Here is a 72,089-nt window from a genome sequence, read left to right on the forward strand (position 1 = left end):
TATTGAACCTAGTTGAGGAAGACATAAAAACCAACCCAAGCATCAAAATTAGAAAACCAATATCTGCTGCTGAAAAACTAGCAGTCACGTTGAGGTAATGTAACATAATATATGTTTGTAGTATAATTTATATTTTATAGTACCTATAATACCTAGGTAATACAAATTTTAAATAATGTGTTTAAAAACATTTTTATTCTTAATAAATTGTGTATAACTTCTCGTTTAATAAAAAATAATAACGCAGTATAAAAATGAACTTTTAAAAATGCCAATACATCATAATAAATATTATTACAAATAAACATAAATAAAATCAAACATAGTTTTTAAATTTTAAAGATATAATAAAACAAAAAAATTATAATAATAGTAATGAATGATATTACTTTTTCGAACCCCGAATATTATTGTTGTAAAAATATATTTAAAATAAACGAAAAATTCATCCTTTAATAGAATTAATAAATACAAATGTAACTGTATAATAAACCATAAAATAAAAATAGATACCAACTTATTGAAACAACAAATAAAAATACCTTATCATATTTTCCTTATTCGTACTGTCTATCGTCGTACTGAAGTAATTCATAATTATTATCACCGAGCGATTGAGTCCAATTTCCAGGTTGACGATCATTAGTCTCTGGAAAAACATATTGACTTGGACGATCATATGTTGAAAATCCTGAGTTTGACGATGATTGTATGCTAGGATTTGGAGATGAAAATAAGCTACTTGTTAACTGAATATTTCTATTTGATGTCGATGTAGTGCTGTTATTTTCTATTTCCAAATCCGTAATTATGTTGAACACTTCTTTTTTGGCTTTTATTTTCAAATGTTGAGGAAACGATTTTACTGTTAATGCCATTGTTTTAAAAAATGAATCAATGGGATCATCATCTTCCTCAACTTTGTTAATGGCGTTTATAATTTGTTGTCTTTCGTCATTACTTTTTTTGAACAATGACACTAACTCTTCATTTTGTTTTAGTTTTTTAGTAGGCCTTTTTTCTTTTAATAATTTTGTTTTTTTTGTATTCAAATTATTTTCAAGTTCAGTTTCCTGAACTGTAGTGTTTTTTGTTGCAGACTTCTGTGAAACATCGTTTTCATCACTTGAATTGTTTTCATCGTCAACAGTTACTTCTAAGTAGCTATCTTCTTCTTCACTATTGTTCATTTCAACCGTAGAATTAAGATTAGTCAGTCCCCTTCAAAATATAATAAATGAACAAAAAATAGTTAGTTCTGTGTTATTTATAATAGATATTTAGTACAAATTATAAAATTGTGAGAAAAAAATAATTGTACATTTTTAAAGCATATTTGTATCAATTTAAGCGCATAGCCGCATAGGTGCATTAGTTTCGAACCATAATTATTATTAATGGGCAATTTCTATAACTGTAAGATGAATTGGTTTTTAGGTACAATGTATTTAATATATTATTACTCACGTTCGTTCGTAAGAACATACGTCCATAAACGATAGTGTATCTGCCAAGGCCCATTTTGTTTGTTTATTTTTTGTCGATGATCCCGTCCCTAATTTTCTACTCCTTTTATGTTTATTATACGTATCTTTCATATTTTTCCATCTCTTTTTACAATCATCAACTGAAATAATAATAATTATTCATTTAAATATTACAGTTCATAAAACTATACAGAAATTAGAAATATATTATTACTATTATTATATTATATCTACATGCCAAAATAAAATAAATATCCAATTTATGTCAAATCAACATAGGTCTAATTTTAGATAAAATATTAATATTGTATAATTTGTGCTTCGACAATACCATACACGCACCAACAAGTTTGTCGACAGGTCGGTGGTTGGCATGTTGACGCTTCGCGAGCACGTATCAATCTGTCTGTGCGACCGATAAATCGTCCCGTGTATGGGGCCCTTTATTTGCAACCAGTTTTAATTATTTTAATACTACTGTGGCAGAAATATCGGATTTTATTATAAATAAAATATATTATATATTATAAATTTAAAAAAATGTCTTTAACATGTTACGTTTTTTTTCCTTAGATATATGGCAACGGGAGAATCGCTCAGGTCATTGTCTTTTTCATTCAGAATTTCTCAAAGTTATATTACACGTATAATACAATTAGTCTTAAAGAGTTTAAGTACTCGTCTAACACCAGTCTTATTAAAGCCTCCATTAAAAGAAGATTTAGTACGTATTGCTCATGACTTTTGGAACAAGTGGAATTTTCCAAATTGTGTTGGTGCCATAGACGGGAAACACATCCGCATATTTTCACCAAAGAAGAGCGGAAGATTATATTTTAACTACAAAGATTTTTTTTCCATTGTTCTTCTTGCGATTGTGGACGCTAATTGTAAATTTATATTTGTGGACATTGGGTCCTATGGTAAAGAAGGGGACAGTGGAATTTTTAATAAATCTAGTATTTCTAAAACAATTTTAACCGGTGAATATTTACCTTCCCCTGAAAAACTGCCAGATTCCAATGTATCTTTACCGTGTGTACATATTGGGGACGAGGCATTTCGCCTAGACCAACATATGATGCGTCCTTATTCTAGGATTGAGGCTAGAAAAGATTATCAAAAGACCGTATTCAACTACAGACTTTCCCGGGCGAGAAGAACTACAGAGAATAGTTTCGGGCTTCTAAGCCAAATTTTCAAAGTATTCTATACACCAATATCTCTAAAAACGGAAACGGTAGATAATTTAGTCTTGACTGCATGTTGCCTTCACAATTTACTTCGCGATCGTTACTTGGAGAATACGAACAACTATTATTATAACTTCGATGATAACAAACCTCAACCATCTGAAAATATGATGTCATTGGCAAGAGCAGGAGGATATTCAAAGTTTGAGGGTTTTTTCGTGAGGGACGAATTTAAAAAATTTTTCAACAGTCCACAGGGAGCTGTTCCGTGGCAAAATCATCAATCTAATAGATTAGAATAAATATTCCAGTTCCACAATAGCATATTATTTTAGTTATACTTAGCCACGCAGTTGATGTATAAATAATATGAAAATAACATCTATTTATAAATGTACTTTTTTTTCATAATGTAATGTTAACATAAATAACTATTATTCAGTGTATGTTGTACGTAAGTAAGAATAACTANTTTTAATTTAGGTAATTATCTACCTACATGTTAATAATTCAAATTTTATAGACACTAACTAGATACCTATTACTCTACAGTCTACACTGACAGGTACGCAACAAATTAACAATTAATTTTGAAATTTCATTAATATGTTGAATAGGTATACTACTTACCACTTTTATTATTCAGGTTATTTGTTATAAGCTTCCATACATTGTCCCTTATTTGTTGATCCTTGTAATTGGCATTTTTTAAGTCAAACAAACATGGATGTTCTCTTACCGATTCAGCCAATAGTATGTCTTCTTCTATTGTGAATGACACTTTTGAAGACATTTTGTGTCACACAGTGTAACGAAATGTCGAACTTTGAAAATTAAAATATGAATATTAGCCGCGCGGCTCGTGCGATTTGACTGCCCTCGAAGCGGTCGTCGCCGCGCGGCGCTAGACGCGCGCGACCGCCACGCGCGGCGGCCGCGGTCATAGGAATCGGTTATACTTAAAAACAAGTAAAGTAGTACCTGCGCGGCTAAAATTAAATCGCGCCGCGTCAGCCGCGCGTCTCTAGACGCGTGCATAGGAATCGCACCTTTATAGGAATTATTTAGGGTAAACGGAAAAAAGTACCCAGAAAAAAGTCTTAGGACAAAAAAAGTTTATAATACTAATGAAATATACAATTACTAAAATAAGATATGAAATAGCTGCAGATCGCCCAAAATTAGCTTTAAATGAACTGGGTGAGCCATCAATAAAAAGGAAAAAAAAGAAAATGGAAATAAGATTAAATGCTTTATGCACTCGTTTTAGAGAAAATAAAATTGAACTTACAAGATTTTTTAAAAGCTATAGCCCAAAATATTAAGTTACAGCGATATTACAACTAGGATTTTTATAATTATGTAATTTTTTTTTCTATTCTATTCTGACATCTATAACTTCATGGTATAGATATTTATATTTTTTTAATAATATTTTGAACTAAGATTTAATGAGATTTTTTTTTATAATTTTTTGATTATTATAATATATATATTATTATAAGTATTATTACTATTATAAACTATTCAATGAGATGTTTTTTTTATAATATAATTTTTGTTTTATCAGTTTTGTATTTAGTAGTTACTTATTATATGATTACATAATTATTAGATATTATCTTTAGAATACAGACTTTTTAGCCCCAAGACTTTTTTCTCTGAGACTTTTTCCACCAAACTTTTGTTCCGTGTACTTTTTTTCCGGGACTTTTTTTTCGCCAGACTTTCCTACCATCATTATTTAGTTATGCACCAATCCCCGGGTTATTACTATCATTACTTATTAATAAATTATTATTGTGGATTTCAAGCATTCAAATTATAATTATATCAATTATAGTTGATTTAAAAATGCTTTTTTTTTTTAGTTTTAAGGCCTCCTATTCCAGGACTTTATATAGGTACGTCTCAAGATGCAAACACCAGAATTCAGAAGAAATGAACCAGCTAAATACGAGTATGAAAAATCGTATTACACGGAGATGTTCAAAGTATTACAATCTTTACTCAAGTAAATGGTCAGTGACTCAAAAAGCTAGACGCATACTAGTAACACAATTTATGTTTTTAGAAATCAGGATTTTTGTGATATTACACTTGAAACAGACGATAAACAAATAATATTCGCACATAAAGTAGTTTTAGCATCGGGTAGTCCATATTTCCATGCAATGTTCACAAATTTTGCAGAAAAGAATCATGATCATGTAGTCATGGGTCAATTAGATTCAACCGCTTTAAAGCTCTTAGTAAACTTTATTTATTCTGGGAAAATCGTTGTCACTGAAATAAATGTCCTGGTAGTTATAGATAAAGTTTAATTTTTTTTTTTAACAACTATTTAAATTTGTATAAATTATTTCTCAAGGTTTTGTTACCGGCTGCAAATCTCTTGCAATTAGAAGAAGTAAGAGAGGCATGTTGTGATTTTTTACAGTCACAACTTAGCCCTACAAATTGTATCGGTATAAACGCAATAGCTGATTTACATAGCTGTACACAATTGTTAAAAAGTTCAGAATTATATGTTCTACACCACTTTACGTATGAAATAAATTTACTATTATGGTTCAAGAAAAATTACTTTTCTTATATTTTTAAAATATACCTTTTTTTGATTTTTAGAGAAGTTATTGGTGGGGACGAATTCCTATCCTTATCATTTGAACAAGTTATTAAGTTGATCTCCAATGATGAACTTATTGTTCCATCTGAAGAAAAAGTATGCAAACTGAAATTCATTATTGTTTAAGTATTGGGGAAAGCCAAATGCAGTTACCTTTTTTCATATATGTTGCCTAATTAAATTATTAGTGTATTTATCATTTAGGTATTTGAAAGTGTTATTCATTGGGTAAAACATGAATTGAGTTCTAGACAATGTAATTTACCCCAATTAATGGAACACGTACGTTTGCCATTAATATCAAAACATTACATATTAAAAAAAGTAGCCGAGGAACCTCTTATTAATAATTGTCTTAAATGTAAGTGTTTTCATTAAACATTGTGAATATATATGTATATATTTTTTTTTAGGTAACAAATACATAATTGAGGCATTATATTTTCACTTACTCAAGTCAGAAGAGCCAATTCCACAAAATATCCGAATTAAACCTAGACATGGAGATAAAGTATAATTCTTCAAGTTTATTTCTCTTTTTTTAATTTATTGAACACTGTAATTATAACAGGTTATCTTAGTTGTTGCTATGGCTGCGACTGATTTACTTTTGGGGACAGAATGGTACGATCCTAAAATTGACCAATGGAATTTTTTATCAGAAATGATTACATACCGTTACAAAGCTGGTGTAGAAGTAGTGAATGATAACTTAGTGTTTGCAGTGGGTGGCAAAAGTCTTAAGTCTGTTGATGTGCTTGATTTATCTTTAAAATCACCTTGTTGGGAACCAAGTGTTGACATGTTAACTAAACGATATTCCTTAGGAGTTGGTGTGATAAATAACTATCTATATGCCGTAAGTAATGTTGAATTATAATTTATTAGTTTATTTGCAATATAGTAGGTATCTGTAACTTTTATAATACATTTAAGGTTGGTGGAAAGAATGAAATTGATGGTTATTTAGATAGCGCTGAAGTGTTTGACTACAATACTCAAGAATGGAGTACGATATCTAGTATGTCTACTGATAGAATTGATTTTGGGGTTGGAGTACTAAATAATCTTTTATATGTGGTAAAGTAATATTTTATTTTATGATTTTAAATTTCTAATATATTTGTTACAATCATAATTGTAATTTTATTAAAAATCTTCTGAGAATGAATCACAGAATATATCTACAAAATTAAATGTTTTGATAAATTAAAATTTTTGAATGGTAATAAATAATATACATATTATAAATATTTTTTATAATAAACCTTCTCAATTCAATGATTTAAACTGATGTATTTTCATTATTTGACAAACCTGCCTATATTATAAGAGGTACCAAAACACTGCGCAATAATATTGAATCTCAGGATTTTTTTTCTAGCACAGGATTTTTATTTTTCATTTGGTATTATTTGAATTGTGTAGGTAGGTGGATGTAATGGTTCATCAGTGTACGGTTTAGATACTGTCGAATGCTATCATCCCAGTCTTGATACATGGATACCAGTTGCAAAAATGAGAGTACATCGCAAAGGCGTTAGAGTAGGAGTTTTAGATGGTGTACTGTATGCTGTAGGTGGTCTTAATGAATCATGCACTCTAAGTAGTGTTGAAACATATAGACCGAGTACAGGAATTTGGACTCCTATTGCAGACATGCATTTTCCTAGAAGTCGTCCAGGTAACTTCTCATGGAATAATTCAAAATTTTTCTTTAAATATATTGAATTTAAGTTAATTTTTCAATATAGGAGTAGTTGTGTTAAATGGTTTATTGTATGTCATCGGTGGACTCAACGGAAATTCTTCTTTGGATTCCGTAGAATGTTACTGCCCTAACACCAATGAATGGAGTATAGTCACAGCGTCGATGAAATATATGCAGACTGTAGGAGGAGCAGTAGCTATTAATAGGACACAACATTTCAAAAGCATTTATGATAAATGATTTATTTTTTTATATACATATTTTCCTATTTTGTATGATAAGTGATAATATATAATTTTTGTATTTCTATTAATTTTACAGTTTTTGTATGTTTTATAATGCATTAAAAGGTTTTCGTTCTCTCTCCTTCAATAGAACTAAAATTTTCAGATAATTTTGTAGCTAAATATGTATTTTTTTTTCATTTATATAGCTAAGGATTGACCATTTAAATTGAGGTATCTCGTAAATAGTTAATACTGTTACCAAAAATATTTAAAAGAGTTGTACTTATAAACACAATTTTCTTTATAGATATTTTTAGTTCAAATTTAGAAAAATATTTTAATGGGGAATAACAGTTTTAGGTATTTTGTTTTAATTTTAAAATAATATTTGTGGACATCTGGAACTTTTAAGTGTATTATAAATTATACACAATGACATTTTCAGATGCAATGTTTTTGGCAATAATTAATCCAAACAACTCTATTACTAATGTAGTAAAATAAATTACTTAAAAGAAAAAATATGTGATACGGATATTCAATTATACAAAACAGTTTTGAATTAACTGTCATAATATCATGAGACGTATATAGTAATATAAGCTGACAGACTGACATTCTCGGAATTGTTTATTTAATACCATGATTTTATATCATTGAATTTAAATTTTAAACATTCATTGCAGTGACTCATTTCACAACTCACTACTATACGGAAGAGTGGAATCCACTTGTCAATCTTTTTTCATTTAATTATTTACGTGATGACCATACTGTTTCATTCAAATTCTTGACATTTTTTGTACAACATATTATCCATTATAGGTAGTACTGTGCTTCAAATAAGATGCCTGCTTTAATTTGTGGATTATTAAGTACAAATTTTTTGGAAATGTTAATTAGGTACCTAATTAAAATTTCAAACTATTACTTTTTTAATGATTAAAATGTTTATACAAACGGTAAGACGGTACAAACCTACGAACGGTAAATGTACTTAAAAATTGTTGTATAAAAACATAAAATAGATGTAATATTGGATCTACTATTTGTTAAATACTCTCGTAAATAATGTTAAATAATTAAAAAACTACTTAGAAAGTATAAACCATACGCTCTTTCAGTTTGGTATCACCTCTTTTACGACAAATTAAATTAACAGTCGCTATATAGTATAATATGTAATAAACAACTCATTAGTAATAAGTATATTATTAATGGTTTAATAAAGTGCAATAAGGCTTATACAATGTTTTAACATTATTTACATTATTCAATTTTGTAAAGTTTACAATATTAAATCTGTTACATACATATATACATCTACGGTCTACCTGTTTATAGTGTATAATAATATTACTATTTGCAACCTACAACTTTAAGACGCAATCAGTGACGAGTGACGACGATTTTATAAATAAGATGAGCCTAATTTTGACATAGTTAGTCATGATAAAATGCTTAGTAATCTAAATAATAAGAACCTTCACTCTCTGATGCAGAAGAAAATGTTTAGTTGTAAACTGGATATATAAAATAAAATTGATTGTCCTGAAATCTTAAACCGTTACATGCATTAATGATTTTCTTCAACAGCAACTTTTCTGGTAGAAAATTTAAAATTTCTATTAGTTTTCATAAGCTACAGGAAAAACAGGATTTTTTACTCAAAACCAGATCTCGAAAAAATCGATTTCGGTTTTAAGTGTAACTCACAAAAAAATGACCTTACATAAAATTTTCACTAAATCATTTCTAATAAACCATACAATTTAAAAAATAGTTTGACTCGGGTTGAACTATATATAGGCATACAAAAGTTGAAATTTTCGATTTGCATAAGTTTTCTTAAAATTAATGTCGTTAAAAAAATATATACTCTGTTAAAAACCTTGAAATGTAATAGAAGGTTCCTCTTAAGTTGTTGTTAGCGTAAATTAAAAAAGAAAGCTCATCGTATATCGATAGTAATTTTTCACGACTGTCTGGGAGTAAAATTTTGACGAAATTCTTAAAAATCATGAATATTGACAAATTATTTTGAGTTAGAAATTCATAAAAAATTTTATTTTTACATCTTCAATTCGAAAATTGAACACAAGATTTGTCATGGACTTGGCTATCTTTATCAAAAAAAAAAAAGTGTACCGGAAAGTTAAATTAAATTTTTATGAGCATCTTAACAGAGCACTATTCGCTCGATTTCCCATGGAACGATTTTCTTATTTTGTTTTAATGCAAAAACAAATAACTGTAGATACTTGAAATGTGCACTAAATTTTTGTTTTATCATTTCCTATACTTGATAACATTTTCAAAATAGTTTGACTTGTTAGAGCTGTTTGAGGACATTTAGAATTTAAATTTTTTAAACTTTTTCTATAAATGTCAATAAAATTTCGTTTTTAGGGTCAAAAAGCTTAAAAATGTAATACAAGGCTCCTGATATATTATTGTAACAATAGAAATCAAAAACCATTAACAATATATTGGTATACGATTTTTTTTACAAGCATTTTAAGTTCAAATTTTGGCAACATTCATTAAATTCAAAATTTACAAATCATTATGGTTTTATGGTTGAAAATATACAACATGTTCAAACTGTATGGCTTTTTAGCTAAGAATGTAAAACAAGGTTTCGCATAAGTGTAGTTAATTTTATAATCAAAAAAAAATCCAACAGTTTTTTTTATAGTTATTTTAAGTTCAAACTTGGACAATGTTACATATTTAAACTATAAGAATAAAGATTTTAGTTGTTATAATTTGTTGTAATTCAAAAATATTATTCCTGTGTACCTGAAACTTTTAGAGTAGGTATATATTATTATATTTTGTGCACACAATAACATTTTCAAATGTAATTTTTTTCGACAAAAATGAATTTAACTTACTATTGTGCTAATATCTTTATTATATAGTTAAATAAATCACTTGAAATTAAAATATACATACTTAGTAATATTAGTTCCTTCGTTCTGCTGGTTTCTTATTAGGCATTGAACACCCACCGCATGGCTAATCAGCTGTTGCTGCTCAATTAGGTCTCGTCCCTCTAGCTGAACGCAGGCGAATGCTTTCCTTAAAGTTTCTAAAGGGACTGTTGTCTGATCAAGTTGATTCAACTGATTTATTATCCTTACTGAATTTCAAGGTCCCTCCCCGTCAAAACCGTTCTAGTGTTCCTTTTCATGTTCCTATATGTCCGAGCAATTATATGATAAATGAGCCTATTAGGCGTCTAATGATAATGCCCAATGAGGATCCCTCTGTAGATCTTTAATTTTACTATTTGTTAATCTTTTTTCGTTTTTTTTATTTATCAGCTTTAGCGACCTAATCTAATTAACCTTATTTATCTATCATTATTTTTGTAATCAAACTTTTTTCTTTTTTATGAATGTTTTGTAATTATGTAATATGTATACATTTTCAAAAGGGTTTCAAACCCGTTTATTATTATAAAATAAAATAAAAATAAAATTAGTGTAGGCTGACAGTCGACAGACCGTCACGAACATTTGAAAATTATTTTGCCGTTAAAAATGTATAAAATGTCAAATTTTTTTAAGCTTAAGATTGAAAATTTAAAACAAGGTTCTGTGTTTTTAATTCTGTGGAAAAAAATCTAAAAAATATATTAAGACAGTTTTTATTTAGTTATTTTAAGTTCAAATTTAGACGTGGTTACATATTTAAACCAGGAACAACAATTTTAGTTATTTTGTTGTAATTTAAAAATATTATCTACTCTATAGATATAAATAGTCGGCACACTGCAGTTTTACGGAAAATTTATAGGTGTTTGGGACGACAAAAAATAACTAGTTGCTTAATGTTTTTAACAAGTGAGGTTAGTGTATCCTACACATTCAATTCAAATAGTTAGGTGACAAAGTTAGTATGAATTAAGACTAACTACCTAAGTAACTTTCTAACATAACTTTGACTTTCCAACTACTTAGTGTCCAACATCATACTTTAATGCTTGTTTAAAATTTCACCATAGAGTCCAAAATCCAATAAACCATCAATTTCATTCTGTTGCTCATCGTTGCTGTCCATTTTCTCACTAAAAAATTTAAGTGATTCAATGATGTGTGTGTTTTTTTATTCGGGCCCGTGCACACGATAAGAAATTCTTATGATTTCTCATTGAACGATTATCTTATTTTGTTGGAATTAAAAAACCAGTAACCGTAGGTATTTGAAATGTACACCAAATTTTCATTTTATCATTTCCTATACTTGGCATTTTTTTGACTCGTTTAGAGCTATTTACAAACATTTAAAATTTAAAATTATTTTAGTTTTATTTTATCTATCAATAATATTTTGTTCTTTGGGTCAAAAAACTTGACAATTTAACACAAGGGTCTTGATATATTGTTACAATAAAAGTTGAAAACATTAAAAATACATAGGTACAATTTTTATTGTATGTATTTAAATTCAAACATTAACAACGTTTATTAAATTAAAATTGTACAAATTACTTTGTAGTTAAATTTGTAGAAAAAATTTGTTAGGATATTTTTTTTATAGTTATGTTAAGTTAAAATTTGGACTTAATTACATGTTTAAATCAAGAATAACGATTTTAGTTGTACCTGATTTAAAAATATTTTTTGTGGGTACTTGGAAAATTTTAGAATGGGTATATTATTATATTTTATGCACTCAATTACATTTTCAAATGCAATTTTGTTCGCAAAAATGAATTTAACCTCATATAGTACCCAATAGGAAAATAAATTTCTCCAATCACAATTATATCATCAATTATATTAAATAATATTACAGGCTGACAGACCGCCTTCGCTCAGAACTGTTTTATATGCATAAACAACAATTTTAATCATTGAATTAAAATTTAACACCATCCATTAGGGACACCCTTGTAATCTACTGTACAGTGGAGTGACATCCACTTACTCACTATTTTAAAATTAAATCAAGGAGCACCAACACCCATATCAGTTTTTGGAGTTCAACAAACAACAAACATACAATCTGGTAAATTTGCTTTCAGCAAAATAAAATATAACATAAGAACTTAATAGTTAGAACGTAATCTTTGTTTGCATGCTAGTTGTTTATGACAAATAATTTTTGAGCATATTTATAGAGTGATACTTTACATCGTCACATGCAAATACGGTGATTTAAATCAAAATCAAATATCAAAACATTTCCAGGTCAATATTGATTGAAAATTATTATCTTAAGAGGACGTTATATTCGCATGTGGACAGTCTTACAAGGCAAGGAACATGGCAGATCATATTTAGCTTCATTAGTTTAAAAATTAGACTGAGTTGATCTTTAATTTTAAAGTTAGTTAAGAGTATTTTAAAATTGAAAATTGTTTGTACATCTTACAATACTCATAACTCTCTTTAAAATTAAAATATAATAAAAAGCTCATGAGATGCCCTAGATAATAATCTTAGCTTTAAATTTTATAAAAGGTCAATTCACTGTTATTTTTAAACAAACAGATCTAAACGTGATCTGCTGAGCGTACAATTTGCTGTTACGCACTAGTGAGATGGAGACAACATATTATGTAGATATAACGTCCTCTTAAGAATACATCAGTCTACATATTATTCATTCAATGACATGGAAACAATAATGTTAAAAACAAGTGAATAATAATAACAATTAAAAAATGTATTATTATTTATTAATAAATACATTTCTTGTATGCCCACTAGTTTAACAAATATATAATTTTTTTAACTGACACATATTTGATTATTTAAGGATGTTTCCAAAAATTCTATTTATAGTGTAATTGTTGAGAATTGTTATCATATTGAGTTATTTAATTTACCACTGTAAACATTTAATGTATAATTTTGGATTTTTACACATTGGATGTTATGAGACACAAGTAATATACTCTTAAATATATTTATTAATAAAAATTCAAGTGTAAATAAATAAATAGTTTAAAACAGTCTTACATAACATGGTAAAATATATTTAATTTTACTATTTTAGTAAAGAAATCTATAAGCGTTTGTAAAGAGGAATTTTGAACGAGGGTAAAATTTTGAAGAAAAATGAGATACAAATAATAAAAAAATATGAACTTGAATTCCACATTATTATTTTTTTTTAAAAATAACAGTAAAATATAGTACTTAACAAAAAGATACGGACCAATCAGAAGCCAATTTTCTTTAGTATTAAACAAATTGTTCTGAACTAAAAACTGTATGTACAAACTAAATTGTAGGGGACAATTAACACATTAGTCACATAAACTGTGGAAATGTATTGCAATATCACATTTTTTAAGAATTTGTATTCATATTTGAATGATGAAAGATTGTATAGATTTATGAAAGCCTATTGTATTATTGACTTATAGTTTTTTGGTTTCATCTGATTTTGTACTACTCGTTGGTGGCAATGGTGGTATTTTTGTATCAGAGACAATCTTTGAATCAATTATTGGTGTTACAGTTATTTTTGGAATCGTTTCAGATGTAATTACTTTGGGGGCTGTTGCTTGTGCTACATCGTCTTTTTCCAATTTTTGTATTTTGTTCATTTTTTCTATAGTTTCCATTTCTTCCTCTCTGATAACTAATTGTGTTATCATATCCATTTCTTTGGTGGATAGTTTAATATTTTCAGTACCGATCAGTTCCAATACCTAAAATGATACATTTGTAATAAATAAATGTTTAGAACGAGATAATTGATGATATAATTCTTACCTTCAATACAGTATCTAATCTTATTGAACCATCATGATCGTCATCAATTTTACTAAGCACTTCACTTATTTGTTGTAGTTTATATTCATCAGGTATATTTTGTAATTTTCGCACTGCTCCAATCAGCTCATCAATATTGATTAATTCACTAAAAAAAGATTAATAAATGTATATATTGAAAAAAATAATCAGAATATGATTATATGAATAAAATAGTAAAAGTTACCTTTCATTTGCTGCATTTTCATCGACTAATTCTTTGGTTTCAATACCTTTTTTAATTTCTTTTTCTTTTGTCTCCAATTTATCAACTACTTGGTCCATATTTTTTATCATATTATTGACTTTCTTAAATAATCGTTTAGCTGCTTTAGATTCTCTAACTTTTTCTTTTTTCTCAGTTTTCATTACTTCTTGAAGATCATTTATATCCTAAAATAAACAAAAAAATGTAATACAAAAATAAAATACATTATTTATGATATCTACAACTTATTTTATTTTACTAACTTCTTGGTAATCTTTAAGTTCATCCTTCAATTCTTTGATCTCTTCTTTTTCAACAATAAGTGTTTTTTGCTCTGAACTCAAATTTTCGATAGCATTTTCTAAAGTTTTCAAATCAGTTGATGTTACATTCTATAAATAATAAATAGGGTTAATATCAATGAACGCATAAAGTAACATGTCTGGCCATACTTCTTCTTTGATTCCAGTTGTGTCGGTTAAAATAGGTGCTGTATCAACTAAAGTGTCTTTGGCTAGAATAGTTTGCTCTTTAGGTTTCTTTTTGGCGTCTTCTAATTCTTTTTTCTTTTCTTCAAGACATTCTTCGATTTCTTCTTTCACCATACGTTCTTCTTCTTTAATTGCTTCCAATTTAGCCTTATTATCTATAACTCCATCACGTTCTCCTAGATCGGCTTCAGTCGTTACTCCAACAGAATTAGGCAAAGCAGAAATAGCTTTCTTTAATAAATCACTAGTGGGAATATTTTCTGTAAAGCTAAATGCTCTAGAGAGAAGAAGTAACGAAGGAGGAACTTTTTCATTTAACGAAAGGTCTAGCCATTGAGTAAGCTGTTGTTTAAGACGTTTTTCAGTGAGACCATAAGCACGCATACCACGAGACTTACATGCTTGTTGAAGTTCGCTCAATGTCAGTAGATCAACACCTTCTTTTTGGATCACCTTAAAATTTAAAATCAATAAATTAATAAATAAAACAATCTAAAATTAGGCGGTATTTACCTTATCATCAATTGATAAAGAGCGTAGTTTAAGTGTCAGTTGAAATCTTAAGAAGTTTGAAGTCCCAATGGGTCGTAGTTCAAGCACTCGACAAAGGGCAACCAACTGTGGTCGAGGAAGTGAGTCAAGGGTAATCTCGTCTTTAAATAGTTTTGAAAACTTCAGTATTTCATCAGCCGATATAACAGTACCTTCTTGCCTTACCTTAAATGTTGTTTAATGTTAAAATATGCAATAATTATAAACACACAAAGTTGGATAATTACCTTAGCAAAAAAGTCTGCAAATTCTTGAGCCGATTCACATGTATGTCCTTTACCAGATACAGACATATTGTCCAAAGTCTCTTGAAGGAATTTTGCCATTTCAAGTTTCACCTTAAGAGATTTTTTGAGTTTAGCTTCCTAAAATAATTAGAAGTTATATAAAAGTTTAACATTAAATGAAAATATAAATGTAGCTAACCTTATCATCCTTTGTTTGAAATGTAGTTGGTAACATACCAGGAAAAATCTTTATAAAAATAGGCAAAGTAAACTCAAGGAATGGAACAATAATGAATACAGAAAAAGGTAATAATCGGAAAAGATCAGCCACTGTTTCAACAAACTGAAATAATAAAAGTAAATAAAAACCATTAATAACTCTCATGGTAATTAATATTTATAAATTATGATTATTAATATAATTAGAATGACTATTAATGACATCTTATGAACTATGGAGCAATATTAAATATGTTTTTAATATACAAATGTAAATATTAAAAAAATTGTCGAAATTCACTTATTTTAATTCAGTTTAAATTTGTGTAAGATTTATACTTTTAAATTGTAGACTCAAGGGGTAGAATGTTGCATACAGCTCAACAGGCTTGAATATAGAAGTAAAAATATCTTATAAATACAAAATAATTTAGTTAATATGGGACATTTTTTTTCTGAAATTAATTAATTGAAATATCTACATAGATGGTAAAAGTATTTAGTATAGATTAGTACAATGCATTTCAAAAATTATAGTTATCAAAAAAACGTTTCATACCATTGTTTTCAAATAAAGAATACATTTATGTCGTAACTCATTTAAACACTTAGATAGCTTTCTTGTAGGTAAACATCAATCATCTATTTTATTTGGTACTATATTTAAAAAATAAAGATTATCTTTAAAAAAGCTTACCAAGTTATGTTCTCTTCTTGTCAATTCTTGACCTCTCATTTTTTTAAGAGCCAACTTAAAGGAGATTTTCGCGTTGAGTCCCAAAAGTTTAAAACCATGATAATAGTGCATCACTTCATCAATAACTTTTTGTTTTAATGTCTTTGTAGGTTTAATTGTAGCAACTTCTTTTCCTTCAGCTTCTTTTTGAGCTTTTTCTTTGACAGCATTTACAGTTTCTTCAATTTTAGAAGATGGTTTTTCAGATAATAATGATGATGTGTAAGATATTTGTCGAATATGGGGATTGGAAAATTCTAGTTTTGTTGTCAAACGGGATATTGGAAGAAGTTGATTTGAAGCAACACTTGAGTAAAAGAAATTGTTTGAAAATGAACATGGTTGTGGATTCAAGCAAATGGCACCAAAATGTTTGTTATTGTAAAATTTGTACAAATCTGAAAAAAAATAGTTAAGAATATTATACTGTAATCAATAGGTACAAATAAAGGTACTTTATTAAACTCAATTTGCATGCAGTTTAATTAAATATAGGTAGTTATTGGATATAGGTTAGACTATCTAATATTAATTTATATAGAATAATAAATAATGATAATGATTTAATTTTGACCTATATTGACCTTGAACTAATAAAAATGGATTAAAATAACCATTTTGAAATATTTGAATAGGGCCCTAATTGACACTTGCACCTAATAGGTTTGTTTTGTAACATGCCAGGAATTTACTTAAAATAAAAACTATATTTTCTATGATTCATCTAGTTTTAATTAATTATATAGGCATATAGGTCGGTACATTAGGTAAAAATAAGCAATCATGAATAATTTATGTACTTAAAATACATACAATTATATATATTATTATTATTAGTAGGAATCATATAGGTAGTTAACTAATGTTATTTAAAACTAATGAGAGTGATACATTGATACTTAGATAATTTTTGTTCATGATAAAAACTGATACAAACTGATAAACATTTGGTGCAATATAAAATATTTTCTCCCCTACTTAAAAAACATTAGTTGAATAATTTTTATAAATATACAATTGTATAATGTATTCAATATTTTGAATTTATTTAGTTATTATAATTCAATAGTTTAAAACGTCAAATTATTTTAATATTAGGTAATGTTAATTTAAATAAAATAACATATAGCAATTACATACATATTTATCACACATATAATATTGTTAAATTGTCATATTTAACTGACGGTATTTAATTATGCATGGGCCTATACTAGGGTTGCCATACGTCCCGGTACACCGGGACATGTCACCAGTTCATGACTTCGGTCCCGGTCGTCCCACTAGACCCTACAAAAGTCCCGGTTATGTGTAAATAATATTATTACCAATAATTATATTAAATTATGTTTTTATAAAAATTATATTTATATTCTAAAACCATGAATTTCACGTTGAACACTCCTAATGCTATGGGAAAACCAGAGCTATTGAAACAGGAGAAAAAGTCAGAAAAATATAATATTTCAAAATAAATAAATAATATTTCGTTAATCAAATGTATCTTCTAATTTAATGTCTTTCATAATTCAATACTATTATAATTGTATTCTATAAACATATTTATATTTATTACACTGTGTTCTAAATTTTAATATTAAAAAAAAAAAAAAAGGTTCAAATTATTTTTGTAAATGTCCCGATCAGTACTTGAACTTTTATGGCAACCCTAGCCTATACCTATATTAAATTAATAAAATCAAATATTAAAGTCAACAACTTTATTAATATTCTAACTTCTAAGTACCTACTTAAGAACTATAGTCTTAATAATAATAAGCAAAAATCTACATTTAATTTGTAGTTAGGCAAATCAAGTAATTTTTTAAATATTGTATTTGGATACTACTTTCTTTTTGATTACATAACAATTAAAAATTAAACATATTTAAATAAATTATCATAATAAGAATAATGCACAAAGGAAAAAAAACTGTTATTTTCTTTTACCAAACGATATTGACCTAGACAATTTCATGGGACATACCCATTGGGCATGTTTCATATTTTATGGGATTAAATCTATTGCGAGGGAACTCAATTAATCTCTTGGATTTAGATAGGTTACCAATTTATCTATGATAAAAATTAAATATGAATCAGTAAACGGTGTTTGGGGGGAAACATGAGTCTGATAACTGTATCGACCTTGAATGGCGGTACGTTGCGATATTCAAAATCGTTTATTTATGCTTGTTAAATAGAACACAGCACCCACCTAGGGCTCACGAAATATTATAGTAGGCACACAGTTGGAATTCAATAATAAAACGTAAAACGTGCACTTACTTCCGCAGGGTCGTAGACCCGATTTCGCCGCCCTCGTTATGTTCATTTTGGCAAATGTTTTGCACTACTGAGCTCAAACTCTAAGCGGCTGACGAGCACCAATATGTCTGAGAAGAAATGCGGAACGTTACATGTGTGCGGGCTCGGTTTTCGCGAGCGAATCGAGCTTTGTGACGGCGACGATCGGGTGATGATGATAATAATATGAACCGTGAAAGCGACACTGTCCGTGATAAAACGATTTCTGGAGACTCGGCACTGATGTTACGAACGAACTTACTGTCCGGCGATGGCGCGCGAACTGTTGTGAACGAGATTCTCGCTGCTGCAGACGAGGAAATAAAATAAATAATAATATTACTATCGAAACATAACCATGTCCGTCCCTCGGCGTTTGCAGGAAAAAAAATTATATTCTCGTCTCGAACACGACTCTCTCGTCGGATAACAATAATATCTTATACGGTTGTAATATCATTACCATAATTATTACGTTTTCGAAAAATTATTGGGAAATGGTAATTTTTCACAACACATCATTATCATCGTATTTCTTATCGTGATGATGATAAGCCAGTCAGTGGATCAGCTGCTGTGCCCGTTCATGAGTGGTCTTGACTCTTGAGCTTTGCTGCACGACTAGTTGGTATTTGGCAAACTCTGTTACGGATAATTAGTAATTAGTATAATATTTGAGAATTGTGGCCCCCGAGCAGCCCGAGGCCAGGATAACTGAGTATTTTGGTCCGATCACCGGTATCCATAGACGTTAAACTTAGGTCTATGCCGGTATCGAATAATACCGGTACGTCGCACTATCACTACGATAATAATAATATTAATAATATAATTGTCGACGATGAACCACTCGTGGTACGGTTGCGCAACCGGCCGCGACAATAATTATTATTGCCAATATTTATTAATAACCGTATGAACACCGCCCGACCGAGAGTATATCGTTGGAAAGCACACAAACTAAAAGATGGAATTAAGTAGTGGCGGTGGTACGCCAGGTCGGTAGGAATAATGTCGTCTGATCACTTGGGCCGTCCGGCGACATAAATTCGACTTTGCCGTTTTCTCCCCCGTTTATCATATTTGTTGATGTTATCAGCTGGTTATCGTGTAACTCTTATCAAACATGATTTTAATGAATTTGTTTTTTTTTTCATTAACAACATTCAAAATAGTGTTAGATTTTTTTTTAAACTTTAATCAAATGTTTTTTATGTATAGTCCGTATTCTAACTAGCTTGGCATTAATCCCTTTATTTTATCCCACACAACATGACCAAAAACCGTGTACCTAGTCAAGGTTGGCCGAGACATCTTATAGCATGATCGTCGAATCTCTGGACACCAAATAACTAGTAAGTGTTTCAATATTTATATTCCATCATGTTCTTCATGATTACCCACATTAAGGCAGATTAGGAATTTAGTTTGAACTGTTAGGGCTATTTTGTATGGGCCACGAAAGCAATCTATAGATGTTGCAGTGTCTTACAATACAATACCTAGGTATGTTCTTTAATTTTAAATATTATTTAGTTTTGTTCTGTATTATAAGACCGTGCTCTGAGGTTTCCTACAGTTTTGTTTATAATACATTCATTTTGTATTTATTTAATAGAAATATTTACAATCTATTCATAGCTATACTGTTATAGTTCAGTACATAAATTTAATGTACAATTAAAATTATATAAATATAAATTATATAATTAAACATTTACGTCTAATTGATGTTAATTAATTCCTCAAAATTAAATTTAAATGATTTAATGATGTCTGCAAGCCTATGGATACAAAAAAAATACTTGAAATTTCATAATATTCATAAAATTCTAGTACGATTGTTGAAAAATTAAATAATTTTAATCGAAACTTTAACTCGTTGTCATTTAGTCAATTTTGATTTTAGAGCTATGGTGAAAAGAACCAAATTGACTTAAATAAATTAGGTATTTAGGTCTATCAGAATTTGGTATTCAAACACCTGTTCCCATTTAAAAAAATGCAAGTTGTATTGCGCATGCTCACACTGAAAGATCGGAAAATGTAAAAATCATCAAGAAATGTGTATTTATGTATTCCCTATCTCCTCCCGAAAACCACATATCAATCTGATGTCACTGGATAGAATTATTTAGTGTTACCTTTAAAAAGAAACACACTGTATATCATATTATTGTTGATTTAATTTTTGTATTTCATTAATTTTTATTTTATAATTGTATATATATAGATTTTTCTCAAGACTGATTATTATGGGAGAGCCATTACCAGATGTTTCAAAGCACAAAGTTATTATTATTGGTGCTGGCATAGCAGGTCTTGCAGCAGCCACACATTTGTCACAACATAATATGAATGATTTTATTGTGTTGGAAGCACAGAATCGTATTGGTGGTCGAATATGCTCTTCTAAAATAAGTATGAACATTTATTACTATAACTTATCATTTTTATACATGAGTGATTTACAGATGATCAGCAAGTCGAACTTGGGGCTCATTGGATTCATGGTGTATTAGGTAATCCTATGTATGAATTAGCCTTGGCGAATGGTCTTGTGGATATTACTCACCGTCCAAAATTACCCAATATTGTAGCAGCCACAACGGATGGAACAAAAGTTCCTATCCAATTATTACAAGTAAGTTTAAATAATTATACTCTCAACGATTCAACTATTTGATGACTTTATCATAACGATTTAATTTCTATATCAATAATATAATATTATCATAAAGCTTGAGTCCACCAATAATTGGAATATGCTAATTACATGGGATGATTCAAAATGAAATTAAAATTGGTATAGAAATACACTCAGATGGATGGCTAGCATATAAGACATTGGGTAAAGGGCACATACATAAAACAGTACACCATTCCCAATTTTTGTGATAGACCGCATATGACATGTAGATACAAACATAGTAGATGACAAGAATACTGATTTTTTTATTCATACAATTAATAATACGGTTAGTTAATTTGGGTACAATTACTATGGGTAATCAGTAAGACCCGAAGACATTTAATAATTGATTTGATTGTATAAACTTCATCTAAGACTTGAGAATTAAGAAAAGAACAAATCTGTCACTGTTTAATTTGTTTATAATTTTTTTTTGTTATTAGGAAACGTATGAAGCGTATATGTGTTTTTTGCGGCGATGTGAAGATTACTTTACGGGGGCATTTGATCCACCACCCGGGATTCACAGTGTCGGAGAACATGTGCAGCTCGAAATCGCAATTTATTTGGATAAAGTACAAAATAATAATGCCCGTAAATTACAGCGATTAATTTTCAACTGTTTACTTAAGCGAGAAACTTGTATTACTGGATGTAACAATATGGTTGATATTGATTTAGTTGAGTTAGGTAGTTACAAAGAACTGCAGGGCGGTAATATTGCACTGCCCAGTGGATACAGCAGTATTTTAGATCCTATTCATAACAAGTTACCACCTGACTGTATAAAATTGAATTCTCAAGTGACAAAAATCAAATGGCCATCAGGCGTTGACAATGGTACAGATTCTGAAGATTCTGATAAGACTGTAATTGAAGTAGGGGGTGAAGATGTCACCAATGAAACTGTGTACGTTCATTGTGATGATAAGATTTATGAAGCTGACAGTATTATATGCACACTGCCATTGGGTATACTCAAGTCCAATGACATTTTCTGTCCAAAACTACCAAAGTACAAAGAAAAATCTATTGGTAGACTATTGTATGGAGTAGTGGATAAAATTTTTTTATATTATGATCGGCCGTTTTTGAGTCAAGATACTGATGAGATACTTTTACTATGGGACAATGATGAAATAGGGGATTGGAGTGAAAAGATATATAGTTTTTCAAAAGTTAATGATACATTGTTGCTTGGTTGGTTATCTGGGAATGAAGCTGAAATCATGGAAAAATTGGATGATAAAATAATTGGAGACAAGTGTACAGAAGTATTGAGACGTTTTCTGAATGATCCCTGTATACCATATCCATCTAAATGCATGTGGTAAGTATAAACATTGTTTTCATAACTTAACAGTAGTATACTTATTCAATTTCATGTAACTATTTTTTTGTAGCACTCGATGGAAAGCAAATGAATTCAGTCTCGGTTCATATACTGCTATTGGAGTGGGCTCTAGTCAGTTAGATATCGAACACATTGCAAGGCCAATGCATGTTAATAATAATACAATTGTGAGTAACAATAAGTTATATTTTATGTGTTTGTGAGCATCATACAAAATATTTTTTGTTTACAGCCTATTATTACGTTTGCCGGAGAACATACCCATCCAAATTTTTACTCGACTGTTCATGGAGCATATTTGTCTGGGCGTGCAGCTGCTGAAATGTTGATTGTGTGCAAACGTGAAGACGAACCACTCAATACTACAGTAACTGACCTAAGTTCATGGATACAAGGCTTACCACTAGCGTAGTAAAACTTTTGTTATTTTATTTATTTATTTTTTGCAAATTGTATTTATTTATTTTACCAAATTGTGATATTAGGTATTAGTTGTTAGTTCAAGTTAGAAAAATGTTGCCGTTTTGAATATGAACTTTTAATTCCGGTCAACAGACAATTTTCTAAAAAAATTGTTTCTTGCTTAAATACATCTTTATTTTCATAATTCTAAAAATCTTTTACAATTTGTATGTTTGTAAAGACTTTTTAGTTTTTATATTTCTATGGACAAATATTCTTAAAAAATTTTAATATTAAACCATTACATTTTGGTTTAAAAATTTAAATGCTAACAAGTCTATTTTTTAGTTTCTTCTTCTTTTTTTATGGCTTAATAGATTGTTTAACTTTTTCACTGCTAAATTGGTTTTTCCTATGATGCTCATCTCCACTGAATTTTTTTATTATTTATATCATAAATGCCTAACATTTACCGGTATAGTTGCATAGAATTATAATATGTTGAAGTTAAAAAATAAAAACGATATATTGTATTGAATTAGATATTTAAGTTTCAAAATTGTACGTTAATAGATTACCTAACAGTGCATACTATAATAAAAAATATAATCTACATTACGTAATATCTTTTCAACAGGTTGTTAAGTATTGATATAGAAGTATACACCGAACAATTTTCCAACAAAATTAATTATTGATCAAGACTTTACCTTTAGGTCATATACATATAGACACAGAGTGTGTATGTAGGTTTTTTGAAAAACAATATAAATTATAATAATTTGTGTTATGTTCCGGAAATAAAAATAGAACTTTTTGACTTTTAAATTTGTTGTTTTTTTCTTTAGTTTTATTGCCTCTAGGTTAAAGAATGTAATAGGCATCGACTAAGTTCTATTTAGTATAAGGTATATGATAATTGACAATCTTATCATATCATTACCTACAAAATAAATTTATAATTATTTGACATTTGTTTGACAGTATCAAGTGTTATGCCAAAACGGTTAAATTTATATTATAGATATAACCAGGAAGACTATAATTATAGGGTAGCTAGAAACATTGACATTAGCAGCGCTGAGCTCGACGAAACTGGGTTTATAGAATTCGCAATGGATACAACAATCAATGTACAATTAATGACAAAATGTAAAAAAAAAAACGGGTTTATAATTTTGCAGTCCTCAGATACTGTTGTTCAGAATTGTTTAAAAGTTTGTTTATACAAACAATTAAAAATTAAAATATTAATTTAAGTGCAAATTGAATGTTCATAGCTAATGAAGAAAATTACAAAAACTAAAAAATGTCTTACATATTATAAGCTAAATCAGTGTTTAAACCTGTGGTCCTTTGGCCGACCATAGGTGGTCCGCGGTACCATAGACTTTTTTCGATTTCTAGTTTTATTTTAGATACATTTTGTGTATTCTTGTTTAATGACAAAAAGAAAAAGGTGTTCCTAGTTATCGTAAAATTGAGGTGGTCCGCGACCTACAAAATATTGTCGGAATGGTAGGTTGGTGGTAAAAAGGTTGGGAAACACTGAGCTAAACGTTGAAAAAATTGACTTCATTGGACTGCAACATATTTTTGAATTCTACAACATTGTTAAAGTATAGGTGAAATAAATGAATTAATTTTTCTATTACATAGATAAGGAAATAAGAAGTTAAATATTATGTACATAATTAATGACATGCATGATATTCCCTAAAAGTCACATAAATAAATATTGTATGGACACATGGTGGATTACCTACTGCCTACATCAAATGATTTATAATTTAGAAAATAATAACGTTAATTTATCACGTCCTATAATTCAGTTATTTTTAAACAATTGTGTAACGTGTTTTTAAAAAAAGAACTTTTGTCAAAAATAGAAGTAGTAGTAAAAAAATATGTGGAACCTTTAATCACATTTTTAAATTTTTAACCAAGAAAAATGTGGCTATCGAAAGTCAGGAGAAAAAAAATCGAAAATTTAAAATGTATGCAATAAGTACCTACCTATAATAGCCATTTGAAAATCATACCATGGAGGTATCGAAGATATAATGCTTTTACCTAAACCTAATTATTTGTCGTTTTTCCCAATTATTAATGAAAAGTCTTTTTAATTTCACCTTTAAAAAGTACTTACACTACTAACTAGTTACTACCAAATATGATATATTGATATTACGTACCCCTACATATGGCTTTACAGGGTGATTCACTAAGCACGATCACCCCCATTGTTCTCTTTAATAATGAATTTATTGAAATTCTGATTGCTGAAATTTTTTTGTTGTACTTATTTTGATACGCCAACAATTTCAGAAAAACGATTTACTGTATGACTTATAGTTGAATAGGGGTGTTCTCATTTGAAAAACAGAAATTTTTATCTCCGTAGGACACTTCTTAAGTAGTACAAAAAATCTCAAGAATTTGAAAATATGGCCTTAAAGTAGGTATATTTAAAAATTAAATAATTAATAAATCAGATTTTAAATAACTGCATTATTGAAGAAAAAAAGGGGGTGAGCATGCTTGGTGAATCATCCTGTATATACACTTAAATACATGGTCTAAAGTTTTTGGCACATAACTACTGTATATACTATATAGTTTCACGGAACACAATATTTTGAGAAACAAAAATCAAACACGGAGAGCATGAAGTATAACTAGGTATATTATTTCTATATTTTATCTCTATCCTTATAATCTCACCTTTCGTATGTTATGTTGTACCTAACTGTGCGAGTGTGTGACTGTGCATATTATGATAAATTACGTTTATTGAATGTACAATTCATGTTCAAATGTTTTGCTAGTTACTAGTTAAGATGAGTACTGATATTGAGGTATGTAAAACAATTTTTCCCTACAAGGCATAGTTCGAAATACAATCATTGCTTTAAAATGTAAATATTTATGTACATAGGTATACCCGCAGTCCAGACTTAGTTTCATGTATGATGTATCTAAATTTGTTAATATTTACTAATTTTTTTTTTGTTTCAGAAAGAAATGCTGAAGAATATGTACGATGTACATACCTGTAGGCTGCAGACATATGTCGATGGCGGATTTATCTTTTTATATAGGCACTACAAATTTGTCTCTCTTATAATAGGTTATCAAGCTTACAATAAAATCTAACAATACTCTAAATATTAAATACAATGATAATGTATAATAGACAATAGCAAGGCTGGGCATTAACGAGTTAAAAATTAAAATTAAGTTAAAACCTTAAGTTAATAACTCGTTACTTTTTTTTTGAAACTAAATTTTAATTTAATAAGCTAATTTTTTTACAAATTTAACGTGTTAACTTCAAGTTAATTATACACAGATTTCTTACAATTAAGTTATATTTTAAATTTGATACAACCCATTGATTTATAACTTGATGCCTTAAGAAATATTAGATATAAAATAAATGGAAAAATTTTAAATTAATAAATAATTAATCTAAATTTATACTTATATTTAGTCATATAATTGTATATGGGTCGCGACGTTCGTGTACTTAATTAGTTTTCTTGTAAACCAAGGCATTAATCAACCTAGTGACATTTTAATTCATACTCCACACATCCCGAGAAGTACGTTATTACTTATTACCTGAAATTATTAAAGTAGTAGAACTTGTATAATTTGTGTATTTACTATTTATACTATTTTAAATGCCCACACTAAATCATAAGTAATTATTGCTAAGCATACTACATGGTTGGCCACGCATGGGTGCAGAAATCTGAACTTGACACAACTTTCAAATTTGTCATTCATTTTGTAGGTAACCTATTTTCCTTACAGATTCTAAAATAATTAAATTTATTATTAAGTTAATTTTAACTTAATTAATTTTTAACTTAACAAAGTTATAAAAAATACTATAGTTAACTTTTAGCTTAACTAGACTTATTTTTTCTTATATTAACTTAACTTAACGAGTTAAAAAAAATCGTTAACTTGCCCAGCCTTGGACAGTAGTACATCCATTTGAATTTTTAGACAATTTTTTTTCTAGTTATTACTTATTCAGCCAACTTTGGAAAATGTCAATATGTTCACCAAATTTTAATGAAAACCTACAAAGATAATTTTTACGACGGTTCATACATCATTAATAAATCAAAATGAAAACCATTGTTTGGAACGCATTAAGTAAGACAACAATTTACAACGTTTTTTTTATAAGAGTTTTGTTTTTATAATAGGCATACCTAACAGGTGTTACCTATACCTATAATAAATATTTTTTTATAACAATTCATTCTTATCTAAACAATTTTAATTTCAGAAGTTTACGTCTTGCTTTTAAAACATTTTCTAAGTACTTAGTGCTTACCTGGGGTACCTAGGTATCTACTATCTTGTCGATTTGTAAAATACGCAGTGATAATAATTATTACCGACCAGCGATGCCCGCAAAGATGAAGCTCACTTGGTGCAAAATACTTTTTTGTGTCAATGTAAGCAGGGGGGCAGTGGTGCATGCAGTTAGACATTAAGTGCCCACCCCCCTCGCCACCCACTATAAATATACATTTAATATTAAATATTTTTTGTAAATAATTGTTATAAGCATATTTTAAATTTAAAAATAATAATTGATATATTTCAATAAAAAATATTAAAAAAATTCTGTTATAACTTTCGTCGTGAACGTTCTTGAGCAAATTCCTGAATTACATCATCATAGTTTATTAGTGTAGTGATATCAGTTTCTATGTTCATAGTTACTATAATGTAGATAGTCTTTCTTCACCAATATTCGATCTCAAGTATAACTCAATGCGTTTTAGTGCTAAAAATGATCTCTTAGTTGGACAGTTAGGTACTAACTGGAGTGCATTATAATAAGTAATAACATTCTTAAAGCAATATCCACACAAGGGAAGATATCCTTTAAATCATTTTTTTCTTATAAACACTAACGTCTCTTGTATACTTCGACTTAACCATGACACAAAAAAAAAAGGTTTTTGAATTCACTAAAAATTGTACACTACATTTTTTTTTACATTCACTCCGTCATTGTATTTATATATCAGTTGTCCATTGTAAGACAATACGAATAAGTTTTAGGTATATCTATTATCTACATAAAACCACGAAGAATGTATGCTTAAACGTTTGAAATTTTTATAATTAAGCGCGATATCATTTGATGCGGTAAATTTATAAAATCTCTTAGACTTCATAAGAACATAAATTGTATATGGTGACATAGTGATATCTACATTATTATCTATGGTAAACGACAACTGTCGTAGATAAAATTATCCATCCCAATAATTTCAGCGTGAAGTCTTACAACCATAAGCAAATATAATTAATGAAATACTACATTATGAACGTACATTTCATTACCTTTTGGTTGATTTCATAAAAATCAGTACCTCCAGTTCGGAGGGAAAAATAAAAGAAGATTAAGTACTCACGGCTGTGGTGTACATATTTTAAGGTAAGTCTTTTTAGTTTTTTCTATTATTTAAATCGGTTACAGTTTTGCGTATATTAGTATATTTTACCATTTGTCTAGACAATTTATTTAAGTGCACTGTACACTTTCGTCTCTCGCTGAGACAGTGAGAGACAATAGCTGAACTGAACAGTTAGTACCTATTCTTTGAATAATAACAAACATCGTTTGAGGATTAACTTTATTACTTATATGGCATATAAATAACCGCAGTGTCGTCAAAATTTGAACTTCAAATGCTCATTAAAAATTAAGTGGTAATCCGCTGAACATATGTTTTTAAGTTAATAAAGTGAAAATACTCATGAGAAAACTATTGTGTTAAATGTTCAACCCTTACATAGGTGTTACAATCAAAAATGTTAGAAATTTGGAAATACAAAAGAATTTACATAAGTATTTATATTATTTTGATTTCGACGAATTATTTCACAATTTTATATTTATTGAACTTATTTATTTGAGTACTTACGAATAAAAAAAAGTGTGAGTATGTATTTTTGATATTCTTCTTTTGCCATATAAGAAAACTTATGGGAAATCTAATATTAGATGCATTTTCAAGCTACATGCATTTTTACTAGCAAATAAAATTGTTGCCATACATAAATTGAAATTAAAAATGTCTATTATAAAGAGATAAAATATTTTTAACATTTTTTCAATGTCTTACAATGCTAATATATGTATTTGAAGACAATTTCAACTTTCAAGTATGTAAGACGGTTCATTCTTGAATAATTTATGGGTATAATAAAAAAATAAATCGATTTTTCCAATAAATACTTTTGCATAGATACATACTAGGTTTTCGAAATTGTTCTTAAAATAATTTTAAAAAGCAGCTCTAGTTCTTGTAAAATTAAAGATTTTGCATGTCTACTGCTTTTAAAGTTATGTCGGACACACAAAAAAATATTTAATTGTAAATCCAGTAGATTCATCTCTAGAATATCAGAATTTAAACAAGATTATTGGATAGATATTCAATTATATTTGTGCAAATTTATAAAAAAATAAAAATAAAACAAATCAAACAATTTTTTTTAGGTATTTTAACGTTCTAGCCCTATAGAATATATATATAAAAAAAAATGATTTTGTTGCTAATGATTGAAAACTATTGTTTTATTATAAAAAAAAAAAAAACATAACATTATATTTTTCTTAAACTATTACTGTTCCATGCGTTTATTACACTGTGAAGTGCTATAATCTTTCAAAGTTATTTGGATTTGGTTTGAATTGACTTGATTTCAACAATACGTTTCTATTGCGAACTTTCTGATGAGTTTTTCTCGAGGAATATCATTTATGGTTTGCTTAAAGGCTTGCAGTGCCTATGTTTCCAATAAAGTATGTATAATTTCCCTACTTGGCTATGCCCTACACTATGCATGTATTAGTACGCATGAGGGACCCTCCAAATTATTAAAAAAGGACTCCAGATCATTGGTTAGTTCAAATTTTTAATCTCGAATATCCAAATACCTATACAATTTTAAAATGTTTTATTTATACTTTTTTTTAAATGTTAATTTAATAAAAATTGTCTGTTACATTTTGATAGACTTTAGTTTTGAATATGCTAAAGCCAGGAACCAAAAGACTGCGCAACACTTAGCCCTGCGCATGTGTAAGATATCTGAAATTTATTGAGAACTTAGGATGGTGACAAACTTTTTAATAAAGTATTTCAATTTAAAATTAATTTATTTCTTTTAGTATAACAGTCCATGTCAAAAACTTGCTGAAAATGTAGTCCATCGCCGCACTATTGTCAAGTATGTACCTATAAGAAGTTATTCAATATTTATCATATTACCATATATTTCGATTTTATTGATTTTAGGCCTGGAATGATCGTGGGTTTCGGCCAGCCATTATTGGACATGACTGTGGTAGGCGACGAAAAGCTGTTGAAAAAGTACGATCTAAAGAGTAATGACGCAGTGTTGGCATGCGAAAAAAATTTAGGCATCTATGAAGAACTAGAGAAGGACCCGACCGTACAATACACTGCTGGGGGTTCCGGTCAAAACTCAATGAGATTCGCCCAGGTAATTTCAATAACAGACTAAAACAAATGGAAAAACATAATGTTTGTACATAACATTTGTATCTTACCATACAAAATTTAAAACAAAAAAATATTGTTTCCCTAGTGGGTATTAGGAGAACCGAATTCGGTTACGTTTTTTGGTGCTGTCGGTAACGATCGGTACAGCGAAATTTTGAAACGCGTGGCGACCCAGGATGGACTGGACGTAAAATACCAATACCATTCTGACAAACCCACCGGTGAATATTGAATTACTATTTTTCCTTCAACAAGTTTGTGTAATTTATAAATATGTACCTAATTTGTATTTATCACTTCACTCAGGAACATGTGCTGTCATTGTGACAAACAATGGAAAAGACCGATCGCTATGTGCTAACTTATGTGCATCGAGGAATTTCTCAGATGACCATTTAGAAGTCCCAGAAAACAAGAAAATAGTTGAAAATGCAAAGGTGTATCTAGTGACTGTAAGTGATTTTGAATCGCATAATATTTAATTCTTTTTTTTTTAACTCGTCAAATCGATAGAAATATTTTTTCATTTTAAACACATAAAATCGATTGAAAACCTTTTGTGTATTATTGTTTTAAATTTTAATATATCGTAAAATAAATTACCGGTGTTTTAAAAAAATGATAAGCAATTATAATTTCATTTTGTTTAAGGGTTTTTTCTCAGTATCGAATCCAAGCACGGTTGAAAAAATTGGAAAAATCGCCGACAAACGGAATTGTCCGTTGTTGTTCAACATGAGTGCTCCATATATTTACGAATTGTATCTCGATTCCGTTATGTCTATTTTTCCATACATAAATATTATATTCGGGAATGCTGAAGTGAATATAATTAATTAAATTCATTGTAAATAATGTGAATAATTATTAATATAGAATATATTTTAAATTTTAGGAAGCTAAAGCATTTTCCCTTGCAAATAACTGGGAGACAACCGATATAGAAATGATAGCCCGCAAGATGAGTACGTTTAATGTTGGCAAAGAAGGGTATCGGTTAGTTATTTTTACTCAAGACGATAAACCAGTTATTGTAGCTCTGAGTAAGTATTTTCATGAGTATAATTCTTATAACAGCTAAAATGTTTTGGTATACCTAGTCGTGTTGTATGTAACCTACCGTTACATCGTTGGCAAAGTATGCTATACCTACAAAAAAAACTTAACGGATGTTTACCATATTTTTTTAATTAACAGTTATTGACTGACAACAACATAATATTAAACTAAAATGTGCTTGATGTATTGCTGACGATCATCCAGTATTTTCGAAGTTACGTTATAAATTGTTATGTTGTTTTTACGTTATCCCATACAATTTCAAGATAACTGTCATGTTGTGTTTTAATATGGACCGCTACCATTCCTATTCTAGTTGACAGTCCAACAAATCTGTTGCTTAACACAGATAGGTAGAAGAACACAACACAGGTTAAAATAATATAATATTTAAATGTACGTGGGTCTTAGCGGATATCACGAATTTCGATACCATCTGAATCCGCGTGGTACATAGATCATTACAAATAATCACGATGGGTGTTTAGTTCTTATAGAATTGTATCGCCAGTGAAATATATCGTTTATTAACTTCAGTCACAGTTACTTTATTGCACTAAAATTAAATAAAAATATAACATAACATGTAAGAGTAAGCATTGGTAAAATTTTAGGGAGGGTCAAAATAAAAAATTCTTAAATGTAAGATAGTAAAGATTTAATTATATTTTCACATATAAGTGTAAATAAGCACGTTATATTTGTATTGTTACATGTATATAGTTAAATAAAAAACATTTTAAAAAGTATGGAAAAAAATAGTGTGTTTTTATACTTCTTCAATATTTTTAAAGTGATTTCAAAAATGATTTGTCTTGGTAATTAGGTAATATCCAGTAATATATATTGAACTACGAGTTAATATTTTTCGTTCTTTATGACGATGCAAGTGTTCTATCTTGCCCCCTCCCAATGGGCGTAAATAGGAGTAAGTATGACAGATAGAGACCTAACTATGTCATATTCTTCGGTAGGTCAGCATATTACAAGCGTACGCAGATTTTTGGTATTTTAGCATACTTTAAAGAATACCAATGATTACTATGAAATTTTTTTTTATAGGGGGTCTAGTTTCAAAATTTGAAGTACCAGAAATACCTGAGCAAGATATTGTGGACACGAACGGAGCGGGCGATGCTTTTATCGGTGGTAAGATTACCATCAATCTAATATTAAAACAATATTATAATTTCTCAGTGTTAAAAACAATTTTTATTACAGCATTCATCGCTAAATATGTTTTGGGTTACCCGCTTAAAAGTTGTATCCACTCTGCAATAAATGGAGCAACTTACATCATAAAACAACATGGAATGACAAGAGGAGACAATCTTGTGCTTGATGTATAAATATTACCACAGTGACACGGTTCTCCTAATGGTTATGACACCGACAAGGTGCCTATATAATTTTTTTATTTTTTTATTTTTTATAGTCAGATTATATTTTTAATTTGTTTTAGTTGATTACTGAAATTACCTGGACGAATCCCAATGAGTTTTAACCTGAACCATTTTCTAGTTCTTCACATATGCACATATGTTTTTGACTTTTTTGACTGCCAAAACTGCGTCGTTACTCTTCAGATAGTACATTTTCAATAGATTTTCGTTGCTTACCACAGTCATGTCCAATAGTGGCTGGCAGAAACCCACGACAAGGCTAAAAATTAAAATCAATAAAATTGAAATATATGATAGTATGATAAATATTGAATAAATTTCTTATAGTTAGGTACATACTTGACAATAGTGGGACGATAGACTACATTTTCAGCTGGTTTTTGATATGGACTGTTTCGCTAAAAGAAATTAATTCATTTTTAACCAATCCGCCGCAAGGAATATTTAGGATTTTGCTGCCCCGATTACACATTTTAGATTCTGAGCGGAGCAATGAATGAATCGATTTTACAATAATGTGCCATTTTTCATTTTTATTTATTTTTATGTCTGTCATCACGGTATCTCCATATCTCAGTAATAGTGCTTCAATACCAATGTAAAATAGAACGGTGTGAATAGGTTCGTGATACAGGTAATTATCTTAAAACTAATCTAAAATCAAAATACATTGAAAATATTATGTCATTATTGTGTTTATATGTACACAAAAGTCAAAAATAAACAAAAATAATAATATACGTACTGACAAAGAGTTTCAACTTCAAATTTCACATTTTTTTTTTGTAATTGTGATATACTATTTGCATGACTGGAATAAAGTCAACTATACAAAAAACCGTTACTTAAATAAATGCTATTAATTGGAATAGTGTCTATCATAGTATTGATATAAATTTTAGAGTAAGTTTATTTTTTTCAATTTTAAATGATTTTGTTCAAACATTTACATTATCTAATCCTTCTAAATTTCCCATATCGATTAGCTACGAATAAAAATGAATTATTTAAGAAAACAAATTATATCATCTATCTCTTAATATGCCTCTTTACTCTGGTACTCAAATTAAAATATTAATATATGTACACAATTTTGAAACAATCAAAAATTGCATTCTCCGTTTGCTATACTTCAAATTCAAAGTTACACGCCCCACATACCTACTCATACGCAAGTATAATGGTATATTAATTTAATTTAGAACCATTAAAAAAAAGAAAACAATACCTTTACTATACATTTTACTAAAATAATTAAAATACAACTGTTTATTTATGTTGCAATTATTTTATATTTGTATGTTTATGATTTACGAATAATTTAATTTTGATGTAATTGGTAGTAGCTTTAGTTTAGTTTAGTTTTTTTTTTTTATCGAAAGTAGATTTTTATACTACACAATGAATTTATATATAGAGTATTTTGTAGTATTCCCATACTTCGGTGTAATTTTGGACAGAAAACTTACATGGAATTCATAAATCACCTCCAAATTACAACTAGGCTACCAGAAGCTAAAAGTATTAGCTAAAATACGTTAAAACTCTTAAATATTTATGAATATCACAAGAGTTATAATATTGAAAATTTTATTTTGTCTTGAAAAAACTCAAATAAATGTTTGATGCATATTTGTTCCTCGTACAGCTGTTATGATGAGTGTTTTTGTTTGTGTCGGTCATAACCTTTTGAGACAGTAAATGAGTGCTTCGATTTCCTTCAAAACACTTTTTCTGGTAGGAAAATAAATCTAGTTGCTACTTTAGGGCAGTCATAAGTTAAAAATGCCCTTCAGTTTTATAAAGCGGCAGTTAAACACACACAAAAAATAAGGAGAGACAGGAATTTTTACGGAAACTCGGTTTTCAAATCTATTTTGATTTTTGATGCAACTTTAAAAAAAATAAATACCGAGCATACATGACGTTTCCAATAAATATTTATATCAGCATTTTCTATATAGCAAAAAGTTTTTAAAATACTTTAACTCGTGTCGAACTATATATTCATAGGCAAATGAAACTTTCGATCATTATTAGTTTTTTTTAATGTTGATAAAAAAATTTTCGAACGATCTTTAAGTTTTGAAAATATAATACAAGGTTGTTGGTTAGAAATTTTCGTTAGTGAAAGTTGCCAAAAAAGTTGAAGGTTTATCTACAATATTTTTTTATGAGCGTTTGAATTTAGAATTTTGACAAAATTCTTACAAGTCACTAAACTTTACAAATTATTTTCAGTTAGAAATTCATAAAAATGTATCTTTTATATTTAAGATTTTTAAATTTAGTCCAAAAATCCTTAAAAGTTCGTCCACCTATAAATAAATAAAATTTCTACTGGAAACTCAAATAACATTTTTAAAGATCATTTGAAGTTGAAATTTTTAAAACATTAATTGGATATTCAATATATTTCTTCTGTAGCGATTTTCGTATATTGTTGTTACTCAAAAATGAATATCTGTAGATACTTGAAATTTATACCACGTATATATTTTATCAGTTCATATACTTGATTACATTTGTATGATGTTTTTATTTGTTAACGGAAATTTTCAATTTTCAATTTTTTTAGCATTTATTTTTTAACTGTCAATAACATTTGATTCTTTTTTTCGAAAATCTTGACAATTTAACACAAGACTCCTAATATATTGTTATAATATATGTTGAAAAATATTAAAAAATACATAACCCAGATTTTGTTTTATAAGCATTTAAAGTTCAAATATTGACAAAATTTATCGAATTGGAAATGAACCAATTGTTTTGTAGTTAAATATTTTAAAAATATCAACTTTTATAGCTAAGGATCATAAATTTAAAACGAGTGGTTATTTCTGTAAACAAAAAAATCTAAAAACACATAAACACAGTTTTTTTTTATGTTCAAATTCGGATGAAATGACTCATTATTAAATAACCAAGAATAATGATTTAAATTATTTTGTTGTAATTTAAAAATATTATTCGTGGGTTCCTACTTGAAACCTTCTTGGGGTATATTATTATGTTCTATACCCGCAATGACTTTTCAAACGTAATTTTTTCGGGCTAAAAAATGAATTTAACATACTGCAGTACTAATGCGTAATAATAAAATAAATTACTTTAATCACAGTAATGTCATCAAAAGTACTAAATTACCAAGTAATATTATAGGTATATAGACGGTATTCACTCTGAATCGTTTTTCGTATACAACGATAGTTTATCATTCAATTCAAATTTAACACCATCCTTTTATGGATACAATTAATTAATTACAGTGCCCCACTTGTAACCTACTGTACCTGCTTACCCGCTTTTTTTTTAATGATACTATTGCATATTTATTATGATTTTGTTTTTTATTGAAATTACCAGGACAACAGTCAATGAGTTTTGACTGGAACTTTCAGCACTGTGGTTTGTGAGATCGAATCTTTTTCTAGTTCATACGTCCTTGTGTTTTCCAATAAATAAATTTGGCATATCCTCTTTAGCTGCGCCTTTATATATTCATTTCTTACTATGCAAATGTCGTGCAGCAAGTAATTTGTTCGTATTTCAGCTCTTGAGTATTTTGTTCATTTTCATTGAATAATTGTATTTAAAGTAGGTGCAATTATTCAATTTTTGTATTCAAATATGTATTATAGCTATTAATCACAGACCGTCTTTTCTCAAAATCGATATTTGTGCATTACCTACCCAATAAATATTTAGTAAATTCATACATGCAAGTGTAGTGCTAATTGCCTTAGTTTTCAAATCAAAAACGTTTGATTTTAAGACCAATAAAAAAAATTAGTATTAATGCTTTTAAAAAAGTATTCAGAGGTAAATTATTATTTATTAGGTACCTACCTAGTTTTTACCTTTGAAGGTGCATCCCCACTGCATGCGTCTAGGCTTTAGCCGCTCTTCCTTACTTGTTTCCACTGCAATCGGCTTTCTATCAGCAACAGAATATTATCAGTATAAATCAGATAATTAATTTAGTTTTCACTAAAATGTCGTGCGACCATGACATATTATTTTCTACAGCAGCGTTCATTGTTATTGCGAAAAATAAAAAATTTAAAAAAAGCTAATCTTATTATGTAGCAATCAAAGTCGTGAAATATACAGTACTTATATCATATTTTATCTGATTTAATAACAGACATTTCTGTTATTATAATATAATAATAATTATAATAATAATATAATAATATAATAATATTAGGATTATAGATCGATGGAGGTTTCAGAAATTTTTTTAGGATATCACTTTCTCTGTTTAATGAATTACTTGGGGGTCAACCTGGTAATTCCTAGTATCACGAAAAGTTACACTTATTTTCGAAAAGATATACCTGCACATGATCGCTTGGATATAACCTTCGAGATTCTTGGCAACAGGTGACTCTTACCATTCCCTATCATATGTATTGAAAATTTCAAAACAAACAATTCCAAGAACAGTACCAGAAGTATGTGAAGCAATCATAGGTGTTCTAAAAGAGTTTATAAAAGTAAGGACCTAAGCAATAAATAATAAACAAAATCAAATTCTTAAATCAGTTTTTAATACAACATTATAATTATTTAATAACTAACAAAAATAACTGAATTTGTAAAAACTTATATTTTTAAACTACACCTTGTATGAAAAATTAAAACACGCATTACTTTATAGATAATAACAAAAGATTTATTAAAATTATTAAAATTAATTAATTTACTTTTAAGTTAGTATAAGTATATATTACGTAATAAGTATAATCAATTATAGGGCTAGGATGTTTATGACCTTAAAAACTCAAAAAATGAATTCAAATGTTCAAGAAAAAATATCAAAATATTCCTTAAAAAAATTTTAGTTTATTTAATATGTCAATAATATATGACATATATAAATAAGTTAAATAATTTTTAAAAATTATTTTTTTGTGATAAGTCAGTTTTTAACGAAACGTGCAAAAAAAAAAAATAATATGCAAAACATACATTTATATTATAAAAATTCACAATAATATATTCCTCAAAACCTTTAAATACGCAAAAATTTGAAGAAGTCATAAATATAAAACATCCTAACCCTAATAAGTAATAATAATGATTAAATCCATACAAATAAAAATTAAATGCCGTTTTGATATAAGTTCATTGCTTGAGAACGGATCTATCGATTTGCCTCATTTTCTATAATTTCTATTTTAGATGTGCCTAAAAATAAATCTAAGTTTTTCCTTGGTCGCTTGAGAGTATGAAACATAATGGAATTTTCCAAAAACTGAGTTGGCTCGATGGACGGAAAACACATAGCTCTTCAAGCACCAAAGTGGAGTGGCACTGGTATTATTATACGTAACTATAAGCAATTTTTCAGTGTTGTTTTATTTGCTATAGTTGAAGCAAATTACAACTTTATTTATGTTGACGAGGGATGTTTGGGAAGGATATCTAATGGAGGAGACTTTAAATATATCATTTTGTAAATCCACAGAAACACATACTCTTAATTTGCCTCCCGATGTTCCTTTTCCAGGTAGAATAGTAAAATCCTCCTACGTTTTCGTCTGTGACTACACGTTTCTGCTTTTAAGTAATATTTTGAAACCATATCCTGGAATTCAGCAAAAGGGGTCAACTAGTCGAATTTTTAACTACCGTTTAAGTAGGGTACGAAGAACATAGGACAATTGTTTTTGAAATATTATCTTCTGTTTTTCGCGTTTTACGGAAACAATTACTTTTAGACCCAGAAAAAGCAATAAATTTTACTTTTGTAGCTATTTATTTACATATAATTACCTCAGAAATAGTTCTTCTAAAAATATATACTGCCCATCTGGTACTTTAGTTTCGGAATGTTCAGATACTAGAGTAACTATACTAGGATCTTGGTGAACACATAATTTAGAGCAAACTTCTTAAAACATTTTTCTAAGAGTAGCACTAAAAAGTTCTCTGGAAGCTAACCAAAAAAGGTAAAAAATGAATTTAAGGATTACTTTTTAACAAACGAAGGACGGGTATCCTAGTAGTATGAAAATTCATAAGTGACTATTATTATTTTTATGATTATTCAATTTTATTACAAAAAAAAATATTTATTATTTTAACAAGCGTCTTTAAATTTGGATGTTTAATAAGATTTTTATTGAAGTATTTTTTTTTACTTGAAAAATATTATTTTACGTATTTAGATTGAGTAGATATCAGTGGGTATGTATACTTATTTATTAACTGTTCAATGTATTTTTATTTGTATTTATTTATATATTTTAAAATATATTATTCATGCATATTTATTATAATCTATATTACTAGAATACTAGACATAATATTATGTCACCTTAAAAAATTATTATTAATATATACTAACATTATCAGTACTATTATTAGTTTGTAAAATAATAATTATACATACCTCTGTATTTAATCAAAAATAATAGCAATTAGTTTTGTTTTAATTCCAACAAATATATTATTTATTATACATAAATACAATTATTGTCAATATTATTTTCATTTGAATAACCCATGACATTATGATTGTGGAAATAATAATAATTTTACTTACCAGCTCATCAAGTCAGTCTAAAATGTTTGAATACGACTTAAAGAAAACCATTTTCATAGGTTTTACAAGACGAAATAATAATATTTTAAAAATATTTTGGATCTTCTTTGAACTAGGTTTAAATATTTTTACTTTTACTTTTTTAAAAGCAAAAATACTAAATTTTTTTTTGGTCTTAAAATCAAACGTTTTTGCTTTGAAAACTAAGGCCATTAGCATTATACTTGTATGCATGCGTTTATTAATATTTATTAAGTAGGTAATATACGAAAATCGATTTTGAGCAAAGACTGTGTGTCATTAATTGCTATAATACATACAGACACAACAGCTGAAATACGAACAAATTACTTGCTGCACGACATTTGCATAGTAAGAAATGAATATATAAAGGCGCAGCTAAAGAGGATATGCCAAATTTATTTATTGGAAAACACAAGGACGTATGAACTAGAAAAAGATTCGATCTCACAAACCACAGTGCTGAAAGTTCCAGTCAAAACTCATTGACTGTTGTCCTGGTAATTTCAATAAAAAACAAAATCATAATAAATATACAATAGTATCATTAAAAAAAAAGCGGGTAAGCAGGTACAGTAGGTTACAAGTGGGGCACTGTAATTAATTAATTGTATCCATAAAAGGATGGTGTTAAATTTGAATTGAATGATAAACTATCGTTGTATACGAAAAACGATTCAGAGTGAATACCGTCTATATACCTATAATATTACTTGGTAATTTAGTACTTTTGATGACATTACTGTGATTAAAGTAATTTATTTTATTATTACGCATTAGTACTGCAGTATGTTAAATTCATTTTTTAGCCCGAAAAAATTACGTTTGAAAAGTCATTGCGGGTATAGAACATAATAATATACCCCAAGAAGGTTTCAAGTAGGAACCCACGAATAATATTTTTAAATTACAACAAAATAATTTAAATCATTATTCTTGGTTATTTAATAATGAGTCATTTCATCCGAATTTGAACATAAAAAAAAACTGTGTTTATGTGTTTTTAGATTTTTTTGTTTACAGAAATAACCACTCGTTTTAAATTTATGATCCTTAGCTATAAAAGTTGATATTTTTAAAATATTTAACTACAAAACAATTGGTTCATTTCCAATTCGATAAATTTTGTCAATATTTGAACTTTAAATGCTTATAAAACAAAATCTGGGTTATGTATTTTTTAATATTTTTCAACATATATTATAACAATATATTAGGAGTCTTGTGTTAAATTGTCAAGATTTTCGAAAAAAAGAATCAAATGTTATTGACAGTTAAAAAATAAATGCTAAAAAAATTGAAAATTGAAAATTTCCGTTAACAAATAAAAACATCATACAAATGTAATCAAGTATATGAACTGATAAAATATATACGTGGTATAAATTTCAAGTATCTACAGATATTCATTTTTGAGTAACAACAATATACGAAAATCGCTACAGAAGAAATATATTGAATATCCAATTAATGTTTTAAAAATTTCAACTTCAAATGATCTTTAAAAATGTTATTTGAGTTTCCAGTAGAAATTTTATTTATTTATAGGTGGACGAACTTTTAAGGATTTTTGGACTAAATTTAAAAATCTTAAATATAAAAGATACATTTTTATGAATTTCTAACTGAAAATAATTTGTAAAGTTTAGTGACTTGTAAGAATTTTGTCAAAATTCTAAATTCAAACGCTCATAAAAAAATATTGTAGATAAACCTTCAACTTTTTTGGCAACTTTCACTAACGAAAATTTCTAACCAACAACCTTGTATTATATTTTCAAAACTTAAAGATCGTTCGAAAATTTTTTTATCAACATTAAAAAAAACTAATAATGATCGAAAGTTTCATTTGCCTATGAATATATAGTTCGACACGAGTTAAAGTATTTTAAAAACTTTTTGCTATATAGAAAATGCTGATATAAATATTTATTGGAAACGTCATGTATGCTCGGTATTTATTTTTTTTAAAGTTGCATCAAAAATCAAAATAGATTTGAAAACCGAGTTTCCGTAAAAATTCCTGTCTCTCCTTATTTTTTGTGTGTGTTTAACTGCCGCTTTATAAAACTGAAGGGCATTTTTAACTTATGACTGCCCTAAAGTAGCAACTAGATTTATTTTCCTACCAGAAAAAGTGTTTTGAAGGAAATCGAAGCACTCATTTACTGTCTCAAAAGGTTATGACCGACACAAACAAAAACACTCATCATAACAGCTGTACGAGGAACAAATATGCATCAAACATTTATTTGAGTTTTTTCAAGACAAAATAAAATTTTCAATATTATAACTCTTGTGATATTCATAAATATTTAAGAGTTTTAACGTATTTTAGCTAATACTTTTAGCTTCTGGTAGCCTAGTTGTAATTTGGAGGTGATTTATGAATTCCATGTAAGTTTTCTGTCCAAAATTACACCGAAGTATGGGAATACTACAAAATACTCTATATATAAATTCATTGTGTAGTATAAAAATCTACTTTCGATAAAAAAAAAAAACTAAACTAAACTAAAGCTACTACCAATTACATCAAAATTAAATTATTCGTAAATCATAAACATACAAATATAAAATAATTGCAACATAAATAAACAGTTGTATTTTAATTATTTTAGTAAAATGTATAGTAAAGGTATTGTTTTCTTTTTTTTAATGGTTCTAAATTAAATTAATATACCATTATACTTGCGTATGAGTAGGTATGTGGGGCGTGTAACTTTGAATTTGAAGTATAGCAAACGGAGAATGCAATTTTTGATTGTTTCAAAATTGTGTACATATATTAATATTTTAATTTGAGTACCAGAGTAAAGAGGCATATTAAGAGATAGATGATATAATTTGTTTTCTTAAATAATTCATTTTTATTCGTAGCTAATCGATATGGGAAATTTAGAAGGATTAGATAATGTAAATGTTTGAACAAAATCATTTAAAATTGAAAAAAATAAACTTACTCTAAAATTTATATCAATACTATGATAGACACTATTCCAATTAATAGCATTTATTTAAGTAACGGTTTTTTGTATAGTTGACTTTATTCCAGTCATGCAAATAGTATATCACAATTACAAAAAAAAAATGTGAAATTTGAAGTTGAAACTCTTTGTCAGTACGTATATTATTATTTTTGTTTATTTTTGACTTTTGTGTACATATAAACACAATAATGACATAATATTTTCAATGTATTTTGATTTTAGATTAGTTTTAAGATAATTACCTGTATCACGAACCTATTCACACCGTTCTATTTTACATTGGTATTGAAGCACTATTACTGAGATATGGAGATACCGTGATGACAGACATAAAAATAAATAAAAATGAAAAATGGCACATTATTGTAAAATCGATTCATTCATTGCTCCGCTCAGAATCTAAAATGTGTAATCGGGGCAGCAAAATCCTAAATATTCCTTGCGGCGGATTGGTTAAAAATGAATTAATTTCTTTTAGCGAAACAGTCCATATCAAAAACCAGCTGAAAATGTAGTCTATCGTCCCACTATTGTCAAGTATGTACCTAACTATAAGAAATTTATTCAATATTTATCATACTATCATATATTTCAATTTTATTGATTTTAATTTTTAGCCTTGTCGTGGGTTTCTGCCAGCCACTATTGGACATGACTGTGGTAAGCAACGAAAATCTATTGAAAATGTACTATCTGAAGAGTAACGACGCAGTTTTGGCAGTCAAAAAAGTCAAAAACATATGTGCATATGTGAAGAACTAGAAAATGGTTCAGGTTAAAACTCATTGGGATTCGTCCAGGTAATTTCAGTAATCAACTAAAACAAATTAAAAATATAATCTGACTATAAAAAATAAAAAAATAAAAAAATTATATAGGCACCTTGTCGGTGTCATAACCATTAGGAGAACCGTGTCACTGTGGTAATATTTATACATCAAGCACAAGATTGTCTCCTCTTGTCATTCCATGTTGTTTTATGATGTAAGTTGCTCCATTTATTGCAGAGTGGATACAACTTTTAAGCGGGTAACCCAAAACATATTTAGCGATGAATGCTGTAATAAAAATTGTTTTTAACACTGAGAAATTATAATTTTGTTTTAATATTAGGTTAAAAGTAGTCGTACCACCGATAACCTATAAAAAAATCGAGTAGTAAACATTGGTACTCATACTCAATATTATATACTTTAGTACTTTTGCCAAACTACCGATAATCTGTGTAAGCGTGTAGTATGCTGACCTACCGGAGAATATGGCATAGGTTGGTCTCTATCTGTCATACTTACTCCTATGGACGGCTATAAGGGAAATTTAGAAGGATTAGATAATGTAAATGTTTGAACAAAATCATTGAAAATTGAAAAAAATAAACTTTCACTAAAACTTATATCAATAAAATGATAGACAATATTTCAATTAATAGCATATATTTTAGTAATGGTTTGTGTATAGTTGGCTTTATTCCAGTCATACAAAGTATATCACCATTACAAAAAAAAATAATTTTAAGGTTAGAGTTGAAAATCTTCGTCAGTACGTATATTATTATATTTTGTTTATATTTTTTGACTTTTGTGTACGTATAAACACAATAATGACATATTTCCAATATGCTTGGATTTTAGATTAGTTTTAAGATAATTACCTATATCATGAACTTATTCATACCGTTCTATTGTTCATCGGTATTGACTTGAGTAGTTTGAGGGGCAACGACTAAATTAATACAGTCAAGTGACACCACGAACATACAATAATGACCAAGAAAAATTGCTGTTAAAGAAATTAGGAGCACTTTTACTGCCTCATACCAATATGACAGATACACAAATAAAAAAAATAAAAAAACACACATCATTGTAAAATCGATTCATTCATTGCTCCGCTCAGAATCTAAAATGTGTATTCAGGGCGGCAAAATCCTAAATAAGCCCGGCGGTGGATCGATTAAAAATGTCGGTGCGGGAGATTACCTTGTGACTGGTCTGTTCCCAATCTAATATTCTGAGTTAAAATAATTGATAGGTAATTAACTGTTCACAAAGAATGTTTTTTTTATAAATTATTTTATTTATAATTTAATAAAATACATGTTTAATATCATATTATTGTGAACACGTAATATTTTTAATAACTACCGAAATTACCAGCTAGGTTCACTTTCCCAGTTTCTTAGCAGGAAAGGTGCTTAAATAGAAAATCAAAACATTTTTGATGCCTCAAAAAGTGATGACAGTCACACAAAACTACTTAAAAAAAAGACACATATCATTATAAAATTAATATATTTATTGCTCCTATCAGAATATAAAATATTAAAACATATTTTGTAGGTACACTGATACACTTGTTGACGATGTAAAATGAAATATAAATTAACTCTTATGTATACTACGTACTGTATATAATATGTTAGTCCTATACATGAATTTATCCAAAATGTCATCCTGCAAAATCGTGATACGAGTAGGTATACGGCGACAAACAACGTAGCACGCAGTTAAATATTATCAAATATTTTTTAATCAAGGACTTTGGCAATTTGGCACAGAGTTGTAAATCGGAGGAATCGGTGGGCCAATCCGCCACTGGTACCACTGATACCCGGGCACCAGGCAACCTGTGGATCGGGCAAGACGTCACCTTGTCCCGTTATCTCAGCAAAAAATGCATTTTATTCACATTTATAATATGTGTCCGGCCGTCGAAGCTTATTGGGCATCAACACAGTGCTTACGACATATTTACATATTGTACTTTTCACCCCCGGTTGAGATCTTTCTCGTCCGGGTAGTATAATATTATAGACATCTCGCGACGTCGTTGAACGTAGTCGGGTTTGAATTTGTTCAACCCTACAATGGTCTCAGATGTGCCGACGACAGCATCAAAAACGTCTTCATGAACATGCCCGAAATTGTTTAATATGGAAAAATATACACTGCGGGGAACGGTTTCTAGGGCACGAGTGTTGCAGCTGAAAACGATAGATACATTTCCACTCAAATCGAACGAACGGCAGAGTTATTACAACTTGGACTTGCGCCGTATTATACGATCGGCCAAAAGAAAAAAATTACCTTCACAAATAAATGATATGTGAAAATAATGTCTTTCGGCTTTATGTGGGTACTTATATTTTTTTTCAGCCGTTGTTCGTAACCTTACAATCAAAAACGTGCATTCGTTTTGCCAACCGAACGGAATCTACAAAACGAACTTTCTTGCAGGCCGCATTGACCATACATAATATTATTATGGTAATAATTCATTACAGAGACATAAAATCGGCAACGGCCTTCCACAACTTGTAGACGAAGAACTAGGTATACTGTCGTATTACCGGTACCGAAGTCGTGGTTTGCTCAACTGCTACCGCCGAGTACAAGCCATTGCTTGCCGCCGGCAGTGGACGACCTTATACATTAGGCAAACGGCTAGGGTGGAAATGTGAATGTTAAAGTGATAGGATATATGCCTGCACGGACCCGACTAGTGTTCAAAATTTAAAATTAATTATAATTCGTAGAAATGTACAGGAACGCATTTCGACACATTATCTGACATTGCTTATGGTGCTTATATGTAATTGTCCAATTCGTAAGAAATGATGGTTGGGATTAAAAACAAAACCAAAAATTGCAGATCCTCAAACTAGAGAGTCTCGCACTCGTCGCCACTACACTGAATAATCTATACCGCTAGCTCATCATCGTATGTTAATATAACCGCAGCTCAGCCGTCAAACGAAAATTCCGAGACGATATCCGCCAAGCTGGTTTGCCGCAATCAATAACCCTAATTAAATCTACCTTCTTTTCTCAGCGTTCTTATAAATAACTCTCAATGTATTCCCTACAATCTATACGCGATATTCCTGTATCTACATCCTATCTATAATGTAAATCGTACATTTATATAACATTATCTGTGTACTATGATTAATTAATATTTATAAAAATCTATTTAATTGTTCTAAACAAACAGCTTATTCCATAGTTCGAATTCCATTCTTACCTACGACCTACCTCATTAGCTAAATTTATAATATTTTTAATCACCGAATTTGTTATCTGAAAATTGTACATTTTAATGGGTCTTCGATCCGTGTGTATTTTAAACACGACTTTATTACACTATTTTAATTATTATTTCGAAATTTATATTAAATTATCTTATGTTTAAATCTATATAATTGATGAGCTAATCATAGTTTACACTAGAAGATAATAAAAAAAAACTTATGTAAGGACTGTCTGAACGTTTTTATCTGTTTTTGAATGAGTCATAAAGTGTTCAAGAGTCTTAGAAATAAATAATAATAATTTAAACCTATATATTTCTATATATAAATAAAGTATTATGTTTATGTATATTATTTGTAATTTTATTACTGATTTATTCATCAAGATTCAAGACCTGCTCCGATTCAATGTTTACACGATTTTGTGCAAGTTTAATTTAAGTCGAATAAAGTCATATTGCTACCTACAAAATGGTCTGTGAATTATTCGTATAAAAAAATCTTAACAAAAATATCGTTAAATCAACAAAAATCAAACGTAAAAACGAAATGAACTATCTATATAACAACCGATTCGTCATTATTTTTGAAAACATGCCAACGAGCTTATCGTGGAGACCGAAGTAGAACGGTCTAAACTCTAAAGAAAAAAACGAGGTGAATAAAAGAATTTCTTATTAAATTTAAGGTTGAAACTTGCTGACCCATGAAACCGCAAGTCCATGTGTATTCATTGGTATAGAAACCATAACAAGTTTGGATACTATACTATGACCTAGGTAGAACATGTCATATTTGTCAAGAGCGTTAGATTTGTTTAGGTGGTTTAGCTTTGGTATCTGGGGTCATATACGACAAGAAGGATAATATTTTTTAGGTATATATAATACAACCATAATGTATGCCATTTTGAATGGAGACTATAAGTACCACATCTCAGGTGAAAACATTCTATGAAAATAAGTCTGTGGTTAAGAAGTCTAAAGTATAAATTCCATATGGTAAATAAGCCCGTTATATAAATATATGTAATTGGGTATAAAGAAAAAAACTACGTCGTGATGCACACTATTATATGCAAACTATTCATATTGACAAAAATTTTAATTAAATGATTTACCTGGTAAAATGTACAAAATTAATAGTCAAGTGGTTATAGGAATCACTATTTAAATATATCTACCTATATTGTTTTTATACAAATAATTAATTCAAATTTTTACTAAGACATGACATGGACACCTGGTAATTATAATTATTGGATGTTTTTTAATAATAATTAAATTATTTTTAATATTATATATTGCATACCGGACTGACTTTTTTACTCGGACTTTTTTCCAGAACTTCAAAATTTTTTTTTTAAGAATTGTTTATTCAATTTTCGAATCTTAGATGTTAAAATAAACATTTTTTTTTGTTTATAACTCAAAAGTTTTCAGTTTTTCCCGTTTTTGGCAAATTTGTCAATTCATGTCGTCTTAGGTTAGTCTCAACCATACTCCTGCGACTACCGGTCCACAAAATATGAAATTAAATGTTGTTATTTATAGTTGTACACAATATATTGCATTTATTTGCATCATATTGTTTGGCGCCCAAAATATTGAACTAACCATCTCCATAAAATCCATCTTATATAATCGTTTTTCGATGCGATGATTGATGTTTTTTCATATGTATGAAACTATTAAACTCCAAAGTAAGAAAAACACAGTAGGACATGTTCCATATAACATTAAGATGCGTGATGTGTCTTGCTTCATTCTAAAATAAAAAAATGTAAGTAATAATATTATAATTTTAATAAATAATAATTATGTGACACGGCGTATTGTATAGGCAATATTGGTACACGGTAAATCGAGGTAGGTTTCGACAATTTGTCTGAATAATAATATTTTGGCATTTTAATGTTTAAAATTTAAAAATGTTGTTAATATTATGTACGTACTTTTATAATATTATTCATTTTTATGCCTCTTTGAAAGCCCCTCAAATATCCATTTTTTGAATTTATTTGTTAATAATCATCGAGATTTGTAATTTGAATAATATCGGTTAGTACTTAGTAGTAAAAATACTATATTTCGAATAATTATTTTTATTGAAGTATAATAAGAACTTGCAGTAGAATACATTTTCCTCAAAATAATACAAAGTGGTGATTGCAGACAAAGTCTCACTACAGTTCTGAGAGAATAATAATTCTCGGTAACATATAAATTATGTGCATTCGCTATAACAATACCCGTGTCAACAGGTGCACGTGGACGTACATATTTTGCATTTATGAAACGCTTAAAGAGTTATTTGAGAAATAGTTCACTAGACAATAAGCATACAAGTTTAAGAATCATATCAATTTAAAAACGTGAAGCAAAATCACTAGATATTGATGAAATAATAAACAAGTTTGTCGATGCACTTGAAAACCGCAGAATTGTCTTAAAGTAGTTTTGTCATAGTGTTGTAACTTGTAATTATCGAATCTTTTAAAATTTTAAAAAATAGTAATGAGTAATTACTAATTAGTAGTATTTTTATATTATTTTTTTTTGCTGAAATCTAATGTTTTGTAGTCCTGCCTTATAACGGTTGGTCTCATATTGGCCTTACCTAAAAAAAATCCTGGCTCCAAAACTATGTGTAACTATATGTGTGGGCGCGTGTTTTGTTTAAAAATAATGACGTATAAATGATAATAAACCCAATAATGTGGTATAAAATATCAATGTTAGCCTGGTTGGCTCAGAAGATGCTACAATAATATACTACTGTGGCCCTTCTGGCTAACAACTAAATATTTGTAATACAAGTAATGAGTGTTCAATTGCGTTCTGACACAACCAATAATTGAATATAAGATCATTGCATTATGATTTATAATAAATTAAATAAATAAATACGCATCCCTCATCTCCAAGCAGACAAGAATGATATTTATACGGCCCTTCTGGCCCATAATAAATAATTTCAAAACTCAAAGTTGTCGGAGTACTGCTGGCCAGCGACTACTCATATGTTATACAAATTTCAACAATTATGTATGAGGAATATAATAATTTAACAGGTTACAATAAAATATTATAAAGCAATAAATAAAATAGTCTTCGCTGCGATGAATAAAAATGGGTGGTGATTAGCACGCACACGACAAGATTATAACAAGTAACGATTTCTTATTTTATCCTTATTTTATCGGATTTCATCATTTAATATAATACATCGTTTAATATACAAATATAAGTAACCTACAGTAACTAATTTTATTACAAACATTTACTTAAAAATTGTAAGACATTAAAAGTAACTTATTTTTAACTATGTTAAGTTAATTTTATTTTCTAATTAACTTATACATTTTACTAATTAAAAAAAAATAAAGGTAACTTTTAACTTAAAAATTAATTTACATTTTCTATAGTAACTTAACTTAATGAATTAGAAAAAAATAGTTAACTTGCCCAGTCTTGCATATTATGAATATGCCGATATAATTGTTTGAGCGACGGATACCATGACAATATCAATATTCCTTTTAAAATAAAATTAATCATTTCATTATTTATGGTTACTACCTATTCGCCGGATACCGATATTAATGCACAACTGTGAAATTGTTTTCAGTACTTAGTTAGTAAATTCTATACACATTTAAGCGTTATGACTTAATGACTTATGGCTATTGTAGGCGAGTGAACTGATGAAATCAAGCTCGTCGTTACTACTTTCTTATTTATGAAGTATGTATTGTGTGTTCTGTGTGTATGTGTCTATGCATGTGTAGAAACTTCAGAAGTCTATTCATAAATGTCAACAAGCTGTATGTTCATTGCTTTGGTAATTTTTATTTATTATTATATGAATAATTGTTGATATAACAAATGAAGTTGCGACACAAATTTAGTACGTAGTATTATGTATAGTGTATCGTTCAATTTACATAATAGTATCATACTTTTTAGTTGTAAATTAGCCAAGAAGATAAATATCTTGAATGGTGCAGTTATGAGTATTATTAACTGTTTTTTGCGTCGTTTGATAACATTTATAATTTTACCTATATCGCATATTGGTATTAATAATCTATTAGCTTGTATGCATACCAATAACATTATATTTTAGAGTAAAAGTTTTAAATATTTAGAAAAAAAACTAAAATAATTAACTAAACAATAATTCATATACTTGATAAAATGTTCAAAACATTTTGACTCGTTTTATGCTGTTGACGGACATTTTCAATTTTCTTTTTTTTTTACCTATAAATGTCAATAAAATTGTATTGGTTGGGTCTAAAAGCATGAAAATTTAATACAAGACTCTTGATATATTGTTACAATAGCAGTTGGAAAATATTGAAAATACATGGGCACGATATTTTTTTATAAGCATTAAAAGTTCAAACTTTGACAATATTTATCAAATTTAAAATTTAAAACAAAGTTCCACGTAACATGTAAATATGTTATTTCGTAACCAAAAAATGGTTCCGGGAGCACCTTTTAGACCAAACAGCATACGCAAAAATTCGAAATGGCCTTTATCCGTAGAGAAGGCTGTCTTCTCGCGGTCTGCCGGGTTCATTAGCACCTGTTGATATCCTTGAGCTAAATCGAGGGTACTGTAATATTTGGACTTTCCTAACTGATCCAGGATGTCCGTAATATTGGGAAGTGGAAAAGCATCTCCCACCGTAATTTGATTGAGTCGTCGAAAGTCAACGCATACTCGATATTTTACTACTCCGTTAACATCTGGTTTCTTAGGAACCACCAAAAGAGGAGCGTTCCAGGGAGAATCACTAGGAGCAATCACACCTTCTCGCTCTAAAATCTCCATTTGTTCTGTTATTTCTTAGCAATGTCGCTGGAGTAGTCGATAAGGTTTTTCATGAATCGGGTGAACGGCTTCAGAAGTTTTGATTTCGTGAGTTACAGCAGTTGTTGCAGTGATTTTATCCCCTTGCAATTAAACACACCAGAATATTCCTCACAAATGGTAAGCAATGAGGATTTTTCTTCTGAATTTAAATGATCTGTTCGCAGGGCTGAATGTAAGCGAGAGATTCTGTTTCCATCCACACAAGGTTCTGTATTTTCTGAGATCTGTGATAGGTGCACATTAGCTTCGTTGAAATCTTCATGCTCGAGTTATTCTAATTGAGGGATTTGCAGTTGAACTTCATTGTCGGTTGGATTAATAAGTGTGACGTACATAAGATGGTTTCTTACTGTGGCAACACAATTTCCACAAGTGATGGCATTTGTAATGTATTGGCTACAGATTAAAATGTTTGAACCCTCTGTTTTATTTGGAGCTGGAATGGCAACGAGAGTTTCTGTTCTTGGTAGTAAAGTTATGTTCGAAATATTAGGCAAGATTAATTCTTGTGACTGGTAGTTGATTATTATGGTTCCTTGTCCGATACTCAATGGTTTGCCTAAGATTCCTTCATTTGGCACGGGGAAATCGGATTTAACAACGTGGAATTCAACGCGTATTCTTTCGCCTCCAATTTGAAGTTCGATAGTGGCAAATCCTAGAGTCGTCACAAAATTGTCTGTTATTCCTTTGAGTTCGTACACAGTGTGGTCGTATACCATTACTTCATCATGCAATGACGAGTGAGCGACGGCTGCACATCAAGCCGGATGACGCGTGTATGCGTGTGCGTGTGCTGAAGGCTGCCTACAAGTGTCGGATCGTGTGTCTCACTTACCTACTCGTCGCTGGCCTGTCAATAACCCTGTAGGGGGGGGAGAGTGGACTGTATAGGATCGGGTTCAGGAATAAGAAAATTAAAGATTGAAGATGATGACTGAAAGCTTATCAACAATAACAATATTTACAGTATGAAAGGTACGGGATAATTTATTACAAAATGCTGCAGAAAATGAGACTTACAATTAATGTTAGTAATCACACGATCACAAACCGATCGGTGAGATAATATAAAAACTGACAACATACGATAACCGTGTGTACGACCTGATACGGCGATGTTAATAGCAGGACGTGATAACGCGGTGATGGAGCAGTTGTCCCAAACGACGGCGACCGGCAGAAGATGGACAAGGAATCAAGATAGCACGACGGTGTGTCCCACGTCGACTTGACGAAACTGGCCCGCGTGTCGAGACTTCGTAGCTTGACGGAACGTCGGAAATGAAGAGCGGTTTTGCACCTCGAATAGAACACCACGACCGCGGGTTCGAGAGCGGGGTCGCACAGCGTACGATACGGACGGGCGACAAAGCCAACACGTCTATTTTATGGCTCACGTTACGGGCGGTTGAAGCGATGCAACCGGGTGCACAACGCACGAAAAACAAGAACGGTTACGACACGGTTCGCACTGCGTTAGAAACGGACGGGCGGAACACGTGGTATGTGGACGAGCAGGGCTCAAGTCGCACAGATTCATCGGACGAGTGACAAAGGTCGCTAAAACGTGACCGCAGACGGGCGGAACACGTGGTGTGTGGACGAGCAGGGCTCAAGTCACACAAAATCAACGGACGAACGACAAAGGTCGCTAAAACGCTGTCGGATTGCGACACGGACGGTCGAAACAATACGTCGAGTACGGAAAAGAAAACGCCGGAGCTCGGAAGCTGAACATAAAACAAAATGGCGTATACAAGAAAACGGCGGTCGTGAGAACGAAAAAACAGAACAACACTTTGCCTAGACGGCTGGAAAACGACAAAAACGGTGGTGGCGGGTATCGGCGACCAACGGCTAGACCGCGACAGTACCCGTCCCCTCCTCATAGGACAAAGTTCGGTTTGAGTAGACTTCGTCGGCGGAGCAGCAGGGTGACAACATTACCACTAATTCGGATCGCATGCAGCGCGCCGAATTTAAAAACTGATTGTGTATCCAACAACGAGAGTTTGATTAAGTCGCTGCCAGAGTCGATTAAAAATTTGCTGTCTGCTGGAATGGTCTGAGGACTTTGACACGGCACATGATCCTGTTCAATTTTCTGGTATTGTTTAAAATATTTCTGCAAATAAGACGGCGGCTGTTTTCAGGCTTCCCGCTGGGCGCCCGCCGTCGGCTCCCAACTGTGAAGAGTTTTTTGAGGTGGTCGTTATAGATTCTGAGGCTCGCTCTGAAGTCAAGTATTTTAGTTTCCTGCACTCCTCCTTGGTGGTGACCCGGTTTCTTGCAATAACGACAAGTAATCGTATGAACGATCGCCTTTTGAGCGTTTTGGGGTGTATGACCATTATTCGGCTTAAATTGGTTAAACCTGCAGTCTCGGGCCCAATGTCCCATTATCCCACAATGGAAACAAGGAGTACTAGGTTTCTTTGTGAGCGTTTTTCCATTATTTTGTTTGGCAGAAGGTTCATAAAAACTCTTGGACTCGTCGAGTGATTTTCTCACCCTTTCCTCTTCTCTTACGGCTTTTATAGCTTTTTCAAGGGTTGGTGAATTTCGAGCCTTTATGAGATCTTTCAATTTTCCCAATCCTTCTATAAAAACTTGAATGGTCTGCGCCTTCAAGCTATTCTCCAAGGCTGCAGCGACTTCTGGGGATTTTCCGTATGTTTCTTGTTCTAATATGACTGTCTGTAAGGACTCAATTCTCGAAGAATATGTCATGTCGTCTTCGTCATTTTTCTGTTTGCGGGAGTAGAGTTCCAAGTATAGATGTGTCGTGGTTTGCTGGGGTTCTAGTGACGTTTTTAAAGTATCTTTGAGTTCGGCCCAGGATTGAATCGACCGGAATTTTACTGCGGCCCGGGCCTTTCCCGTAACCCAAATAACAATACCTTGGAGCAGTCGCTGCTTAGCTTTCTCGTTGGCGCACATAATTGCAAACTCACATTATTCTAAGAACAGCTCGAGGTCTTCTTGATTAGTCCCACTGAATTTCGATAGTAATAACTTTAAAGCAGCTTCTAGTCCGATGGTATCTACGAATTTTCCTGATTGATATAGAAGTTCCTGTGGATTATTCTGTGTTAGTGTGTTTGTCACCAGATTTTCGTACTGTTGGGAATTTCCCGTTTCGAGATTGATTGGTTGTAGAATGGATTCGTTCTCGTGCATCGTGATGGTCTGATCTAAAATATTTGTATGCAAGGTATGGGTCGTATGAACAAGCAGGATAATACTATTAACGGGGATATTTTTATCTGGAATATTTATGACGGGGATAATTTGAGCGAGTAATATTTTGAGGGTGAACCCTTAATTTGTCATCCCCAATACTTGAATATAATAATTATCAATTTTAGTTTGCCTATTTTTTCTTCAGATGGAACTATAAGTTCATCATTGGAGGTCAACTTAACCACTTGATCAGATGATAAGGAAAGGAATTCGTCTCCACCATCAACTTCTCTAAAAATCAAAATAGAATGTTAATAAATACTATTTTCATATAGAATCATTATAAAAAATATATTTCATACGAAAAGTGTAGTAGAATATATAATTTTGAACTTGTTAACAATGTCGTACAGCTATGCAAATCATCTATTGCGTTTATACCAATACAATTTGTAGGGCATAGTTGTGACTGTAAAAAACCACAACATACCTCTTTTACTTCTTGTAACTGCAAGAGATTTGCAGCTGGTAACAAAACCTTGAAAAATAAACAATAAACAATCTTAATAATTTTTTTTACTGTAGTAAAATCAAACTTTAATTATTATTACTTCGACGTTATTTTCAGTGACCCTAATTTCTCCAGAATAAATGAAATTCACTAACAGCTTTAAAGCAGTTAAATCTAATTGATGCATGACTACAAGATCATGATTCTTTTCTACAAAATGTGTGAACATTTCATGGAAATATGAGCTTACCGATGCTAAAACTACTTTATGTGCGAATATTAATTGTTTATCGTCTGTTTCAAGTTTAATATCACAAAAAGTCTCATCTCTAAAAACAAAAATTTGTTACAAATATTAATCTAGCATTTTAAATTACTTATCACTTACTTTCTTAGGGATTGTAGTACATCAAATATCCATGCATAAGACGATTTTTTATAATCGTATTTTGCTGGTTCATATCTTTTGGATTCAGGTATTTGCTGTATATTATGCATTGTGAATTGTATAATATTGAGTCTAGATGTTGGATACCTTAAAAGTTAAAATTAAAACCAGTGCACTTCAAAAAAAAAATTGTCGATAAAAATAGTTCATAATACTCCATGAAATCTAAAGTAATATCAAAACAATTTTTGATTATTATGTTCAAAATTATGTTTAACTTAAAAAATAATAACTTTAATTTAAAATTATTAATTTATACAACCAAAAAGCAAAATTATGTTTAAAACCTAATTAAAAACAGAAAAATACAGAACAGTTACTGTTCAGTGAAATAATATCTTAAATTATAAAACCAATACATAATTTTAAATTTATATCAGAAAAAAACTAATTGGTATCAATAAGCTAAATTGAAATTCAAACGAACAAATTAATTTAAATTTCAAGTCTTGCAGTGAAAGACACATTTTTATAATCACTTTAATATAAGTTAAAAAAAAAAAAATAAATAAAAATAAAAAAAAAATAAGTTCAAGATAATGCAAAATAAGTTAACCAATAATAATCAGTCAAAAATAGAAGGATTCTATTATAGTATGGAAAATGTTTGTACATTTTTAATTACACGATATTGTTTTCAGGTAGTCTGTACAATATATTTTTTAGTAAAATATTCATGAACTCAATAATGTATGTACACCTAGTAATATTTTCTTACCTTTATGGTACTTAACTTATAAAAATCAATCTGATAATTCCAGAGTCCAGTAAAACATTATCGTGACAAACTAACAAACAATAAAAATTAAGATTCTATCCAATATAATTCAGCACATAGTAAGGTAATTTTAATAATGAGTTGCCCATTTGATGTTGTTACACTAAGGCTAGTTCTTTAAAGTTTGAGTGCCTGATAAAATAACAGATACAGTTTGTTTGTTTTAGATTGTGTACATATTACATACACCTATACATAGTGCATATTATGTACCTGCGGAAATACTGATATGGCTCTAGTGCCTGCATTTTTCCTCGACTGTACACACTGCCACTTTGACCCTAGTGAAAATTACAATTATATTACACAAGTATATAGAATGTACAGAATGATCATAGGCGGTCCTACGGGTGCAGCCTCTGCAGCCTGTGCTGCACCTGACATTACAACCACCACTTTAATTTATTGGTTGAAATCATATAACTATTCATAACTCATAAGGTAGATATTTTATAGTTTATATCTTTGTTATTTCACGATATATTGTTCTGATCATGAACTTAGTTGTTACTTTGTTAGTTTCAGTGTTGGATAGTAACGTAACGAAGAATACAAATTACTATTGTAGTAGCCAGTAACGCTGTAGTAATTTTATTATATATTATTTAAATTAACGCAATTGTAACCAAATTTCTTATAAAAGTAATTTCTTTGGAGCAACGTGTTATTTTCCACGTTATTAAAATAAGTTATGAATGTAGAGTCCATGACATAGACTAAGGGTTAAGATATTCGAGAAAAATTAAAAATCGGTAAAATGTATTTACCATTCTGAAAATTTTAGATAATAATGATGAATATTATAAAATATGCAGGCATTTTACGTATTTTATTCATGTGTATTACATCCATCCATTATCAATATAGTGTACCTACATAATTAATGTATTACATATACTACTATACAATTTACATAATATAATAATTAATAGTATACCTACTTCTTATTACATTCGGCATTCGTTATAGACTGAATAATTTGTCGTTAAATTTTGAAAAAGTAACAATTCATTACGCATTACTTTTTGAATGAAAAAGTAACATAACGTGATAAAAATAATGTCGGGAAACGCGAATTATGTAATTTAAATAAAAATATTTAATGTAATAAGTAGCCAAGTAGGTAAGTGGTAACGTAATTAGTTTCTTATCGAAAGTAATTTACCTAACACTGGATAGTTGTTAGCTCGTAGATCTGATGATCAAGCGAGAATTAAAGGGAGGAAGACCCTAGGCTAACAGTGGTATCACAGAATAACCTAACCTGGTGGTATTTATAGTCACGCGCGATCACATCTATAATAATTATCATAATATGAAGAAAAACCAAGTTCGGAGGAAAGGAAATTACTATTTTACTAGTTTCAAAAATTATATGTAATAGTCTAAAGTAAATTATGGTTCATCGATACTCAGTAAATCTAACTTCGTACACATTCCCATTTCCCAATACCCCTAACATTTAGAAATTAACCATCTATGCTGCACGGCTGCACCTGAAGTAAAATCCTGGGACCGCCTATGAGAATGATTCACAAGTCATTATGTCCATCTCCGTTTTTTAATTCAATAACTAATTTATTCAAATTATGATTTTTGAAATTGTAATATATATTTAAAGACAATATTTTAAAATTATTGAGGATTTTCATTTTACTGGAAGAGCCTCCCGTGGGGTGGTCACACACTTCTAGTTTTTAAACGAGACCTACCCCTCTTTTTCCTGTAATTTATTGAGTGGATAATTTTTTTGAAAACGTTAATGCACTTATTATTCCAAAAATTAAACTAGTAGCTTTCATTTATTTAAATATTTATATTCAGATTAATAGTTCTTTACAATAGTTTTACAAAAATTAAAATTATATTTAATATCGGATCTAGGGTTATAGTTATGCATGATATAAAAACAAAGTTTTGAGATCTCAATAAAATATAAAAGTTTAAAATACACTGTAATAGTACAGACTCCAATAATAATTATAATTAAAAAGATTTGAGTTTTAATTTCATACGAAAAAAATTATTCCTATGTATTTTTAATAGTTTCCAATTGCTATTGTAACGATATATTGGTAGGAAGCTTGTTTTAAATTTTCAAGCTGTTTTGCCCAATGAAGAAAATTTAATCGACATTTATATAAAAAAAAAATATAAATTAAAAACGTCCGTTAACAGCTCAATACTATTTAAAATACTTTGAAAATGTTATAAATTATAGGAAATGATAAAACAAAATTTTTTTATTCATTTAAAGTATCTACGGTCATTCCTTTTTTAATAACAAAAAAATCGTTCCATGAGAAATCGAATGATATCGAATGTTGTAAAAATTTGAAGTTCAAACGATCATACAAATTTAATTTGACTTTCTAGTAGACATTATTTTTTGGGTTAAGGTAACGCGTACGTTTTTCGTAAACAAACGAATGAGAAATCATATTGAACAATCTAATCTTGGATTTAAAAATTTTTTAAGAATTTCTAACTCAAAATAATTTAAAAATTTGAACTTCAGACGCTCATAAAAAGTTATTGTGAATTTATGCTCTAATACCGAGACAACTTTTTTAATTTCTACTTACAACAACTTATTAAGAACATTGTATTATATTTTCAATTTTTTTGACGGAGTAAAAATTCTTCATTCACATTTATTTTTTAAAAAAAACTTATAAAAATAGATGATTTTATATGCCTGTAAATAGTTCAACATGAGTCAAAATATTTTGAAATTTGTGTTGTGTGCGTAATCTCAAAGGCTCCAAAAGCCGTAAGCTTTAGAGACAAATCAACAAGTATGTACAAGTATAAACAAGTTGTATTTGTAAGCTAGATGCAGTTGTTAGATCCTCAAACGCGTCTGTTAAATAACTTTTAATAAATGTCCACTTGGTCACATTTTTATAACGTATCATTTCTAACGCTCTACCAGTTAATCTGGTAGTAATATATTTCACTAACGTTGGTGCACATTTTTCTTCGACTAGACTCACTGCCATGTCACATGCATTAATAAATGGATATATGTCATCCTCGCCTGTGCATAAAGGTATTAATTTAAATGCGTCCTCTAATTTTATAGTACCCATTTTTTTATTTCGTAACTTTTTATCAAATAATAACTCTGTGTGTTCAAAACTATCAGTAACTTTACTGCGTGTAGTTCTACCTGACTTATTATCTAAGCTACTACTTCTAGTTAAAATAGGTTTCTCTTTTTTAGTTTTTACTTTATTTTTATCTGGACTGTCGAAATTTATTAACCTATGTGTAACGTTTAATATTTCTTTTTCAAGATTAGATTTATCTTTTTCTGTGTTATACGATGGATTATCTAATTCCAAAGGAGATGTATCTTTTCCTTTATTGTCCATAAAATGCCTTTAATATTCATTCAATACACCCTTCATTACTTCAGTTAATAATTCTCAATATATATACCCTTTAATAATATTCAATAATAATTCTCTTAATAATCTCAATATACTTCAATAATAATTCTCAATAATATCCTCATAATAACAATAACTCTCAATAGTTAAATCTCAATAATAATCATAATAATATTCTTCAATAATAATAACCTCAATAGGCTTCAATAATAATCTCAATGACTTCAATAATAATCTCAATAGTTTCAATAATAATCCTCAATATAATAACTTCAATAATAATCTTCAATAATAATCCTCAATATAATAACTTCAATAATAATCTTCAATAACTTCAATAATTCAATAATAATAATCTCAATAATAACTTCAATGGGTTTTAATAATTGACTGAATGGGCTTTTATATATGTTCTACTCTAACACCTACACTACTATTATACTTGATTACCTTAAATAAATTCCATACGCCTCTATTGTACATACGTCTATGTAACAATATTTAATAAATTATTCACTTACAATAAAGCGGTATTTGCTGATGATGCCATGATCCTTTTGAAATCGCTGCACTTGTTTTGCTTGGAACCTTCCTTCGGAGTTGCTGATGAAGAAGAGTGATCAATTCCTCTTGTCAACGATGGACCTTTGATGGTTTTGCCTCCTTGAAAATCCTAAACCGACTGCGCCAGAAATGTTGTGTGCGTAATCTCAAAGGCTCCAAAAGCCGTAAGCTTTAGAGACAAATCAACAAGTACCAAATTGAACTATAGAATTATGTTTATTCAGCAGAAAATATAGTAATAGTACAATAGCGTGTGCGCGTGTGACGAGAAGTTGCTCAGGTCTCCGTGGCTATGATACATCTAGTCAGACTGTCCCACGGGCTCCCTTATAAGTGATGGCGGTTCTTTTGATGTAGCGGCACGTGCAGTTTGTATGTGTTCGTGTTTTCGGTTGTTGTTGCCGATTCTTAGAATAGACTCGTGTCCACGATTTCTAGTCGTGTACCTGTCTAGTGATTTATTACATGGATAGGTGCAGATAGTACATATTCTATATTACATCATTATAATATTTAATAATATTTAATCATTATAATATGTTAATTACATATACGGAGTTCAAGACCGTAATAACATTAAGGTTAATATATTCTATATTAAATATAGCGAATAGGGCGCCTAGAGCGTCAAGGCCCGCAACATTTGTATGGTGTATAGAAAATTCTAATATAAACATTCAGTGAAAACTATATTATGTAGGTATTCTAAGATAATTTTTTTAAGAGTTTTTGGAAGTTTCACTAAAAACAGTAAAAACCAATATCGATTTTGTCGAAAACTGATTTTGCGTAGAAATTCCAGTTTTTCCTTAATTTATTATTGTTTTCCAGACTTCTTTAAAAACTACTTGGAATTTTAAATTTTTACTTCTCGAATGCACCAACTAGATTCACTTTCCCACCGAAAAATATACTGAATTTGAAAATCGAAGTACCTACTACTTATCGAGTTCACGAACACACACAAAAAAAGCGCGTAAGATCAATACATTCTGAAAATCTGAAATATAATAATCTATCAATAGATTTGAATCCACCAATTTTAAATTAGAGATATAAATGATAAGTGCAACGTATTAAACAACGGAAATAATATGTATAAGACAAACAAAAAATAAAACATTGTGCGCAACAAGTTCTAATAGAGTGATATTATAACAAATAATTAATGAGAAAAAAGTATTTAATCAAAACTAAAAAAATTTTCGTAAAAATACCAAAAGAATAATATCGAAAAGTTCAAACTTAAAGTTGAGAAATTGGATTTAACAGTCAATTTTTTGTTGAGTAAAATTTGTCTTAAATAAGTCGGCGAATCATTGACAATCCTGTCGTATACCACGCACTACCAGCAACATTGTGATTGCAATATTATGTGCACTATAATTTTTACCACTGGACAGCAATATTTGAATTCTCGTATGCACTGGATAAGTAATGCGACCATGATTATAATGCCGAAATAAATAATGCTCGAAGTTACAAATAGGTAATAGGTAGGTATTGTTTTGTCAAAAATGTTTATAAATCAGTAATATATTATTAAAAAGAGGGTGAACGGATATCGCTCTGCTGTACATTAGGTATCCAAGAAGTCGCTGTAAAGGATGTTATTAAATTTGAATCCAATGATATCATATCATTGTATACGAAAAACGATTTTGAGCCAAGACGGTATGTCAGTCTAGGATATTTTATATTTTTATTACTTTTAATTTATATGGTAGCCGGTAAGTTGAACTAATATTATTTTTAAATTATCGGTGATGCTAGAAAAATATTATATATATCTATGTAAAATTGGGCTGTTTTGGTACTGACTTACAACAAAATGATAAACTTTATTCTTTGTGTTAATATGCAATTTCGTCCAAATTTGAACTTAAAATGTCTGTAAAAAATAACTGTGTTCATATACTTTTTAGATTTTTTAGTTACGAAAAAATTGTATACATTTTTAACTACAAAATCATTTTCCATGTACAATTAGTAGGTACTTATATACAATTTTACCAAAAATATATGAATTGATGAAATAAACATTTTGTGTAAATTTCAAATGTCTACAGTAATTCGTTTTTGAATTACTATGAAAAAAGAAAATCACTACAAGAGAAATCGAGTGAATATCCAATGTTGTAAAAATTTTAACTTCAAACGCTCATAAATATTTAATTTGACTCACAGGTAGCAATTTTTTTTTTCGATTAAGGTAGACAGACTTACAAGAAATCTTGTAATACATTTTTAAATCTTAGATATAAAAAGAAAAATTTTTATGAATTTCTAACTAAATATAATTTGCTAATTTTCGTGATTTTTACGAATTTTGTCAAAATTTTAAGTTTAAAAACACATAAAAATTGTTATGGACTTAAGCTTAATTTTTTTGTAATTTCCATTAAAAACAACTTAAGAGAAACCTCATATTACATTTACAAGTTTTTTTGCCTAACGAAAATGTTTTTATCGGCTTTAGTTTAAAAAAAAAACAAATAATAATCGAAAATTGTATATGCCTATAAATAGTTCAGCACGAGTCAAAATATTTTGAAAGTTTTATGGTGTATAGAAAATGATAACACAAATATTCAGTGAACATTTCATGTATTTACAGTGATTTTTGTTAGAGTTACACTAAAATCCAAAATTGATTTTTTCAAAAACTAATTTTGGGTAAAAATTCCCGTTTTTCCTTAATTTTTTCTTTGTTTTCCCTTTTGCTTTGGAAAACTATTGGAAGTTTTAAATTTTTACCTCCCGAATGCACTAACTAGATTCACGTTTCTACCAGAATAGTTGCCGTTGAAGATGTTGAAGTTAGATACAATTCCTAAAACGTTTTATTTTATTAGGTTATGTTTCTATATCTTTTTATGATGTACCTACTGTTCTTATTGTAATTTGTTCGTTACATTTTTATTAACGTTACGTAGACCATGGTGTCTTACGAGTTACGGTTGTCTCATTATGTTTAAATTAAATAAACTATTAATGTGATCTAAAGGCGATGTGTTTTCCTTATTTATTTATTTTATAATTCAATAGGTTATGGGCCCAGTCACCCTATTCTGGTTAGTTGTTATATAAAATAAAATAAAAAGGAAACCACGTGTTCGGTTGTTCTTAAAGTTGTTGCAAAGTTTCATATATGAAATGGAAGAGGACAAATACAAAGTGCCGTTATTCAATGGGAAGAATTTTTCGAATTGAAAATTTCGAATGGAAATATTACTTAAAGAACAGGAACTTTTGGATTTCGTCACGGAAAAACCAACAACTGATAAAGATAAAAAGAGACAACTAAAATGTAAGTCTTTAATTATTCAGAGAATTGCTGATAGTCATTTGGAATACGTGAAAGACAAAAAGTCGGCATAAGAAATTCGGGACACTTTAAAAGAAAAATTTGAAAAGAAAGGTGTTGCTGGTCGTCTTCATTTAATAAGAAAATTGCTGACTATGAAATATAATGAAAGAGATTCATTAGAATCACCTTTTCCACTTTTTGAAAATCGTTTACGTGAGCTTCAAGGATCCGGACAGCAAATGGATAAATCATTCGTAATAAGCATGTTGTTGTTGACATTACCTCATTCATATGATAGCATAGTTATTGCGTTGGAAACTATTAGTGATGATAAACAAACTTTAAATTTTGTTAAGAGTAAATTATTGGATATAGAACTTCAGCGCACAGATAATAACAAAAAGGTTAAGGAAATATCTGGAGTAGCTTTTTCCGGAAATGCAAATAAATATCCAAGTAAGAAACCAGGTTTTCAATTCAAATGCTACAACTGTGGGCGAATAGGTCATAAACGTTCTGATTGTCGTGTGAAGATACAAAAGCCTAAGACAAAACAGAAAACGAGTAAGGCCAATCATGCTCAGGAAATTAGTGTTGAAACAGAAGACTTCGCTTTTCATACTCAAGTTGCGGCCAATGAGAATGATAACTTTTCAACTTCAAATACAATATGTTGGTACTTGGACTCTGGAGCATCAGACCACATGGTGAATAGTAAGGAATATTTTACAGAGATTCAAAAATTGGAACAACCTATAAAAATTGCTGTAGCCAAACAAAAGGAGATGCTCTACGCCAGATACTCAGGTACAATTCATGTATTCTCTAATATTGAAAATATATTTAGAAAAATTACTTTTAGAAATGTATTTTTTGTACTAGACTTGTTGCATAATTTATTCTCTGTAAGAAAGATTGAAGAGAAGGGAATGAAAGTATTTTTTTATAATGCTAAAGTTTTAATACAACAGAATGATAATTTAGTTGCCATGGGAGAAAGAAATGACAAAATGTATCAGATTAAATTTAATGTGTATGATACGTATGACTCAGCTAATGCTAATTTAGTTATCGAAGAAAATGCAAATTTATGGCATCAAAGTCTTGGTCATTTATGTAAATCAAACTTGTCTAGATTAATCAAAGAGAAAATGCTTGATGGAATTCACATTTCTACAAAAATTATAGATGAACTTGATGTTGTGTGTGAATCATGTGTAGGAGGTAAACAAACAAGACTTCCATTCAAGGAAAGGTTGCTTCAAAGGTCAAGTCGCCTTTTTTAGTTTATACATACAGATGTTTGTGGTCCAATATCTCCTGACATGGGATAACAAACGGTACATTTTAACATTGATTGATGACTACACTCATTTTATCTTTTATCAAAAAGAAGTGAAGTATCAGAATGTGTTATGCAGTATGAGGCTTATGTAACATCAAAACATAACTATAAAATATCTCATATAACATGTGATAATGGAGGAGAATATACTTCTAACGATTTTAAAGAATTTTACGTTATTAAGGGTAACAGATTCAATACACCACAGTGTATTCACCACAATTAAATGGAGTAGCTGAACGCATGAATAGAACCTTGTTAGAAAAAGCTCGCTGTGTAATAATACATTCAGGTGTTAAGAAGAAATTATGGGGAGAAGCAATTTTATCATCTACCTATGTAACCAACAGAAGTCCTTGTCGTTCATTACAATCTAACAAAACTCCAGCTGAGTTGGGAACAAATCAAAGGGTAAATCTATCTAAATTAAAAGTTTTTGGTTGTGAAGCTTTTCTTCGCATTCCTGAAGAAAAGAGAGCAAAGTTAGATTCTAAAACAAAGAAATGTATTATGGTTGGTTACAACATAAATGGTTATAGACTTTGGAGTGAAGATGAAAATAAAATTGTTGTATCGAGAGATGTTATATTTAATGAACAAATTTTTCAAAAGCAAAGTATTGAAGATACACATATTATCAAGGCTGGGCATTAACGAATTAAAAATTAAAATTAAGTTAAAACCTTAAGTTAATATTAACTAAGTTAAATAACTCGTTACTATTTTTTTGAAACTAAATTTTAACTTAATAAATTAATTTTTTTTACAAATTAAACGTGTTAACTTCAAGTTAATTATACACAGATTTCTTACAATTAAGTTATATTTTAAATTTGATACAACCCATTGATTTATAACTTGATGCCTTAATAAATATTAGATATAAATATATAATATAAAATAAATAGAAAAATGTTTAGTTAATAAATAATTAATCTAAATTTATATTTATATTTAGTCATATAATTGTATATGATTCACGACGTTCGTGTACTTAATTAGTTTTCTTGTAAACCAAGGCATTAATCAACTTAGTGACATTTTAACTCATACGCCACACATCCCGAGAAGTACGTTATTACTTATTACCTGAAATTATTAAAATAACTCATGGGGAAAAAATTATTTCTGAAAATCATTGTTAAGGCTCCGATTCAAAATATTGAAGCTAATAGTAGAACTTGTATAATTTGTGTATTTACTATTTATTCTATTTTAAATGCCCACCCTAAATCCTTAGTAATTATTGCTAAGCATACTACATGGTTGACCACGCATGGGTGCAGAAATCTGAACTTGACACAACTTTCAAATTTGTCATTCATTTTGTAGGTAACCTATTTTTCTTAAAGATTCGAAAATAATTAAATTTATTATTAAGTTAATTTTAACTTAATTAATTTTTTTTATTCATTAATTTTTAACTTAACAAAGTTATAAAAAATACTATAGTTAACTTTTAACTTAACTAAACTTTTTTTTTCATATTAACTTAACTTAACGAGTTAAAAAAAATCGTTAACTTGCCCAGCCTTGCATATTATTGATGTAATTAAATGTTCAGATCCAGATGATGTGACCCAGAATATAGAGAAAACAACTGTGAATGAAGAAAAATCACCCAAAACCTCAAGAATAAGAAAAGCACCAATATGGCATGAAGATTATGATTTTAGTGTTTTGGCACTGAATGCAGATACTTATATTGATGATCTACCACATGACTATAATTCAATTATAGATCGACATGATGAATAACTATGGTTAAAAGCAATTGATGAAGAACTTCAGTCATTAAATAAAAATAATACATGGGAATTAGTGCCACTACCTACCGGAAGAAAACTTATAGATAGTAAATGGGTTTTCAAAATTAAAAGGGACAATGAGGGAAACATCCTTAAATATAAGACTAGGTTGGTAGCAAGAGGTTTTCTTCAAAAACATGGAGTTGACTTAAATGACACATATGTCCCTGTTGCAAAGCTTACAACTGCCCGAGCTATACTGGCATTAATAAATGAAAAATCATTATGCGCTCATCAAATGGATGTAAAAACAGCTTTTTTGAACGGGTACCTAGATGAAGAAATTTACATGGTATTACCAGAAGGATTCAAAGACAATAAGGACACAAAATATGTATGTAAATTAAATAAATCTCTATATGGACTGAAACAGGCAAGTAAGTGCTGGAATGAAAGATTTCATACATATATTACCAAACTAGGTTTCTAAAGATCAGATAATAATTATTGTTTATATATTAATACTCAATCTGATGAAGGTTTGAGTTATTTTATTCTATATGTTGATGATATATTAATTGTCAGTAAACACTTATATGAAGTTAATAATATTAAAGATAACCTTAAGAGGACGTGATACCCGCATGTGTTGTCTCTGTCTTACAAGTGCGTAACATAGCAAATTTTACGCTCAGCAGAACACGTGTAGTTCCGTTAGTTTAAAAATTAGTGCGAATTGACTAATAAAATCTAATTTTATAAGAGGTCAATTCGTACTAATTTTTAAACTAATGGAGCTAAACGTGTTCTGCTGAGCGTAAAATTTGCTATGTTACGCACTTGTAAGACGGAGACAACACATGCAGGTATCACGTCCTCTTAAGAAGGAGTTTGATATGACTGATGGTGGTGAATTGAATTTTTCCTTAGTATTCACATAAAAAGAAATCACGACACATTAGAAATTGATCAAATACGATATTTTTAAAATGTTTAAAAAAAATTTAACATGGAAGACAGCCACCCAATATCAACACCTATAGAACACAAATTAAATCTAGCTCAGAATAAAAATGATGAAATTTGTGACAAACCATGTAAACAATTAATTGGTTGTTTAATGTATGCAATGCTTAGGACAAGACCAGACCTGTGTCATGCTGTTAATTATTTTAGCAGATATCAATGTCATCCAACTGAACAACATTGGATACATCTGAAACCTGTTCTACTTTATATTAAAGGTAGTCTTAATCACAAACTTTGTTACAAGAAAAGTATAAATATGGTTCAAGTTTTGTCTGTATATGTTGATGCTGACTGGGGTAATGATATCAATCTCCCGATCTTACCCACCGATCTACTACAGGATATCTGATTAAACTTTATGGTTGTGCAATTTCACGGTGTTCTAGAAAACAACAAACGGTTGCAATCTCGTCAACAGAGTCAGAGTACATGGCTGTGAGTGATGCGATATAATGTGAGGTACTATAGATAAGGAGTCTTATATCATTTTTAAACTTAAATGTTAGTGAACCTACATTACTTTATGAAGATAATCAAAGTTGCATAAAATTAGCATCAAACCCTGAATACCATAAACGTACTAAATATATTGATATAAAACATCATTATATTCGAGAAAAAGTCAAGAAGGAATAGTGCAGTTAAAATATATTCATACCACAGATAAACAAGCTGATATGCTGACAAAATCCCTACCTACAAATAAATTCAAGGATAATTTGTTAAAAATTGGATTACATGTTTAATTATTTCTATTGTTTGTATAATGTATACTGTTAATTTTTATTATTTAATGCAGGAATTGAAGGAGAGTGTTGAAGTTACACACAATTCCTAAAACGTTTTATTTTATTAGGTTATGTTTCTATATCTTTATATGATATACCTACAACTGTTCTTATTGTAATTTGTTCGTTACATTTTTATTAACGTTACGTAGACCATGGTGTCTTACGAGTTACGGTTGTCTTATTATGTTTTAATCAAATAAACTATTAAAGTGATCTAAAAGCGATGTGTTTTCCTTATTTATTTATTTTATAATTCAATAGAAGAAAATTGAAGCACTTTTGCTGCAAGAAGTCATGATGGCAGACATAAAAAAAAATTAATATAAATGAATAAATATAAAAACACACATCATTGGAAAAGCAATACATTCATCGCCTCGCTCCGAATCTAAAATTATTATAATATTATCATTAGTTGTCTCGTCATATTGTATCACATTCAAATATACGCTTTTACAGTTTATTTTTCGTTTAAAAAATTAATAATTAGAAAAATAATTAATTATTTGTACCACGACTCTTCAAAAGGCGTTAAATGTGCCCATTTTATTGATTCCTCTTCACCAAGAGTGGGTAACTATCATTAATTATTGTAATAATAATAAATTCTGATTCTGAGAAAATAAACATGGAACGATATTTTAAATATTTGTACTATTTAATTGTGCACACTTACCTAATATCTAATCAAATAAAGTACAAATACAGCGTGATGATTAGAAAAGCGAAAATGCAAGATATATATTTTAAGTTGAATCAATTAAACACGAATGGCGGGAGAATTACATCTTAAACAGCGTCCACCTAAACAGTAACTACCTAAAATAAATTATACTGTTATAAATGAGTAAATGGCATACATTGGTTAAAAGAATAAAAATAAATAATATTAGTGGTATGATTACTAATTTCGTTACTTTAGAGCTCACTCAGTGGAGTACTTAAGGTTTTTCCGCCTATTATAGGCACTTTCCAATTCGCCACCTAACCCCATATTTCCTAAAATTATTTATAAAACATATTTAAGTAGGCAATTTGTTATACTTTAATATTATATGAAAAAAAGATACATTATTAATGAAAATAAAATTCACGTAATATCTTTTTTTGCAAATTACAAATTAATTATTAATTACAAATACTTTTATTAATTAATTAATTATAATTAAAACTTTAAAATTTTCTTCTACTTTTTCCCTCAACAAATGAATCAATTTAATCATCACAATTAAAAGTCAACGGTAAATCCTCTTCGATATTCAATATTGCCAAACAATCGAGTTTTTCAGTATCCATGGTTGACCTTCAATAATTTTTAATTCGTTTAAGACATGAAAAAGAACGCACAGTAGTACAGTTATAAATTGGAGTAGGTACAAACATATTATATTCTAAGTGATATATCTAATTAGGTTTCACATCCGTAAAAGAATTTTCTCGAAATAATTTACGCATCTGTAGAGAAGAAATGCAATTAATTTGTTTATTTGAAGATTTCAAAAAAGATTTTAAATGTACCTAAATATACATTATTTTGAAAATGATTATTTAATATCAACTAGGTAAAATGTTGTGACTTATGGCGGCCATATTCTATTATTTCAAGAATTCATTTTTCATTAAATTATTTTTACATTACTGCAATTATTTTATACTTAGGGCAGAAGCGAATGTTTATGGTTTAACTTGTAATTCAATATGATTAATTAAGCACGAACACAACTTACTCGTTTACGATAAATATGTGATATAGTGAACAGTAATATGTATTGATTCGGTAGAGCATCGTCCAGAGTACTATAGGTACGTAGGTATAGTGTCGCTTACGGGCAAAATTAAATGTGGGTTTGTCGAAATTTAAACTTTAAATGCTTATAAAATATAGTCGTGAACATGTATCGTTCATATTTTTAATATCTATAACAAAAACTTACGAGGAGCGTATTACATTTTTAAGCTTTTTGACATAACAAATAATTTTATATTGACATTTTTACAAAAAAAAAAATACAATTCAAACGAAGACGTTCTAACCAAACACTTTTAACAAATTTAAATTAAATGTTTATTTCAAAAATTATTGAGAATTTTCAATTTTAACTTCCCAAAAGAAACTAGATCAAATTTGCTTATAAAAACTTGCTTCAAAGTTTATGGTTAGAGCATTTTGCCTACTAGAAAAATTGAAGTAATATTTTAAAATATCTCGCCTAAACGGACAAATGTCTGAACATCTAAGACGGAACAAAATAAAAACAAAGATAAAATTGTGATTCATTTTCAAATCAGCCCCCCCCCCCCCCCCAAGGAGTACACCTACTGAGTACAGTGGCGGATCCAAGGGGGAGACCTGACCTAACCTAACCCCCAGACGACCTCTACAACTGTCTTTTTACTAATATAAATATTTTAAATTGTGGGTGGTAATAACGCATTATAATTGATTACATAATATCTATTTCGGAAACCACTGAGAAGTGGGCATTTTATTGGCGTTATTGCCTTTATTGGAATGAAAACAGATAAAATTACTATTTTTAGAATTTATTTCGTTGAGTTCGAGATTCGACGAAAAACACGTTAGGTATCGGGTTATTATTTTCGTGACTGTGTGACTGTAAACAGTGCGAATGCGTTTCATTAAATATTGTTTTTACTTTTTAGGATTTTATTACCTGAGTGAAACGAAAACTTAGCAATTACACCTTCAGACCTGAAATTAATGTAAGTATCTACATTTATTTATTTAAAATATTTTTTTTAACCCGTAACTGGTACAGTGAAAAACAAAAACGTTACTGGTACCGTGCGGTGTGACATACCGCTTCATTTTATAACATTATTAGGACCTTTTTAGATTAAGTTCTTAAATAATTTTAATTATATTAATTATAGTTATAATATAAACAATCATTATAAATTTTTTAGTGTTTCAGTGAATTGTAATACAATTATTTCTGAATCCTTTATTTTATTCTAGAATTGTTAATATCAGTTTTTAAGGTTAAAACCTGCATATTATAGTAGAAGACATACTGTAGAATAAGATTTAAAAAAAATCATTTTGAAAAATCATTTTTTAGGTATAAATAACTTAAGACCAAACTCCAATTAAAATGTTTTATTTTAATGAATAAACAAAATGTTAAACCTTTGAAAATAAAATTAAATACAAGAAACTTCAAATATAATAGTAAAAATATAAAACAAAATGAAATATATAGTTATATATTATAATATAATAGTAGTTAACTAA

At 29.2% G+C, this 72,089-nt stretch overlaps 7 protein-coding genes across 11 annotated transcripts in view; 4 read left to right on the forward strand and 3 right to left on the reverse strand.

The window, feature by feature from the left end:
- Nucleotides 1–3,050, forward strand: part of LOC111040882 (protein ANTAGONIST OF LIKE HETEROCHROMATIN PROTEIN 1-like) — a 3,441-nt gene extending 391 nt beyond the window's left edge. The window contains exons 1-2 of the mRNA XM_022324949.1: nucleotides 1–94; nucleotides 2,061–3,050. The exon at nucleotides 1–94 is cut by the window's left edge and continues 391 nt beyond it. Coding sequence (XP_022180641.1) covers nucleotides 1–94; nucleotides 2,061–2,982 — 1,016 coding nt within the window. The 3' untranslated portion in view covers nucleotides 2,983–3,050. The remainder of the gene's footprint in view (nucleotides 95–2,060) is intronic.
- The window catches only part of LOC111040880 (ring canal kelch homolog), an 8,555-nt gene extending 1,068 nt beyond the window's left edge, over nucleotides 1–7,487 (forward strand). Inside the window, exons 2-11 of one of the 4 annotated variants that reach the window (XM_022324947.1) lie at nucleotides 4,552–4,694; nucleotides 4,755–4,983; nucleotides 5,052–5,227; nucleotides 5,309–5,405; nucleotides 5,514–5,670; nucleotides 5,723–5,820; nucleotides 5,881–6,168; nucleotides 6,246–6,389; nucleotides 6,738–6,993; nucleotides 7,047–7,157. In XM_022324947.1, coding sequence (XP_022180639.1) covers nucleotides 4,597–4,694; nucleotides 4,755–4,983; nucleotides 5,052–5,227; nucleotides 5,309–5,405; nucleotides 5,514–5,670; nucleotides 5,723–5,820; nucleotides 5,881–6,168; nucleotides 6,246–6,389; nucleotides 6,738–6,993; nucleotides 7,047–7,063 — 1,560 coding nt within the window. In that variant the 5' untranslated portion in view covers nucleotides 4,552–4,596 and the 3' untranslated portion in view covers nucleotides 7,064–7,157. Of the gene's footprint in view, nucleotides 1–4,551; nucleotides 4,702–4,754; nucleotides 4,984–5,051; nucleotides 5,228–5,308; nucleotides 5,406–5,513; nucleotides 5,671–5,722; nucleotides 5,821–5,880; nucleotides 6,169–6,245; nucleotides 6,390–6,737; nucleotides 6,994–7,046 lie in introns of those variants that run through there. The other 3 variants (XM_022324945.1, XM_022324948.1, XM_022324946.1) reach the window with 3 other exon arrangements.
- LOC111040883 lies at nucleotides 478–3,643 on the reverse strand. The gene is made up of 3 exons (XM_022324950.1): nucleotides 3,311–3,643; nucleotides 1,468–1,627; nucleotides 478–1,221 (listed from the first exon to the last, which is right to left on the reverse strand). The coding sequence occupies exons 1-3, from the start codon at nucleotides 3,471–3,473 to the stop codon at nucleotides 558–560; spliced, it is 987 nt and encodes a 328-aa protein (XP_022180642.1). The 5' UTR covers nucleotides 3,474–3,643; the 3' UTR covers nucleotides 478–557.
- Nucleotides 7,488–13,333: 5,846 nt separating the features above from the next.
- Nucleotides 13,334–18,791, reverse strand: LOC111040876 (mitochondrial proton/calcium exchanger protein-like). The gene is made up of 10 exons (XM_022324940.1): nucleotides 18,746–18,791; nucleotides 16,418–16,854; nucleotides 15,701–15,844; nucleotides 15,502–15,639; nucleotides 15,236–15,439; nucleotides 14,684–15,175; nucleotides 14,495–14,623; nucleotides 14,211–14,416; nucleotides 13,985–14,132; nucleotides 13,334–13,920 (listed from the first exon to the last, which is right to left on the reverse strand). The coding sequence occupies exons 1-10, from the start codon at nucleotides 18,789–18,791 to the stop codon at nucleotides 13,627–13,629; spliced, it is 2,238 nt and encodes a 745-aa protein (XP_022180632.1). The 3' UTR covers nucleotides 13,334–13,626.
- Nucleotides 18,792–19,889: 1,098 nt separating this feature from the next.
- Nucleotides 19,890–24,041, forward strand: LOC111040877 (spermine oxidase). Of its 2 annotated transcripts, none has more exons than XM_022324942.1 (7): nucleotides 19,890–20,118; nucleotides 20,997–21,184; nucleotides 21,238–21,407; nucleotides 21,899–22,785; nucleotides 22,859–22,976; nucleotides 23,042–23,220; nucleotides 23,849–24,041. In XM_022324942.1, coding segments are annotated over exons 2-7 (1,521 nt in total). In that variant the 5' UTR covers nucleotides 19,890–20,118; nucleotides 20,997–21,018; the 3' UTR covers nucleotides 23,850–24,041. The 2 variants fall into 2 exon arrangements, with proteins under 2 accessions (XP_022180634.1, XP_022180633.1); XM_022324941.1 differs by having other exon boundaries at nucleotides 23,042–23,217; nucleotides 23,849–24,040.
- Nucleotides 24,042–26,051: 2,010 nt separating this feature from the next.
- LOC111040878 (adenosine kinase-like) lies at nucleotides 26,052–33,190 on the forward strand. The gene is made up of 9 exons (XM_022324943.1): nucleotides 26,052–26,069; nucleotides 30,428–30,486; nucleotides 30,555–30,762; nucleotides 30,868–31,003; nucleotides 31,089–31,234; nucleotides 31,434–31,604; nucleotides 31,678–31,825; nucleotides 32,904–32,990; nucleotides 33,063–33,190. Exons 1-9 carry the CDS (start codon nucleotides 26,052–26,054, stop codon nucleotides 33,188–33,190), a joined length of 1,101 nt encoding a protein of 366 aa, XP_022180635.1.
- Nucleotides 33,191–55,060: 21,870 nt separating this feature from the next.
- Nucleotides 55,061–55,923, reverse strand: LOC111040879 (kelch-like protein 2). The gene is made up of 4 exons (XM_022324944.1): nucleotides 55,814–55,923; nucleotides 55,526–55,754; nucleotides 55,277–55,452; nucleotides 55,061–55,205 (listed from the first exon to the last, which is right to left on the reverse strand). The coding sequence occupies exons 1-4, from the start codon at nucleotides 55,921–55,923 to the stop codon at nucleotides 55,061–55,063; spliced, it is 660 nt and encodes a 219-aa protein (XP_022180636.1).
- Between the last annotated feature and the right edge of the window lie 16,166 nt (nucleotides 55,924–72,089).

Source organism: Myzus persicae, unplaced genomic scaffold (genome assembly GCF_001856785.1).
Source record: "Myzus persicae strain clone G006 unplaced genomic scaffold, MPER_G0061.0, whole genome shotgun sequence".
In the NCBI taxonomy this organism is placed as follows: Eukaryota; Metazoa; Arthropoda; class Insecta; order Hemiptera; family Aphididae; genus Myzus; species Myzus persicae.

Excerpts from the sequence above, each read along its gene's own strand:
- LOC111040883 (XM_022324950.1), bottom strand. The coding sequence starts at position 3,473 with ATGTCTTCAAAAGTGTCATTCACAATAGAAGAAGACATACTATTGGCT. Across the intron at positions 1,628-3,310 it reads TAACCTGAATAATAAAAGTG|TTGATGATTGTAAAAAGAGA; the intron begins GTAAGTAGTATA and ends TTATTATTTCAG. Across the intron at positions 1,222-1,467 it reads GTATGTTCTTACGAACGAAC|GGGACTGACTAATCTTAATT; the intron begins GTGAGTAATAAT and ends TATATTTTGAAG.
- LOC111040876 (XM_022324940.1), bottom strand. The coding sequence starts at position 18,791 with ATGAACATAACGAGGGCGGCGAAATCGGGTCTACGACCCTGCGGAA. Across the intron at positions 15,640-15,700 it reads TTCAAACAAAGGATGATAAG|GAAGCTAAACTCAAAAAATC; the intron begins GTTAGCTACATT and ends TAATTATTTTAG. Across the intron at positions 14,133-14,210 it reads GAAAATGCAGCAAATGAAAG|TGAATTAATCAATATTGATG; the intron begins GTAACTTTTACT and ends ATCTTTTTTTAG.
- LOC111040877 (XM_022324941.1), top strand. The coding sequence starts at position 21,019 with ATGGGAGAGCCATTACCAGATGTTTCAAAGCACAAAGTTATTATTATT. Across the intron at positions 21,185-21,237 it reads AATATGCTCTTCTAAAATAA|ATGATCAGCAAGTCGAACTT; the intron begins GTATGAACATTT and ends AGTGATTTACAG. Across the intron at positions 21,408-21,898 it reads TTCCTATCCAATTATTACAA|GAAACGTATGAAGCGTATAT; the intron begins GTAAGTTTAAAT and ends TTTTGTTATTAG.
- LOC111040878 (XM_022324943.1), top strand. Across the intron at positions 30,763-30,867 it reads ACTCAATGAGATTCGCCCAG|TGGGTATTAGGAGAACCGAA; the intron begins GTAATTTCAATA and ends TTGTTTCCCTAG. Across the intron at positions 31,605-31,677 it reads TTATATTCGGGAATGCTGAA|GAAGCTAAAGCATTTTCCCT; the intron begins GTGAATATAATT and ends TTTAAATTTTAG.
- LOC111040879 (XM_022324944.1), bottom strand. The coding sequence starts at position 55,923 with ATGCATAATATACAGCAAATACCTGAATCCAAAAGATATGAACCAGCA. Across the intron at positions 55,453-55,525 it reads TCACTGAAAATAACGTCGAA|GTTTTGTTACCAGCTGCAAA; the intron begins GTAATAATAATT and ends TTATTTTTCAAG. Across the intron at positions 55,206-55,276 it reads TATATTCTACTACACTTTTC|AGAAGTTGATGGTGGAGACG; the intron begins GTATGAAATATA and ends TTTGATTTTTAG.